Here is a 72,089-nt window from a genome sequence, read left to right on the forward strand (position 1 = left end):
ATTTTACAATTATTAAGATGTCAAATACTTTGAAATCTCTATCTTAATATATTAAGATTATGCAGGTTTTTTTTTTAATTTCCCTATCCTAAATGAAATAGTTGTTTTTACAACCTGATTGATTTAATTCCTGAAGGATGCAACATATCCTGCTTGGGCAGCATTTTGTAAAATGAGATATTGCTATGTGAATAAAATATTTGTAACAAGTGCATAGGCAAGAAAATTTAGAGCTTTTAGAACTGTAAGGGTCCTTGGAAATCATGTGGTATAATTCCTTTTTTTTAGAAAGGACAAATCAAAGGTCTAATGGATGTAGGTGATTTATCCAAGGCCTTACCCAGCTACTTAGTGGCAGAGCTAGGACTAGAACCCAAAGCTCTTGATGCCCAAGAGTTATTGTTTGTTTTTACATAATAGTTTGAATTTCTGGCTTGTTTGATTATCTGAGTTCAGCTTTTCAAAAGCCTAGAGAATGATGATGATGATGATGATGATGATGATGATGAAGATAAATGTTTTAGCATAAAAAGCATTCACCCAAGATATATCTGTATGCTCAATTTTCTTCTGTTTAAATGAAATTAAAATATTTACCAACATATGCATTGACTATAAAAGAAACTATTTCAATGGCAAGTTATCAAATAAGGACTAACATATTTGTTGAAAGAAACTTCAAAATTGGGGGTATGAGGTTTAATTTTGTTTAAAAACAAATTCAGAAACTCAATACACATATTTTAAATATGGATTCTACTTTTCTTGTTTTGAGTATAAATTAATGTCATAATTAAAAGAATTTTCATATTATGACAACTCTGAATCTTTACTTGCTCATCATAGCAGGAAAGCCAGCCTTTATCCAATATCCCAAACTATTCCTAAGAACTTGCTTGCCCTGGCTTATTGAATTCTTGCTTCTTTCCTGCTTACTGGGCTAATGTGGCCAGAGACTGAGAATTCAAGTGTACCTTATTAAGCCAGATTTATGCAAGGGTTGGCCCTCTTCATAGCCTCTCTTTGTGGTTAAAAGTTCTCCAGTACCAAATTGCTCCTCTGGCTTAAATTCAGAGCAGTTCAGCTATCCAGTGCAAGGCCATGAGCAATAGAAATTGCCACAGAGCTGAAGCTCTGAGGTATGCCGAAAAATGTAAGATACGCAGAAGTCAATTTGGCTCTGAGGTTAGGCCTTTTTCAATGCAGTTCATTCTTTGGGGAAGGATTCCTCCCAGTGTTAGGTTCATTAGGGAGATCCCACAGCAAAAAGAATTACCTTGAGCCTTAACTATAACAGTTATTTTATTTTATTATACTTTATTTTTATTTTATTTTATTTAAAACTTTGTTTTTACAGCAGTTTAAGGATTGAAGTAAAATTAAGGGGAAAATACAGAGTTACCATATACCCCCATACCTACCTTCAACATGCATAGCCTCTGCCATCATCAACATCTGGCATCAGAATGATACATTTATTATATTTGATAAACCTAGATGGACACATCACTCACTGTTGCCCAAAATCTAGTTTATCTTAGGGTTCACTCCTGGTGTATATATTGTGTAGGTTTGGATAAATGTACAATGTCACGTATCCATCATTATGGCACTATACAGAATATTTTTACTGCCTTAAAAATCCTCTGTGCTCTGCCTATTTATATCCCTCACCCCTAACCACTGGCAACCACTGATCATTTTACTGTCTGCATTGTTTTGCTTTTACTAGAATGTCATATAGTGGGAATCATACATGATGTGGCTCTTTCAAGTTGGCTTCTTTCCCTTTTCATGGCTTCATAGCTCAGGGTATTTTCAGTGCTGAATAATATTCTATTTTCTAGATGTACCACAATTTATTCATTCACCTAGTGAAAAACATCTTGCTTCTTTCCAAGTTCTAGTAACTATGAATAAAGCTGGTATAATCTATGTGCAGATTTTCATGTGGACATAAATTTTTAACTCCTTTGGGCAAATACCAAGGAGTGTGATTGCTAGATCATATGCTAAGAGTATATTTAGTTTCATAAGAAACCACCAAACTGTCTTCCAAAGTAGGCTTGCCATTTGCATTCCCACTGGCAATGAACAAGAGTTCCTGTTGCTCCACATCCTCACCAACATTTGATGTTGTCAGTGTTCTGAATTGTGACCATTCAAACAGCCATGTGATGTTATCTCATTGTCTTAATTGCCATTTCACTTATATGATGTAGAATATCTTTGCATATGTTTATTTGCCTTTTGTATATCTTTGTGGCAAGGTGTCTGTTAAGATTTTGCCTCATATTTTAATAGCATTGCTTGTTCTCTTATTGTTACCTTTTAAGAGTTCTTTGTATATTTTGGATAACATATTTTGGCCTGTATCAGATGTGTCTTTTGCAAATATTTTATCCTAGCATGTGGTTTGTCTTATACTTTTGACATTGCCTTTCACAGACTAGATGTTTTTAATTTTAATGAAGTTCAGCTTATTAACTCTTAAATGGATCATAACTTTGCTGTTTTGTCTGAAAAGTCATTGCCAGATCCAAGGTCATCTAGGTTTTCTTCTAGATTATCTTTCAAGACTTTTATAATTTTGCGTTTTACATTTAGGTCTACAGTCTATTTTGAGTTAATTTTTGTGAAGAGTGTGAGATTTGTCTAGATTCTTTTTTTTTTTTTTGTATGTAGATATCCAGTTGTTCCAGTACCTTTTGTGCAAGAGACTATTTTTCTCCATTGTATTGCCTTTGCTCCTTTATCAAAGATCTGGTGACTAATTATGATATATATTGCCACTTGCTTGCCTTCCATTTTCTCAAGCATGCCCAAAATCATAGGTCTGAATGTATTCCAGCATAAACTATACACTGTGCTCAAATACTACCCTCCCTAAGACAATGTCAAGTGCAAGTCATCAATCTTTTGCACATGGGACCGGCCTTCCCTTATAGCAAACTTCAGTGTGCAACATTCTGAAATTTAAGGTATTTTTAATAATAATCTCAAGGAGAAAGGATCTTCTCAATTCCTTTATAATTAGAAATTTCTTTGGCTCTTAGGTAAACTTTCAGCTGCAAATACTCTTATCAGAAGGATTTTGCCTAAGCGGGGACCCTGCTTCTCCCTCTCCTCCTTGCTTGTGCTATCTTTGTCACTATCTCTCTCTCTCTCTCTCTCTCAAATAAATACAATATGTAGAGAAAGACAGAAAGAAACTGTCTAAATCAACAAAGCAGCAGAATGTAAATTTTGGGCTCTCGACATGTCCATGTATTCTGATAGGGAATCTGTTTCAAAGGTGATAACACAACATGTGGACAAAGGACATTATCGCTATCTTTAAATATCAGCGCAAATAGAAACAAGAATAATTTAATGCCCCATACCTACCTGAGATAGATACAGACAAAGATGTACCTATAGATAGTTCTTTAGAACACTGAACAGGGACACCTGGGTGGCTCACCGGCTGAGCATCTGCCTTCAGCTCAGGGTGTGATCCCAGAGTCCCGGGATCAAGTCCCATATTGGGGTTCTTGCATGGAGCCTGCTTCTCCTGTCTCTGCCTCTTTCTCTGACTCTCTTTGTGTCTCTCATGAATAAGTAAATAAAATATTAAAAAAAAGAAAACTGAACATAACTAAAGGTGAACAACTGATACCAAAAGAAACCCAATATAAAAGAAAGCTAAATATAAGACTATAATAAACAGATAAGCTTTTTGGTTCAATAATTTATGATGGACAATTAAAACATGCAAAAAGTTTTATTGAGCATCTGCTCTATAGTATAAAAGATATTTTCCTTTTCTTTCAACTTATGTGTATACACATAACTCTTTATAACTCTTTAAGTTGTTCTATATATTTTAAATTCTCATTATCTTTCTGTAATTTAGGAAACCCATGTTTATTGACTGTGTAAAAGACTAGAGAATGCAATATTGTACCTTTGAATGAAAAAAAATCTCTTAAAACCTCAAAGACTAACTTTTTTCCCCTAAGATCATTAACAAAGGAAGGATGTCTCCTTTCAACTTCCATTTGACATCATACTAGAGGTGCTAGTTAGTGCAGTAAGGCAAGAAAAAGGGTGAGGTGGGGGAAAAAGGCCTTGGAATTGTACAGGAGAAAAACTGTTTGGATTTATAGACAACGTTATTATCTATGTAGAAAGTCCTGTGGGAGCTATAAAAAAAAAAATCTACTTAGGGCAGCCCAGGTGGCTCAGCAATTTAGTGCAGCCTTCAGCCCAGGGCCTGATCCTGGAGAACTGGTATCAAGTCCCATGTCAGGCTCCCTGCATGGAGCCTGCTTCTCCCTCTTCCTGTGTCTCTACCTCTCTCTCTCTCTCTCTCTCTCTCTCTCTCTCTCTCCCTCATTAATAAATAAATAAAATCTTAAAAAAAAATCTACTAAGCCTAAAAAAAAATGAGCTTATGTTGAATGATACTAGATCACTATACATTTATCAATTACTTTTTATACTAGCAAAAACCCATTCAAAATAGAGATTAAAAATAATAACATAAAAAATACAATTGACCCTTGAACAACATGGAGGTTAGGAGCACCAACTCCTTGTATAGTTGAAAATCTACATGTAACTTTTGAGTCCCTCAGAACTTAACTACTAATAGCCTACTGTTGACTAGAAGCCTTATTGATAATATAAACAGCCAATTAACATATTTTATATGTTATATATATATGCATATATATCATATACTGTATTCTTACAGTAAAGTAAGCTAGAGAAAAAGTGTTATTGGGAAAGTCATAAGGAAGAGAGAATACATTTACAATACTGTACAATGTTAATGAAAAAAATCCATGTATAAATGGGCCCATACAGTTCAAACTTGTGTTGTTCAAAAGTCAACTGTAGCATCAACAATAAGAAATAGGAATAAATCTGATAGAATGTATACAGCATCTGTATATTGAAAACTAAAAACCATCGCTGAGAATTTAAAGATCCAATTGAATGTATATCTTGGAAGACTCAATGTTGTTAAGATACCAATTCTCCTTAATTGTTCTATAGATCTAATGCAATCTCAATGAAAACTCCAGCAATAAAATTCTATATTTATATAGACTCACAAGGGGTCTAGAACTAATAAAAACAACTTTTATAAAAATAAAGTTAGAAGATTTATTATCTAATTCTAAGACTTATTATAAAATTAGAATAATCAGGGAAGTATGGTTTTGGCATAAGGACTTAAAAAATAGATCAACGACAGAACAGAAATAGAGTCTAGAATTAGACCTGTAAATACATTCAATTTATGTTTTTAATACCAAGACAATTCAACGGGGAAAGAATAATATTTTTAACAAATGGTGCTAAACAATTGTATAACTATTACAAAACAAACAAAAACAAACCTCTATTCTTAATTCACAATATATACAAAAATTAACTTTAAATGGTTCATAGATTTAAGCCTGGAAAACTTCTAAAAGATATCATAAGAGAAAAATCTTAATGATCTTTTATGTTTCTTAAACACAATACAAAAGGACAAACTATAGAATAAATAAGCAGTTAATTTGGAGTTTATCAAAGTTGGAAACTTTGCTCTTCAAAAGACATTGACGTAAAAATGAAAAGGCAAGCCCTTCCTAGGAGAATATATTTGCAAAATATCTATACAAGATGGATTAATCTTGTCCAAAGAAATGCTAGGCTCTGTATTGGGTTGAATAGTATCCCCTCAAAATTCACATCCACATGTGATGTAATGAGTACTCAGTATTATATAAGACTGATGAACCACTGACCCCTACATCTGAAATTAATTATACATTACACATTAATTAATTGAATTTAAAGTCAAAAAAAATTTTAAATTCATATCTACTCAGAACCTATAAATATGTCCTTATGTGGAAATAGGGTCTTTGCAGATGTACTCAAGATAAGATGCTACTTGATTAAAGTGGGCCCTAAATCTAATATGACTGGTGTTCTTATAAGAAGAGGGAAATCTGGATACAGAGACACAAATACATAGAATTGAAGGCTATACATAGATAGAGTGATCCATCTGCAAGCCAAGGAATATCAAAAATGCCAAAGAATGCCAAGAAATCTCAGAATCTAGAGGAAGCAAAGAAGAATTCTTCCTTATAGCCTTTGGAGGGAACATAACTATGCTAACACCTTGATTTTGGACTTCTAGCCTCCAGAACTGTGGGCAAATCAATTTCTATTATTTTAAACCACACAATTGGCCATATTTTATTAAAACAGCCCTAGAAATTAATACACAATCCTAGGAATTTACACAGGAAAAATAATAGTGTATGTCCACAGAAAGATGTACAAAACTATGCAGAACACCTTTTTTGGTAATAGCCCCAGACTGGAAGCAACACTAATGTCTATCAGGTGAATGGATAAACAAATCTTGGTATAACCATACAATGGATTACTATTCAGAAATAGAAAACAAATAAACTATTGATGAATCCAAAAATAATCATGCTGAGTGAAAAAAGCCAGAGATAAAAGAGTACATTGTATGGTTTCATTTATATAAAATTCTAGACAATCCAAACTAATCTATCATGATAGAAAGCAGATCAGTGGTAGCCTGGGGGATGCACAGGGAGGGTAGGGAGGGATAGGGGGAAATACAAAGACATGAAGACATTTTTGTGGGTGACAGAAAAAGTTCATTATCTTGATTTGTGGTGATGGTTTCATGGCTCTATACATATGTCAAAGCTCATTAAATTATACACTTTAAAATGTGCAGTTTATTGTATATCAATTAAACTTCAATAAAGCTAAAAAAAAGGAATTCACTGGGATGAATGCCATGAAAAAGAAAAACCCTGAGATATGAGGGGATGTGCTGGGAAGGCGCCTAATCCAGGCTAATGTTTGGAAGCACAAAAATCCTACCTAGAGAAGAAGATATCTTGCTTTTGCTTTACTAGTAAAGGAGGAATAAAACTGATCTGGGAAAGTGGAACTTGGTGGATAGAACTTTCTAGCATAAGGAAGCAAAATGTACAAAGATACAGAAGCAGATACCCTTGAAGGCCTCTCACAATCTGAAGGCTGAAGTAAACCACGTGAGGGGGCGGAGGGGGAGATGAAGTTAAAGAGTAAGCAGAAAGGATATATGAGACCTACATTCCAGTTTAATGAGTCTGGATTTTACCCTGAAAGTTACGGGGAGTTTTGAGGGCTTTTAAACATGACATGCTCTATCTCTGCTACTTCTTTAAACATGGTTTTGAAGACAGAAATAAGAAAAATAAATAACTTAATAGTCAACAGTAATATAGGCATCACTTTAGGAAAGAAACATTTTAAAATTCTGTCATCAATTATAACCCAATTTGGTTTATGCTTACCACAGTTCTTTGAAACTATTGCTTCTGTTTACAGTCAATTCCACTGTGAACTTAGAGCCATCCTTTCAGTAATATCAACATCAGCCGGTATCACATTACAATGAACAAAATTTTTATTTAGTTTTCTGTAGTCTGTTTTTTATATTAAAGGCATTGTTCTATTTCATTTTAAATCTCTAATGTCTCTTCCAAAATTATGGACCTCATACCGCTTAACTTCAACCAGGAAAAAACACTAGAATAATATAGAGGAATAATGATTATTTTAAACCTTTTAAAGGACTGTATTCACACTCTTGCTAACTTTCCTTTCTACTAGTTTCACCTTATGATAGTTAATGCCTGTTACATAAGTTTCTTCAACCTCAAATATATACAAATATATACACAAGCTTCTTAAGGATTTTGGTGCCTTTGCACTTATAAAAACTGTACTATAGATATATATGCAACTTGCTGTTCTCATTTTCACAATACACCTTTTGATTCTCCACTTCTATTTTTAAAATACAAAATACAAAATATGTATCTCCTGTTTTACCTAAGAATTATACACAGTTCTGCCTGTAAATGGCTTAAAGGTTAAACTCTTTAGATTTAGCACTCATCAAATATATGCAATCCCAGCCAATTCCACCTAGAAAAATCTGAAGTAAGTCTCTATCTTGGATATTGTGAGGACAAGTGTCATTTCTATCTCATGATATTTATTGTATTGAAAATGAGAAGTTTTCATAAACCCGATGAAATTATTCTTCGTTGTGTTTTTGAGCTTTTTCAGATTATTCTTTTCAAAACTCAAGGAGGAAAATTCCTTTATCTCATATTTTTGTAAAATGCAGGACCTAAGTTTTTTCTGTATCAGAAAAATGAGTTCCCTATTAAGTGACAGACAATTTCACATAGGTTGCTTATGGGGTCCTCTAGTAGAACATACACATATAAACAAGTGATGACAGGGCCTGGGCAGAGGGATACAAGATAACGTGTAATGCAGTTGCATCTCAGACTTCAGCCAATGCTCTTGGGAACTCTAGAGATGAGGTGGGCCTTTAAAGTTGTCCCAACTTGAGGCAGGGCCATTGTATCCCTTCATTAGGCAGCCATTGGCCATGGACTGCCCCTAGTCACCTGTGGTAAAGCAGCTCCTTGTAGCTGAGCACAACTCTTCTTGAGGGATTGAGCTCTGTGTGGTCAGTTGCTGTTATTTCCAGTAACTGCTGGATGGTCTTGAGGAAGGAGTTTAGGGAATCTACCAAAGCATCCATTGTGATAACCAATTGCAGAATGATAAATCATAAATTAAGGTTTATTTTGGTTTTTAGCCAGTCAAAGTAGATTGTGCTGGGGGAAAAAAAAAAAAACTTATTTGGCCACAAATATATACATAATGAATGAACATGTGCATGTTGTATAAATGGTGTTATAATCCATCTACTTAAATATTCTGCTTAAAATAATCAGGTCACCCAAGTCAGTCCAGACATAGAGAACTATTTAGTGTTATTCAAAACCAGACTGCCAAAACTGTGAATGATGCTAACGGAACATCATTGATGATTTAAAATAAATAAAGTCCATACAATCATAAATCCTTTATTTTATATAATACTTTTTTCTTTGAGGTCCTTTTCTTTATGACTCTGAAAAGCAAGAAAAATAGTTTCCAATTGAGATGATTTGATCACAGTTCTTTCCGCACTAGGAATCTGTGTTAGCTCTTCTGGTTCCAAAGAACATTGGAACCAAAGAACATTGAAGCAGTTTGAGTAATTCAAATAATGGGAGTTCTATTATATAGATATATGTTGACATGAGAAAAACAAATATTTCAGTCATGAGTTGAGGCTTCCCAGAACCCAGGAAAAGCTCAATTATACCTCTTGAGAAAAGTAACTATAGTGTAGTAACCATATACAGTAACTATAGTGCAGTCAAGCCCACCAAAAAGAAAAATGGGAAATGATTCATTCAAGATTCATTGAAGTCTTAGTAAACACAATCTCTTGAAATACCTTCAAAGCATGAGTTGCAGAACTCTGCCATTTTGGTGACACAGCTTCTCTCTCCTTCTTTCTATTTTTTTAAACTGTATGTTTCCACTCTGTGATCAATTTGATGACCCTCTCTCATCCTACCCTGGATCTCCATTCTGAATTCCCAAGAGTGAGTATATATATATATACTTTTGCTTGACCACTGACTTGGAATCATATATCCTCATGTACTAGTGCAATAGGTTAGATTCTATTGGCCATGTCATCTTGCCTGTTCCAAACAGCTAAGATCAGGTTTATTATAGCATGGTTCAGAGCATGGCCACATATGCTAACAGAACAATCTGGAGATTTTCCATCAGTAGTGACCTATGGTCAGGGCAGTTTTAGGTAAAATAGATGAGAGATAGCAGATATCTCATGTTATGTGGATAGAAGGACATTTAATTACATTTACACATTTGAAAATGTGGTTCCTACATATCAGCTATTGCATAAATGCATGGATCTGCTCAAATACACATACATAAGTGTGCACACACACACAAACACACATACAAGCATATTAGAACATCCCTGAATAGGTTTTAAAATTCATTCATCACCTTTTTTTAAAAAAATTTTTTTAAATTTTTATTTATTTATGATAGTCACAGAGAGAGAGAGAGAGAGAGAGAGAGGCAGAGACACAGGCAGAGGGAGAAGCAGGCTCCATGCATCGGGAGCCCGACGTGGGATTCGATTCCGGGTCTCCAGGATCGCGACCTGGGCCAAAGGCAGGCGCTAAACCGCTGCGCCACCCAGGGATCCCTCATTCATCACCTTTAACAGTTTTGATTTCATGATAAGATACCTATAAGGAATGGCTAATGAGTTTTGAAGGAAAATAATCTGTGTATTACTGAATGGAAATTAGCAGGAGATTTTAATGAGAATAAAGCAGTTATTAACAATGGCATATTCTCAGAAGTGAGCTAGATACATTGTCAAGATAAAAGATTCTAGTTTGGACCTGAGGAAAATTTAGTTTTAAGCACCAATTTTAACAAAGAAGAACAGTATGCAGGGACCAGGGACACAGCAGATCATTACAGAGAGATTTTAAAAGCTTTGAAAGTTATTATCTAAAGCACATTTGTCCATTGTGTGGTTTTATCTAGGAAGTTTACAAAACCAACTTTTAGGAAAATCATTTTTGTGTACTTAGAGCAAATAAAATAGAATTTTGTACTGATGTGGAACTAGAGTTTATAAAGCTACTTTATTTGATCTTCAAGTAAACACTGAAAGGAAGGCAAGGCAAGGGGTCTTTGTGTTTTCATTTTTAAACCCACTGATATCAGCAAAAAATGAGAAGATGCTCATAACTGTTCAGTATATCAACAATAAGTAAAGAAGTCTGAGAGAATTCAGCAAAGTCACATGAGTGGTGAGGCCAGAAATAAAGCTTGTGTTTTCAAATGTGTGCTTTTGACTATTTTGAAAACCGATAGTCTATAATTGCAATTTATAATGGATTTTAAAGTGCAATATTAGAACGGAGTTTAAGCAAATTTTATATTGTAGTACTAGAATATCAGTTATGTTTTACAACAAATCTCTTTATGAATGGGATGTCTGAATTTACCTAAATGACATGTTTCAATTCAAACTGCCTATAAGTAGTGAAATGCTATGTGGGAATAAAAGGATAGATACAGACACTAGCTACATGTATTCAGTAGTCAAAATCCCATTTCATTTTACATGAGCCTCCAGGTATGGAAGTAGCTGTATGGTGGGAAAAAAAATTAATATGGGAAGGCCTCAGGGTATAAAAGCAGTGTGGGTCCAAACACTAACCTTTTGGAGGGCAACTGGGTGGCTCAGTCAGTTAAGCATCTGACTTTGGCTCAGGTTGTGATCTCGGGGTCCTGGGATAGTCCTGCATTGGGCTCCCTGCTCAGCGGGGAGTCTGCTTGTCTCTCTCCCCCTCCCATGGCTCCTGCTCCTTTGTTCTCTCTCTCTCTCTCTCAAATAAATAAATAAAGTATTTAAAACAACAACAAAAACCTAACCATTTTCAAGTAAAAATGTTATTACATAAGACAATATTTCTAAAGGTAAAACATGCATTTTCCATAAAAATGAAAGGAGTTTGTTTATATTTCATGCTCATATTTATATTATTATTATATTTATATTATTAAAAACAAAAAAAATCACATTGTTAAAAACTGTCGAGATCACATGAAAAGTCCACAAGTGGTGTAGGCCCAAATCCCATGTCAGTGTTTCTTAAAGTATGACCCAGATATGTCCTACACCAAAATCTGTACAAGCACCTGCTATAATGAGCACTACTGGGCCTTCCACAAACCTATCAGTATGGGATCTCTGAGGATAAAGTGCAGAAACCTATATTTTTTAAGTGATCCAGTTAATCCTTAAAGACTAAATTTGAGACTTTTTAACCCTGGGGACTCCTGCTTTATTTGCCCCAAATGATGATTTCAACACATTTGCCATGCTAGGGCCAACCATTTAAAAGACAAAATCAGGGGCACCTGAATGGCTCAGTGCTTAAGTGTCTACCTTCAGTTCAGGTTGTGATCCCAGGGTCCTGGGGTCCTGGGATCAAGTCCCGTATGGGGTTCCCCACAGGGGAGCCTGCTTCTGTCTCTTCCTATGTCTCTGCTTCTCTCGATCTCGATAAATAAAGACAAAATCAATGATACTGAAGAGAAATTTTATAATGTCATTTGTTTTACCACAGAAATCGCTACTAACTGTCCTGACCAATGTCTTCAGTATACAACAATGATATACAACAATGATTCCCTATTGCTGCCAATTAGGAATTTCTTAGCATTTAATAAGCTAGCTTTGAGAAACTATTTTTAAAAGAGCCACCTTCTTCTTTTTAAAGAATAGCTAAAACATATTTTGAACATATTAGACACATTTTATAAAAGGATTTGTCTCACTGAATTTATTATTTATTATTTCTAAATCTTTATCAGAAAAAGTGAACATAGCATCATTGTTGATTCTCAAAGAAATCAAACCACATTTATGTAGATTATAAAATAAATTTGAACACAATAATATAGAAAAGCAACTTAGAAATATATCATTTTCTGAATTGTATAAAAATAAAGGATCGATTTTCAAAAATTGCTATTATTTTTATGTGTTATAATTTGCAGTAAATATAACTTTAAGCATTATGTCTGGATTTGACAAGATTTTCACAATGCACACGTACTGCCTTTAAATAAAGTTAAATACAATTATATTTTAAAAATATTATTTACAGGGATGCTTGGGTGGCTCAGCAGTTGAGCATCTGCCTTCAGACCAGGGCATGATTCTGCAGTCCCCGGATGGAGTCCCACATCGGGCTCCCTGCATGGGGCCTGCTTCTCCCTCTGCCTATGCCTCTGCTTTTCTCTCTCTATCTCTCATGAATAAATAAATGAAATATTTAAAAAATAAAATAATAAAATATTATTTACAGTTCATTTGTATGCATTAGCAACAAAAGACTATTTGCTTGATTAATTATGTATCTTTTACATTCAATCAATATGTATTGAGATGTACTGACTCCCAGGATTTATGGTTGGTTCATGGATGGAGTAATTAATAAGATAGTCATAGCTTATAGTCTAGTGGGAAAATATAGGCAATTAAAACAAGCAATGGTTGTCTGCATGAGGACTTTTTAAAAAAATTTATTTGTTTATTCATGAGAGACACAGAAAGAGTGGCAGAGACACAGGCAGAGGGAGAAGCAGGCTTCATGCAGAGAGCCCGTTGCGGGACTCGATCTGAAATCCCAGGATCATGACCCCAGCCAAAGGCAGGTGCCCAACCGCTGAGCCACCCAGGCATCCCTGCATGAGGACTTATGAGAATATGTTTAAGAACATAAAATAAAAACTCTGAACCCAGACAGAAGGAATTAGGGAATACTTCTGGGAGGTAGAAGCCACTTAATTGAGAGTCTAAATGTTAGTAGATGATAGGTGAAAATAGAAATGAAGATATCAGTATGGTGCTTTGGGAATCTAAAAGCAATTTAATACCTCTAGTGTTTATAGTGAATGCATAGGTCTGTGTATACCTAAGAGTAAATAGCAATATCTCTGTAAGTAGGAAAGGGTAAGATATGAAATCAGTAATGTAATCAGGGCTTAGATAATGAAGGAACCTGCAAACTATGCTCTTATATTTAGATTCTATTTTTTTAAGGTTTTAAGTAATCTCAATACCCAGTGTGGGGCTCGAACCTACAATGCCGAGATCAAGAGTCGCATAGTCCACCAACTCGGCCAGCCAGGCACCCTTGGAGTCTATTTTAAATAAAATAAGAATCAACAAACAGGTTTTAATTTTTAAAAATGACATCAGATTTTTGTTTTTAAAGAGTGGTGCAACTCTGCTATAAAAATTAGCTGGAGGAGACAAGACGGGAGTTAATAAAACAAGTTAGGAAACTGTTAGAGTACCTAGATGAGAGATGATAGTGTTTGGGAGTAACATAGTAGCAATGAAAATGAAGAATGGCAAGACTAGTTAATTATTTGGATTTGAGGATGAAAGAAAAATGAGCAGTCAAAATTAGGTCTTTATTTCTGGCTTTGGAAATGCCAGATGTTAATGTTATTTGCAGAAGTAGAGAACATAGAAGAGTCATTTGGTAGGTGGCGGAGTAAGGAGAAGGTGAAAAGTTCAGTTTGGAACATACTACGCAGAGGCAACTGTGAGATATTCAAGAAGAAATATTCAGAAGGCATTTGGATGTTTAGGTCTGGGTTACAGCATGGATATGGGAGGCACCATGACATCAGATGGAGATTAAGGACAGGCAAATTGATTTAATCTTCTAGCAAAATATATAGAGGAGATGGAGAAGGTGCCAAAGATACAGCTCTGAGATGCCCAAAACAAATTCAGTTTTAAGGGAAACTGAGACAGCAACCACAAAGACAGGAGATACATTAGACAAGCCTGCTAAAGCAGAATAAGTTGATTTAAGAAAGAAATTATTAAATTGTTAAATACTATTATATGAGTAAGAATAAAGAATTAAAGATTCCATTGGTTTTAGCAACAACAAAGTCATCATTTACCTTGATGAGAACAATTTTATTCATATGATAGAAAGGGAAGCAAATTATCCTGGTCAAGAGTGGAAAGTAAGGTTGTGGAAAGAAAGCAAAGATTACACTTTTAAAAAATATGGCTGTGAAGAGAAAGAGAACCATAATGCACCAAAATATGTGTTTGTATATATGTGTGTGTGTGTGTCTGATATATTTTTTTAAATAGGAGCTTGAATGCCTAAGGATGAACAGAAGCATAAAGGTAGAATTTAAAAAATAGAATGAGAAAGAATGGCTAAATTAGATATTAATTTGCTTGAAATGTTGAAATACAATGACTAAAATTAAATTTAGAAAAGGTAATTTCTTTTTACAAAACATATAATATGAGGTTAAATTCACAGTGACAGTTTTTATACATAGGAGGAAAAACACTTTCTTGTCAGAGTAAATATCTATGAATAGTTGTATCTATCACAGCCGTCCTGAAAAAATGGGAGCGAGTAAGTATATGATTAATTTAGGGAACCAACATAAAATAAATACCCCCTCAAAAATCTTACCCATTAACCCACAAATAATACATTATTTGCAGACCAATGATTGGTCCGGGGAAATAATAAAGATAGTATAAAAATTTACATAAGTTGCGGCACCCGAGTCGCTCAGCTGTTGAACGTCTGCCTTTGGCTCAGGTCGTGATCCTGGAGTCCTGGGATCGAGTCCTGCATCTGCTTCTCCCTCTGCCTATGTCTCTGCCTCTCTGTGTCTCTCATGAATAAATAAATAATTTTTTTTTTTAAATTTACGTAAGTTTTAAGATTTTTCCTCCACTTTTTTTTTTTTACTTATTGTAATTACATATAATCTTACAGCAACATCCGTATCCTTAGCCTCACTTCATTCCTCTTCTCCTGATAAAACCTCTTTGGCTAAAGTCCCATAGAATTTTTCATACTTTCCTTTAGGCTCATTTATACTGTGGTTTTGCTAATAAATAGTTCATTCACTAACCTACAACACAGCAGTCAGTTCAAAATAATTTGTATTTCTTCTTGAATGTAAACAATATGCATATGGAGCTTTCGATATGAGGTGAGCAATAAAAGTAACTTGGCAAGCCAGTTATTTCTAAAAGTCTAATTTCAAATATAAAAAACAAACTCTAATCAACTGTAATCTTTGGAATTTTTAATCAGTTTATTAATTAATATGCATATGTGAATACTCGTAGCTACTATGAAGGTATGTTTGATAATAAGAGGATAAAAACTGCAAATACTTTACCATTGTATCAGTGAACAAAAAAATTAGAAAATGACTAATATATTGTATTTCCTATAGTAATCTCAAATTCTGCAAAACAGATCCAAAGTAGAAAGTGAAGAAACATCATGTTAAACAAACTTCCCCAACCTGCTTAGAAACACTAAAATAAATAAAAATAATGAATCCTTTTGTGGCTTGGAATCCTATTTTCCAGAAGTAATCTTCATTGAAAGCAATGGACATACTAACACTACCAAAACAGTGCCAATAAGTTGAATTTCTCATATGCACTTTTCAAAGTTACCTAATTTATTTTGTCTTTTCCCATTGCTTCTTTAAAAAATCTTCCACAAAATGTGTCAACCTGTTTTAATTTAATTTTATTTATTTATTCATGAGAAGCATACACACACACACACACACACACACACACACACAGAGAGAGAGAGAAGCATAGACACAGGCAGAAGGAGAAGCAGGCTCCATGCAGGGAGCCTAACATGGGACTTGACCCCGGGTCTCCAGGATCATGCCCTGGGCTGAAGGCAGCACTAAACTGCTGAGCCACCCAGACTGCCCTGTCAACCTGTTTTTTTAACCGAAGACAAGCTTTGGAATTAAGAAAAGATCTTTTTGGTGATTCCTTCCTTCTTCTTTATAATATTCTGAGTAAAATAGAAGAGTTATAATTCTCTTTCAATAGAGCTGATCTTTATTCATGCTAAATAAATTCCTGCTGTGTGTAAAATTTTGGTAAAGATACTAGAATCTCAGCTTAATGTGGGCAGGTGTCTTTTGGTTCCGCTGTTTTATTTATAAATAAATAAATAAATACCGTTTAAATGAATGAATAAGCTTCATTAATTAATCCTCACAAATATAACTTTAGCCCTAGCTTCAATTTTATAAAATAAAAAAAAAATTAAAGGTCTGGGCAAAAAGATTTGGAAAGACTCCAAGTCAGTACATAATACTACAACACAGTTGATACTTAAACGCAGGTCTTCTGAAATTAACTTGTGAGCTTCAATGTCATCAGCATTTTAACTACGATCACATGACCTACATATATTACCTCATTTAACTCTGATAATACTTTGTGAGGTAAGTTTTATTACCATTTTTTAGTATGAGAAAATTAATGTTCAGAGATTGCACAACTCAATAAGTGATCAATTGGGGAATCAAACTTAGCTCTATCAAACTCCAAAAACTACAATTTGGGATGTGTCTGAATGATTTGGACATTTGGTTTCAAGTTAAAAAAATCTTGTTATAGGAGGCAACTATCCCCTTTGCCTTATATTTTGCTATGTTGATAAATCATATTTTACTATCTGATGTTTTCTTATAATTAATAAGGTTCAGTTTATGACTGACTACTTTTGAGTTAAAGGCTCTTAAGTTCTAGTGATGTAATGAAGAAAAATATGTTGATTTTTATAACTTTTAATTCTCTATGGTATTTCTTATCTTTTTTTGAATGATGAAAATAGTATTGAACTAAAAAGAAACCTAAAAAGAGACATTTTTTTGCACATTGCTGTAAGAATTTTGTGGCTGATTTCACAGCTGCTAGCTCCTGACCTCTTAAATTTTGTTTTCTCAGCTTTATTTTCTCCCAGGAGAAAAAAAAATATAAGGCAGGAAAGAGACTTCTAAAAGAAAGCCTATCTTAGAACTTATCAACTGAACAACACCTACATTTGAGCAGAAGTCCAAAAATTAGGTGAATGCCACATTACTCATTACCCACCCACGAGGGTCAAGCCCTCTAGAGCCCAACCCTAGAAAAGTGGGTCGGTGCGGGAGGGACCTGAAAAGTGACTTATTTTCTACTGTCTCTTTCTCCAAAAGAAGGCCCTAGCATGTGGGTAGTCCTTTGTCCAGGGCAAATGCTGGAATTAGAAAAGTGTTGTTAGCACCATATCTTACCACTCTGGCTACTCTGACTTTGTCAATGACACATCATTACAATAAAGAGGAAATAAAATCTAAGAAAAAAAGGAGGAAAGAAGAAAGACAGGAAAGAGAAAGAAAAGAAGAAAGAAAGAAAGAAAGAAAGAAAGAAAGAAAGAAAGAAAGAAAGAAAGAAAGAAAGAAAGAAAGAAAGAAAGAAAGAAAGAAAGAAAGAAAGAAAGAAAGAAAGAAAGAAAGAAAGAAAGAAAGAAAAGAAAGAAAGAAAGAAAAGAAAGAAAGAAGAAAGAAAGAAAGAAAGAAGAAAGAAAGAAAGACAGCAAATCTGAATGATTGAACTCACTGATTTTAATGTTGAATTGTTTAATTTACAGGATTATTGAGATCATTAAAAGAAGAAAAACAACATATTTCAATCTGGGGTGGATAAGGCATAATGCACTTTTCCATCCCCTTGCTGGCTTGGCTTGTAAATTTGATTGTATTTATGCCTGCAGAGGTTTCCTAGACTTTGTGGATAGGGCCTATAAAGAGCTATGGGAGAGGTCTTTGTGCCTCCGAAATGTATGTATTGGGATTTTGGATTTTCAGAGAGAGGTAGAATTTTGAGGATATTTAAGGGGTTTGAGTACTGCTTGCTTTCATTCTTTTTCTAGGTTAGTCTTTCTTTCTTTCTTTCTTTCTTTCTTTCTTTCTTTCTTTCTCTCTCTCTCTCTCTCTCTCTCTCTTCCTTTCTTTCTTTCTTTCTTTCTTTCTTTCTTTCTTTCTTTCTTTCTTTTGTTTTCTTCCTTTCTTTCTTTTTTTTTTTCCATAGAAGATGCAATTTCCTTTTAGAAGTTAACTTGAATTTTTTTTGCAGGCTGAGTCTTAGCAACCTAATACAGGAAGAATTTGGAAAACTAATACGGAAGTAAAGAAGCCTCAATAATTTTGTTAATTTAGCACTCTGAAATAGTTTCTAAGTATCCGAGGATCTTAATAAGAGAAATTATGTAAAAATGTAAACTCTTAAAGGTCTCTTGATTTAAAATATCATTGTTTCGAGACCAAGATTGGAGACTGGGCATACTTATTTTCTTCTCCCCTCAAAGCCCTTTAAAATGCTAAGAAAGAAAAAAATAATAATAAAAAATAAATAAATAAAATAAAATAAAATGCTAAGAAAGTAGGGTCAGCCCCGGTGGCTCAGCAGCTTAGCGCCACCTTCAGCCCAGGGCGTGATCCTGGAGACCCGGGATGGGGTCCCATGTCGGGCTCCCTGCATGGAGCCTGCTTCTCCCTCGCCTGTCTCTGTGTGTGTGTGTGTCTCTCATGAATAAATAAATAAAATCCTTAAAAAAATAAAATGCTAAGAAAGTAAAAAAAAAAATGCTAAGAAAGTATATTGAAGTGGTAATTATTAGGGGATTGCTCATCTTATTTAATTATTATTTCTCAAAGCATTGTCAGAAGGCCACTTGGGAGCACCTCCCAGAGAAGCATTCAAGAGCTAGGTGGTATAGATAAAACAAAGGAGTACTGAATTACATAGGGTAATTAAATGAAGGATTGGTTATAGAGCAAATAAGACTACCTATCTCTATGTCTCCCAGCACAGCCTCGAGAATTGGTTTCTGAGCAAAGGGAGAAATTGTCCTGCCTGGTGGGAGAGGGGTAGATTTAAGGAGAATAGAGTTTTGAGGTAATTCTAGATTACCACAAAAAAGAGCAGAAAGGAAGGAATAGATAGGAAAGCTCTAACCATGCTCTCCTTACTTTTGCAATAAATGAGAGCCTGAGCCTGTCCAACCTTCCCCAACCAAGGCCAGAAAGAAAAGCTTGCTTCTTGACAAGATCCATGCACTTACAGAGCCCGGAGTTCAGCTTTCTCATTCAGTATCTTTGTGTGGGGACAGAGATAAGGAGGTGAGTGGGACATTTATTTGTAATTTATTTAATAAATAAATATTTACTAAGTGTTTAATATGCATGGGATAGTATGCCACATGGTGGGAATCTTATAGTAAAGAGTGCAAAGATACTGCTTTTCAGACTAAACAGTACATTCTGGTAAGGAAACACATATTAAATGAATAAACCCAACTTTTATACTCCAATTACATATTGCTAAGTGAGAGAAAGAAAAATAAACTAGGAGATGGATCCTATCAATGAAATGGCACTGTGGTGAGGGGGAGTGTAGTCAGGAAAGGCTTCTTGAGGAGATAATATTGAAAAAAAAACAAAAAACAAAACAAAAAAAAATGAAGGAGAGAGCCATGCAGATAAAGAACATTCTAGTCCAAGGAAAACTGTTAGTGTAAAGGCTCTGAAGCAAGAATGAGAAGAGTGTGTGTGTGTGTGTGTGTGTGTGTGTGTGTACAAGGATCAACAAGGCCAATGTACGAGCAGTTAGTGCCATGAACAATTACATTAGAAACTCATGAAAACTTCCTGTTCTCCTCAGTATCATCCCTGGGTGGCTCAGTGGGTTAAGTGTCTGCCTTTTGTTCAGGTCATAATCCTAGGGTCCTGGGATCGAGCTTCGCATTAGGTTCCCTGCTTAACAGGGAGCCTGCTTCTCCCTCTCCCTCTACCTGCTGCTCCCCCTACTTGTGCTCTCTCTGTCAAATAAGCAAATAAAATCTCAAAAAACAAACAAATAAAACCCACGTCATCTGTTATATATCAATTTGAATAATCAAGCAAGGATCAAGAGATCCTTAACAAAATCAAAATTGTTTTGAATAGAAAGACCAAGATGAAGGAACATCTAAACCCTGATGGATAAAGGGGTTATATAAAGGGAAATGGATTCTTAGAGTTTTAAATTTTAATTGAGATGCTAAAATAGCCATAAATTAATAATAGGTAACTATTAAAAAGAGACCAGATGGACTTCTTAGAAATAAAACCAATGTGGGGCCATGAGCAAACAGTCAAGAAAGAATTCTTGAAATGTTTTCAGTGCAAAAAAAGATGTTTTTATTATAGCAGGGGACAGGACCCGTGGGCAGAAAGAGCTGAACTTTTGCTGTATGAAGTTGGTGCTCATATGCTTAGTGTTTATGAGGAAGGACATGTAGGGAGTATTAGATCACAAATGTCTCCTTCAAGTTTCTACTTGTAAAACTACTTTTGCAATATTTCTCTGGTGCTTTTCATTCAATTTGATATTAACTATCAGTGAGATATATAGTCAGTCATGACACTCTTTCAGAATGTAGCAACCTGTAGATATTTGATCCTTATTAGAATTATACAGGCTATAGTTCAGCCTTCTGGGCTAAAGGTGAACATTTTTGTGCTTCTATCCCTCATCAAAACTATAGAAATATGGCTTTTACCTTTTGTACTTATAACCCTACTATCTATAGAATTATAAATATTCTTTTTTATGAAGTACGAGTAGTGAAATATTCATAGAAGCTAATCAGAGTGGACTGATCTGAGCCAAAAATATACAGAGTGAGTTTCAAAAGAAAAAGATCAGAGTAGTGTTGTTTTTTCTTCCTGTTGAGCTGATAAGTTTTAAGGTGCATCTGTCACACACTCACTTGAATTAGGACCATGATTAGAAATTAGATTTTCATATTTAAAAGCCAACCCAGCTTCTTAGTTTTATTCCAGTGATTCACATACTGTATTTGAAAACAAAAGCAACAGTGTCCAAATATAAGCATTTAGACTCATTTTTAGTATTTGAGATTTTTAACAAAATTATCAGAAAAAAATTCTCCTTTTAATCTGAAAACTAATGACCATTCTAGAGGAGTAGAGGAGGATGACACAGGAGAAGCACCTAGGGCAAATAAAAAATATTGCTAAATTAATATTTTATATTTAAATTATTCTTGAAGACTATCCCCAGATTTGTCTGGCTCATTCATTCTGGAGTGACTTTGCTTTCCTTTTACTTTTTTCATTGATTAGCCATATTTTACCTCATCTTCAAAAACTAGAGCAAATTTTATTTGCATGCAATTCTTGCATGAAGTTCTCTTAGACCACGTAGATTTTTTTTCTTTTATTATGTCAAAGTTTGTGATTAAGGTTATGAATTTGTCCATTTTGTAATACGCCATCAGATTTCACACTTAAGAATAGGCATAGGTAAGATAGACAGGAGTTACTTTTTGGCCACAAATTATTTGCCACAATGCTGAAATTATGTCAATAGAAATGTGTTCTACTGGGGGACTTGTGGGTGGAGCAGTTGGTTGGGCATCTGACTCTTGGTTTCTGTTCAGGTCATGATCTCAAGGTCATAAGTTCAAGGCCCAAGTCCCAAGTCGGCTCCAAGCTCAGTAAGGAGTCTGCTAAAATTTCTCTCTCCCCCTCACTCTGTCCCTCCCCACACTTGCGTCTACATACTCTCTCTCTAGAATAAATAAATTTTAAAAAATGTGTTCTACTGAAATAAACATTATTTCCTTCAGTCAGTTCAATTAAAATGCAAATACCACCTGATTGTATAGTATATCTTTCATGTCTTGCCACTGTCTAATCAGACTGCTTTCCTCAATAATAGTAAAAGCAATTAAAGAATGCACACAGTTTTAAGGTATTTGTTAGCCTAGGAATATTTATCAGTGAAGAACAGAAAGGAAAAACTTTGAATTAGTAGATAAAAATACCAAAAAAGGATTTATGTACACCTGTGTCAGACCACTTCCCACAAAATTTTCCAAGTGGGAATTTTAATTTCTTACACTGGTCTATAATTTTATCATCCTTATGTCTATTGTGCCTAACAAAATTGCAACTTTTTTTAAGGGAAAAACTACCATAAGCCAAATAGTGTTTCTATAAGTACTTAGACATGTAAGAAATCAGAATAATGCTTGTTATTTTTTAAATATTTTGCTTATTTTTACTTTTCTACAATATGATTAATAAAATAATGTGAACAATAAGGTATATAATTATCTATAATCAGCATTGCTACAAATTTTATAATAAATTATCGCTACTATGTGATTTAGTCTACTCAGGCTGCCATAATAAAATACTGCAGACTAGGTCCCTCAAACAACAGAAATTTATTTCTCATAGTTCTGGACGCTGGAAAGCCAAGATCATGGTGCTAATCCATCCATTTCCTGGTGAAAACTCTTCCTGGCTTATAGACAGCTGCCTTCTTCTTGCTTCCTCATATGCCAATTTTGCTGTGTGTATGTGTGTGTGTGTGTGAGAGAGAGAGACAGAGACACAGAGAGTCACACACACACATGCACAGAGTGAAAGAGAGAACTCCCTCCTTGGTGTCTAGTGTCTTTGAACAAAATGAAACAAAACAAAACACTAATTCTATTGGATCAGAGCTTCACTCTTATGAGCTCATTTAATCTTAATTACTTCCATAAAGTCCTATCTCCAAATATTGTCACTTTGCTGATTAGATTTTCAACATATAATTCTGGAGGGACAAAAAATATTCAGTCAATAACACTATGTAAATGTTGGACAAAACTTAGGGATAGTCAAATGTTCTTTGAGTAACAGGTATTAAACAATTCATCCCAAGGTCCAATAAAAGATACTGCTAAAACTAATATGTCTTTTTTAAAATATGTATTTACTATAGAGAGAGAGAGAAGGAAAGAGTGAGAATGCAAGTGCAAGTGGGGGAGGGTCAGAGGGAGAGAATCTTCTACCAGACAACCTACTGAGCATGGAGCTAGTCTTAGGGCTCAATCTCAAAACCCAGGAGATCACAACCTGAGAAAACCAAGAGTAGGTCACTCTACCAACTGAGCCACCCAGGCGCCCCATAAAATTAATATTTCTTATTAAAATTATTAACATTTAACAGACGTTTGATGCTGCTATGTCTCTTGGTATCTTTTGCAGTTATGGAGAAAAATGAGAAGAATACTATATGGTTACATCAATCATTAGCATTTTAAATAATATTTTGGAGAATATAATGACTACTCATAAAGTAATGGATCCCAAAAGGGATTCTATATCAAACATAGATTAAATAGGCTAAGTCTAATAACTCTTATCTTAATCTATTTTGGCAACATACCCAGTCAATTTGTTTGTTTGTTTGGAGAGAGAGAGAGAAAGAGGGAGGGTGAGTTAGTGGGCGGGGGATAGGAGGAGAAAGAGAATCTTAGGCAGGCTCCTTGCCCTGCACAGAGCTTGACTCGGGGCTTGATCTCATGACCCTGAGATCATGGCCTGAGCTGAAATCAAGAGTCTGATACTTAATCAACTGAGCCACCCAGATGCCCTTTTATCCAATTAATTTTAAGTTAATTTTTCTGTAGGGGTTAGAAAAAAGACATTCTAAACCCTAGTTCTCCCATTGTGCATGACATAGGAGCAATCCAGAGTTCCCAATGAATCACACTGTGAAACACAGAGATATCTGAGAATTTAAAGGAGGTTGGCCCACCATGGAACCTCTATATTAAATGATAACCTTGCAATAGAAACTGTTGAGTACTAAACTGAGAATGCAGCTGAGTTCAGAGCATCCCTGGGATAAGGTCTAGTTAATCAGGAAGAGGGAGGGATTTATGGGACACCCATGACAAGAGCACAGACCATACATTTCACCAACTTCAAATCAGATCAGATAATAAAATGAGTTAGTCCCATCTCTTTTCCTAGGCAAGAGAAGAGATTAATGCATTTAAAGCATCACAAGAACTCTAGAGAGTAATTAAAATTATCTTTCCCAAATCAAGATGGGGAAACAGAAATTCAGAAAGATTAATTAACTTGGCCATAGTCATACAGCAAATAATTAATAAAAGATTCCAGCATATTCAAAAATAGTACTGAATTTTCTTATTTCACTTACATCTGTGTTCCACCTCTCATATGAGACTCTTACTGTATATCCCTATTTTATGACATTTTTGATGTAATCAAATCTAGAAATTAATCATGTTTAATTATTCTTGAAGAAGTCAAAAAGCATTTTCAGAGGCAGTATGTTTAAGGTAACTCTTAAAGAATAAGTGTTTAAGGATTATACAAGAAGGAAAATGTTCTAGGAAATCAAGGAAATGTGCTATTTAAAGTCCTTTCACTGGACAATTAGGACTTAAATTTTAAAAGCTAATTAAAAGTGTTTTCTTAGTATTATAGATACATAACAATATTCCAGATAAAATCCTAAAAAAAGTAATTTTAGTACACTTAACATTTTCAAAGTTGTCTCTTTTTTGTTTTTTGAGGAGAGGATACAATTTATTTTTGTAATAGATAATTTATTCAATATTGCTTATATTGTAACTTTTATTTTTAATTAATTTTATCCATTAGTGATGCTATCAACATATTTTGACAAAACTGTTTTGTTTTTTGTTTTTTGTTTTTTTTGACAGAACTGTTTTGAATGCATTCCTCTTACGTGAATAGTCTAATTTATTAGTTTCATAGACTCCCTGCTGAAATATCAATGGGATTTTAAAATTTAAATAAACCATCCTGTCTTGTCGCTGAAAAAAATATATATAATTAAGCTGTTTTTCATGAATTTTATTCAGTGACTATTGAGTTACTTACTTTCCTCAAATGATATATAAATCTAAATGCTTCCATTTACTCTTAATGCTTTAATTAAGCATGCCAACTGCTGTGGCATTTTACACATGCCCAAATAGGTTAGTAACTTAAATAACTCAATGTTCTTGTGCAAATACAGTTGTTTTTTGCTGCATTTGCTTTCTTTACAGTTCAGACTTGCAGAACTTAAGGTGAAGTCAGGAAGATGAGTTTTCAGAAATATTTGGAGTAAATAATTATGCCAAACAAAAACCCTTAAAGATAAGCTCTCTTAGCTACACAAAAGTCTTTGAGAAATTGGAAAAGATTTGTTTGGAATCAAGGAAAGAAAGTAGAACTCTGAGAACAATAACCACATTCACAATTTCCAAGTATTAAATAATGTAATTAAATATCTATTCAAAGAGGAGTAGGGAATGTGAGCTAATTAATGATGGTAAATGGAAATATCTGATCATATTTGGATACAAATTAAGAAATTTGAGTAGAAAGATAACAAAACCAAAAAGTAAAGCTTAAGTAGTATATAATAAAAAGCAATCCTTTACTAATAGAATTAACTTCAAAAAAAAAAGAAAAAATAATTTCTCTTCCTATTTCAAATATAATGCAAAGTAAAGGCTTTGTAGACATTAACTGGCAGCATGACTTCTGCTATTTCAGATTAATGGCTGACTTGTAGTGATCCGCGATCCATCATTTACATATGTGATATTCAAGTTGAAATGTACTTTTTTAACACATGAGCAAATTGAAGTCTAGACTGGCTAACATACAAATACATATTCAAGACCTCAGGGTTTAGACCTTCAAATTGTTTTCATTCAGTGACCTTCTTTTTTAATTCATTCTTCCAGAACCTATGTTCTAACTACAGCAACAGACACTAAATAATTATTACTAAATGACATAAATATTTTGATAGAGGTGACTTTTAGCACAAGGATTTTCATTTAGCTGAGTCTTAAAAGGTAAAAAGATATTAGCCTTGAAAAGGTGGGGGAGGGTATAGCTTTAATAAAAATATAGAAGTGGAAAAAATAAGCTCTCTTTAGAGAATCACAGGAGTATAAAAAGTACATTAGGGGAGACCATTTTGTTCTTTATACCTTTGTTAAGCCACTGCACAACGGAAATGGAGGGTTTTGATATTGTAAAGTGGAAAAGACATGACAGCATGTTTTTCATAGCACCAATGAGACATATCCACTAAATAACATTTTCAGTTTGATTGACTCATGTGACAAGTATATTTACATCCCAACGCATGGGCCAAAAAACTAGTAATATATAAAATGTGCCCTTGTGCATATATTGTCTATTTCAACATTGGAGTGAAACAACTGTAAGTCAAGCAACTAGAACCAAAAACTGAGACTCTAGTAAATCTAGACCCTAGGTACACTCCTTAGGCTGCATAACAGAATTCTAGTGGTGACCCTCAGACTTCTCTTTTACGTATATATTCTATTGACTTGTCATCACTTTTAACTAATAATTTACTTCTTTACCATCCCAAGTCCTTAATCGGGTTTTGTAGTTCTTTTAACAGAAGCATGAAAGGTAGTCAGGAAAGGAAGAGAGCCCCCTGCAAAGGTAGCAGCCTTCTGGGTAAATGTGCAGAGCACTTGGAATCATCATTCATTTGGATGTCCTGGTCTTCTGGGAAATTTTGAAAAGGTTCATGAACAGAATCCTCCATAACTTCTCAAATTTGAGGTGATGCAGGAAGAGAATAGTCTATTTAAATGACACTTTCACCTATTTTCTGTTCCTTTACCCGAATGAGGCCCTAAATTTGTAATATTATTATATTTAGGCCCTTATAGCATATGATCTTGTCAAAAGTTCTGAAATAACAGAAGTAAAACCTATGAGTCACTGAAGAAGTAATTAGTAAAAGTTTATTATACGTATACCAAAAAGACATTTTGCAAATTGGGAGCATTCAAACCAAAACATGGAATGAAGCTAAGGTATATATTGTTATAAAGGGTATATAAATATAGCAGTGATTGCTTATTCTTCACAGTGATTGATCATAATATTAGAATTTTCTTGAATGATGGGAAATTGGTCAATGGCTACCTCATAACAACCTTTGGAAACAGTTTTAAGTTTTGCTTGTGATTTTCAGAGCCATAAGCCAAAAGTGACTCAGGTCAAGTTAGCCCTTCAAGCTAAGCTAAATTAAGCTTTGTTTGTCTGACCAAACTGTTTTTTTTTTTTTTCATTTGTTTTTTGTTTTGTTTTGGTTTGGTTTTATCTTAATTTTAACACCTTCTAGGCAATACTAAGAGAGACGGAAGTTGGAGCACCTTGGTGGCTCAGGAATGGCTTAGATCATGATCCCAGGGACCTGGATCAAGCCCCACATTGTGGCTCCCTGCTCAGCAGGGAGTCTGCTTCTCCCTCTCCCTCTGCACCTCTCTCCACACCCTTCCCCTGCTCATATGTGCTTTCTCTCAAATAAATAAATAAAATCCTTTAAAAAGAGAGAGAGAGAGAGACATAAATCAAAAGCCCAGAGGTTGAATGCTAGAATGGCTTATTAGAATAGGGACTGGTTTTTTCCATACAGAGTCAACATGTACTTACTGAACATCTTTGTACAAGAAAGCTTTCAAAGTTCTATACATACATCCTTTCTCTCATGGAACTTATATCTTACTAGTATATATTAAAATTAAGAAAATTCCCCAGAGTAGTTTCACAAGCTCATAATGGCATCCAGAGATATAGAGTAATTGCAGGCAGTTCAACCTCACTTCAACAAAGCTCTCTTTCTGAAAGATTTCCTCAAAAGTTTTGGCTGAATATTGCCCATCATGGTAAACTTCCAATAATGCACCAACCCCTTCCTATTTTACACTAGCCCAGCTTATTATCATATCTTAGAAAAAGCAGGACTTGTCACCAGGGTAAAATTTGTCTTTTAACAAGTGGATTCTAAGAGCAGACCTCAACTGATGCAAACTTCTCTATAAAGGTGGTTCTAGTATTACAGGAGTCTGAACTTCTTGATACCAGAAATGCCTTAGCCTGCTATCATGGCAGTCTTTCAAAACCTTAGATGAACTATTTATTTTGCAGTCCTCACCACTGTTAAACTCTTCTTGGGGTAGGGATTGTGTCTTAACACCTCTGAGCTTAGCACAAAATAGTTGTTCAATAAATATTTGTTTAACTAGTTTGAGGGAACTATTATACATAATGTACCACTATTATAAAACATCATCAATAATACTCATCAATAATAAAACTACTTCAATAATACTCATCAATAACTATTACAAATGATGTACCACTATTATAAACCATTATCAATAATACTCATGCTGGTGAAAGATTATGATTAATCTAAATGTTCACTAAACAAATTATCACATAGTCACTAAAAAAAAGTGTGTGTGTATAAAATACACATGCATTATTATGTGTCTATATATGTATAGTAATATATATGATACTTTGATATAATTTTTCCTGAAACACCAGTATATGAATTATGTACAAAGTATTATACCAAGCACTTCAATTTTTTAAAGCCTAGGTGTAAAGCTAAAGGTTAAAAAAAGTTATACTATTACTGATCATAGTTGGGTAGTGAGATGATAGAAGATGCTGTTTTATTTTTTCATTAACTTACTCTGCTAAAAAATACTAACAATTTTTCTTTAATTTCTATAAATTTTATAAAGTGGAAACATAAAAAAATTAAAATTTTTGTTGTTTTAATGCCAACATATATCACATTTATTTATTTTGCAGCCTGGTATCACTGGCTTATTTGTCACTAAAATATTGTTAAATAATTTATTTAATATTCTAGTAATTTAGGTCAAGTAGAAACGAAAGAGGAAGGAAAAAGTAGAAGTGGTAGAGAAGGTATTTACAATGTATTAGTGTCTCATAACAAAATCAAAAGCCTTTAAAATATTCAGCTAATTAGCAAATTTGTATAGCATTCTCAGAAACATAAAAAAACCGAAAAGAAATATTCCTTATAAAATATGCTCTGTATTATGTTTTATGATATTACTTCCTTAACACTCAAAATGTTCAAAATGTTTTCACTTTCTCTTATTGCTTTTGTAAATTTGATATTGTGCCAAAAGGAACATCTTCCAGCTGAACAAATAGATTTCTTCTTAGTTCAATGGAGCATTGAAATGTACACTGCAAATAATTTGAAAATAATTTACAGTTCTGGCCCAAACACCAAATAAAGGGTTGTGGGTTTTTTGTTTGTTTGTTTGTTTGTTTGTTTGTTTGTTTGTTTTTAACACTGCCAGTTCCCCTATACCTGGTTAATCACTTTTTTGAAAGATGTACGACTGCATTAATGGTTCCCCATTGCTTTCAGTACACATAAAGTAAGGAAAGATTAATTTGATTTTTGATTTTTTTTTTGGCTACTTTGTAAAGAAATTAAGCTTTGGGTGGGGTCATTATTATTCTTGCACTTTGTTCCATTCTAGAATGGGAAATCACTTAAAGATATAATCACTAGTGTCTCCTGTTTCAACCTTAAGCCTCAAAAATGGTTCTGTTCGGTAATATATAATCTTTCACATGGTTTAAAAAACAGGTCTAGCTAAACAAAACAAAACAAAAAAAGCTTGCCAGAAGTACATCTGGAAACAATGTTAAAGACATGGAATTCTATATATAGAATCTTATAGGAGAGATATGTTTTTAAATAAAAAATCATACCTTCAATCTATTGTTTCATTTGAGAATCAATATTAACTTTTCAATGTTCAGTAACAGTTTAATATCAATCATAATTTTGGGGGAAGAAGATACTGTCGTTGTGTACTCGAGCTAATTACAGTGATGGATTTTGGATTTCATTTCTTGGTATCATCTAGTTAAGAAAGAGTAAATGCAGAATGTCAGTTTATGGAAATCGTGTACATAACAGAATGAGGTTTCTCGGTATGTTCCTACTGTAGCCAGTTGAAATGCTTCCATTCCTCCCCTTGAGTGTAATAAGAGAACGCTTTTTGGGCTTTGAGGCTGCAAATGCAAACCTCTTCAGTTGTATCTTTAAAAACAACTATCAAATAACTCTTTGGTATGCTCCATTTTTTTTCTCTTCTACTCAGAATTTGTCCTTTTCTTGTATCTTTTTATTTAGTTTGGCCTTCAGCCCAATATCTGTCTCCTCAGCTGGTACCAATTTGACTCAGGTTCTCCAGGACAGTATGTGCTTCGATAAGCCAGCTGGCCACAGAAATCTGATTTTGACAATTACCGACATGATCAGTTCCTACCCGACTCATTCCAAATGCACAGACTCGCCCGCACCTGGCACATGCATATTGATGATGCTTTCTTTTTTTGTGGAGGGCATTCTCTTCTGATGATGGAAAGAGAGAAATCCCTGAAAATCTCAATCTGTGAGGACCCAAAAACGTAAAAGTCTGTTCTGGTTGCCAAACAACATAAAAACAATAAACAAAGAGTTGCGATAGAAATGAAATAAAAGTGAAAAAGGTCACCTACCAGTTAAGCTTTCTGTCCATCTGTCTCTGCCACCTTGCTATCACAGAACGAGGTCTCCTTCCTCCAAAGGCTTTTCCTATTCAATCGACTCCATACATGATACTCTGTTGTCTTAAATTTCTCTCTCAATTGAAATTGCCCCTGCAATGTTAATATTTAGATATTCTTCAGTCTCTCCCATTAAATAAGAAAAAGAAAATCTTTAATGATGCCACATCTCCATCTAAATAATAGTATCTCTTCTTTCTTAATCACAATTCAGTTTTTTTTAGAGATTTACCTATATTCATTCTACTGAATTATCTTCAAATCACCTATCAATCCTCAGGTTGGAATGCTGTCAGGTGCAAATAACAAAAACAAAGTTGCTCAAACAATAAGCGTTTTTAATATCTCAGCTAAACTACGTCCATAGTTGAATGATTCTAGAATTGGTAGATCCAGTTGCTTAGTAATATCATCAAGTCTTTGGTTCTAAAAAAAAAAAAAAAAAAAAGTCTTTGGTTCTACTTCTTGTGATTCTCCTTGCCTTTGCCTAATGGTCAAGAGAGTCTACAGTTCAAAGCATCAGGTCCCTATAAATTAATGTTCAAACAGGAAAGAAGGGCAGGAATTCTCCATAGGAATTTCTTTTTCTTTCTTTCTTTTTTTTAATCAAGAGAATTCTTCCCAGAACATTTCTCCCAGGACATTTACTAGTACATTTAATTGATAAAAACTTTGTTACGTATTATCCACCCTAAACCAATCACCCAGAAGGAAAATAACACAACTTTCAGCTTTTCAGTAAAACTAAGTCCCTGAAAACAAAACAAAACAAAACAAAACAAACAAAACTAAGTGCCTGATATTTTCACTTAAATGTCCCAAATTTAACATCAAAAGTAGAACCCATTTTACCTTTGATCTCTGTCTGTATGCCCTATCTCAATGAATGACACCTGCATATATTGAGTTCCTGAGATAAAAATCTGTACCTCACCACCAACATTCAATTAGACACAAAATTGTAGATTCTGTTCTTAGTATTTCTTCAGTTCATTTACTTCTTTCCATCTTAACACCGCTAATTTGGTTTAGGCAAATTTCATGTCTTGGATTACTATAGCTTGATGACCTGATTTCCTGCTTATCATTTTGCCCATGTTATACCTTCCACTCATCCCTCAGGAATCCTTTTAAAAAACAAAGTGGATCATATCATATCTTTCTCCACTATTGTACCTTCTTTGTATAGAGAATGATTTCCCAGATCCCAATCCCATCAGACCTGGCTAACTCCTCCTTCAAGACTTAGCTCAAAAGATTTTCTAAGGGGGATCCCTGCATGGCTCAGTGGTTCGGTGCCTGCCTTCGGCCCAGGGCATGATCCTGGGGTCCTGGGATTGAGTCCCACATCAGGCTTCCTGCATGGAGATTGCTTCTCCCTCTGCCTGTCTCTCTCTCTCTCTCTCTCTCTCTCTCTGTCTCTCATAAATAAATAAAAGAAATCTTAAAAAAAAAAAAAAAAAAGACTTTCTAAGGTCTCCCAATTTTTTCCCAGGCTAGTGTAAGTACGCATTCTCTGTGCCTTCACTATCTTAAAACTTCATATTTTGCCTTGTCATTATCTATGTTCTCATCATTTTTGCTTATTGACTATAAGCTTCTTGAGGCAAGAGTTGTGGTATCCTCTGAACCAAGACAGTGCCTAGAGCATAAAGAGTACTTAATAAAAGTTTTTAAATACACTGTGTGAATATGCCAAGTTTTTTTGATGCAAAATTGAATTATATAGTCCATAATGAATACTTTCCTATCTATAAGGCCTCTCACAAAAATGGAAAAATTAAGTTGCATTAAATTATATGCTATATTGAAAATAATAAAATTGGTACTTTCAGGAAAGTCTGGAGTATGTTAAAAAAACAAAAGCTATACCATAATAAATTATTCTGGAATTACTTCTGCCATTTTCCTAACTTTTCTTCTCTAAAACTAAACTCAAGCCACTAAATTTAATTAATGTTTTTTAGCTTTATTTCACTTTAAATGTTTATTCTTTTTACTTTATTTCCACTTTTTGCTTCTATGGGTTAGCCCACTCTTATTTGTCAAGTACCTTCACCAGAGATTTGTAATTCTGCTTAGTATATAATTAAGTAGGCCTGGGCCCAAGGCTGGAGACCACGATAAATAATTCAATAGATTGAAAAAGTAATACAAGAACAGTCAGTATGAAAGATCCCTCCCTAGAAACAAAAACAGGTTAACACTACCTTATGGTAAAATACTTTAGCATAAAAAGAGGATTAAGGAGGATGCCTGAGTGGCTCAGTGGTTGAGTGGCTGCCTTCTGCTCAGGGCATGATCCCAGAGTCCCAGATGAGTCTTGCATCAGGTTCAGCACAGGGAGCCTGCTTCTCCCTCGCCTCCCTCCCTTCTGTCTCTGCCTCTGTGTGTGTCTCATGAATAAATAAATAAAATCTTTAAAAAAGGGGCGGGGGGATTAAGGGTATCTTATATTTATTTTACTTTTTTATTTAAATTCATTTAGCCAACATATAGTAGTAGCTCATTAGTCTCAGATGTAGTGTTCAACAATTAAGGGTATCTTTTATACAAAAATTTATTATTTTAAATAAGCATTTATATTGAAAAAATAATTATGTTGATTAGATTTATGCTCTATCACTTTTTTTTTTAAAGATTTGATTTATTTATTCACGAGAGACACACAGAGAGAGAGGCAGAGACACAGGCAGAGGGAGAAGCAGGCTTCATACAGGGAGCCTGATGCGGGACTCAATCCCAGGTCTCTAGGGTCACACCCTGAGCCAAAGGTAGATGCTCAACCGCTGAGCCACAGAGGCGTCCCTCTATGGCTCTTTTTTGATGGTTGCAAGAGAAAAGAGTTTTTATTAGTTAATCAACTTATATATAGATATAATCAACAAATATAAATTAGTTGCCTATTATATGATCCAAGCAGTATGTTAAAATATTAATTGTATAAAGATAGTCTAGCTGGAAGAAAAATAAATATAAGTATAAACATAAAATAAATACAAACAAAAATAAGTATTTACAGTGTAATATAATAGTAGTACTGGCATTGGAATTATATGTTGCCACCAACTTCTATAGAGAAAATCTTAGCTTCATTAATAATCCATTATGGGTCTGTTATTTTTAAAAATGTATTTACCATCAGTACTATTTCTTTAAATAATGGAGTTCAAAAGTTTACTATTAACTATATGAATTATTACAGTTTAAATTAGCCTAAACTTTCTTTTTTTGGAAATTTGAACTACCTATATCAATAATATTTGTTGTTGCCACATCAAGTCTCAATTATGCACCAGGCAAAGTGTTTAATACTCCAACTTGTATGGTCTAATTTAATCCTTAAACTCATCCTGGGAGAAGGTTATTGTCCTTCCTATTTTACACATAAAAAACCAAGGCTCTGTGAGACTAAATTTAATAGCTTAAGGGTGCTTCAAATGACAAGTATCAGAAGCCCCAGATGAAAACTAGTAAGACTCAAAAGCTTCCAGTTCATCTGGAGTCTATGCCTTTATTGAGCAGCAGGATGCTCTGTTAGCTCTGGAATTTACATCTTCTGTTTTCAGCAAAATCGGTAATTTGAAAGCCTGGGTAGACAAAACTCTATATAATCTTCTCTCTTTTGCCCCAACTCTATGGAAGCAATTGTCCCCTTGTGATGCAGGAAGTATATAACATGAGGTTCTTGATTATTACCTGCCACCTTGTCTCTGATTGTTAGTTTGGGTAGCATTTCCATCACACAAGGCCTGATTTCTAGTCCTTCAAACACCATAAATAGCAAGTCCTAAAAGCAAAATTGACTTTTGTAGAAAAATTACATTTTCTTTTTCCCCTGCTTCCAGATAGGCCAGTTTTAACAGAGCTTTTCAATTTCTTATAGGACTTTCTTTCACTAAGTACAAAAAGGTAACCAACATAGTCCAGCATCCTAATTTTTTTCTACAAAAAATTCCCATATTCTGCAGCCTTAATAGACTCATCGTTTAAATTCCACTATCCAATATGTAATATTGTAATTAGCTATTTTACTACCAGGAATAAAAATTACTAGTCTCCTAGTCTAGGATATGAGGTACCTCACCACTGTATGTACTGTTTCTACTCATCCAATTTAAAAATTTTAGAATATATTACTTCTAACATTTCCACATTCTGATACCAAATTCTGAGTCAGTGAGAGTTATTTATTATAAGCGCTAAAGTATATGTATAAAAACCATCCCCAAGTGGCTTAAGCACACACAAAAAAGTTTATTGGATTATGTAACTGGGTGAGAATTCTCAAAATAGGGCCTGTCTTTTACACCTTCTGTCAGTAAAACCTTCTCTAATGGACTTCAGCTTCAGGCTACACATGGCAATGAGGTAGCTCCTACAGCACCTAGCCTGGACCTCTCTTGAGTAACTCCTGATGGAGCACCACTTCTGCTTTAGCAGTTCCAAAAGAAGCCTCACTGCCTCTTGCTCTGATCATGTTTCATGCCCATGCCTGAGCTAAGCATTGTGATCTGAAGTGATGAGATCCACCAGTTAACTTTGGATAAGTTCTTTGACTCCAACTCTTGAGTCAAGGATGAGGCCCAATCTAAACATGTGGAAAGAGAATGTGGGAAAGAAAAGAGACCAAAATAAAGTTAGGGACTTTGACTGGAAAAGGGAGAAGGGGGTAGAAGTCCAATTAACCAATGGCCACTACACTAGCATAGAGCGTGTGACTAGAAGAGAATTTGAGCCTAAGTTTCACTTAGAAAAACCATTCTGGGGGTGCCTGGGTGGCTTAGTCTATAAAGTCTCTGCCTTTGGCTCAGCCTGCATCGGGCTCCCTGCTCAGCAGGTAGCCTGTTTCTTCCTCTCCCTTTGCTCCTCCTCCTCAGCTCCTGCTGGGTCTCTTGCTTTTTGTCTCTCTCAAATAAATAAATAAAATCTTAAAAAAACAAACAAACAAACAAAAAAAAAAAAAACAAAAAAAAAAAAGGAAAAAGAAAAACCATTCTGAATCCTTAAATCCAATACTAAGGGTTTCTATGACTAAATCAATAATTATCATGATTATTCTATATATAACATTTTTTTCAGCTAATCTTTGTGCTTGTCAATTTCAAGAAATAAGGCCTTCTTAACTGTTACCATACCTTAGTCTAAAAGGTATAATCAAAAGAAGAGTGCAAGTGAATGCCATATGTATACAATTTCAAAGTAATAAAATTTATCAAAGTAGAAATATATCTCAATCTTGGCATAATGTTCCCCTACTTGGACCAAAGAAGTGGTAATAAAAAGGAAGCAGTGGACTAGTGGCAATAGTCTGAAAAGGGAGTGGAAACAATATGACAATCTTATACCATACAATGAGCACAGGCATGCAAAGTATCCAAATGTGCACTGGTATATTTTCTGGAGATTTGGGGACTAAAACCTACACTAAAATGTAGTGGGATAGCAATAAAGAGAATTTTTTTTCAAAGTAAAAATAGAAATGAGGAAATGCAAAGTAAAAGTTTGATGAGCTCTTAAATTAAACTGTTTCAATGATTTGCAAAGATAGGGCGAGTGGCAGATAGGAAGCTTGGGAATGGGGTACTGGGTATTGTTATAATTTGAAAAGCATATGCGCTATAACTACTTTAATCAACACACCTAACAATTCTCTCTGAGAAAAGAAAACATCTTTAATTAGCATAATTTTTCTATTATTATGAAAAAATATCTTAAAATTAAATTAAACCTGAAGTGATTTTGACACACTCACTGCTAATATGGAGAGTTTTGGAAAAGTTAGAAGCTCAAAAATTTGGTAAGGTGTTCTGAAACCTATTTAAGCTCTACCAAAATCTCCTTGATTCATGGAGCTCAAGAATTAACCAAATAAGCTACTCTCCCCACCCCAAAGGGACATTCTCTAAAGCCCTAAGCAGAAAAACTAATATTTACATAAGCATGTGCAGTTTTCAGGGCATCTTTAAGATACTCAAAGTGGCAGATACCTTTTATTGTGTTGAAATGTTCTAATTTATTATATTATTTCTACCCTAATCAAAGAATTTTGTATTTACCTTTTTTTTTTCTTTTTCTTTTTTTTTCTTTTTTTTTTTTTTTTTTGAGATTGAGAGAGACACACACACGTGCACAAGCACAGGTGGAAGGGCAGAGGGAGAATCTGAAACAGGCTCCTGTTCAGCGTGGAGCCAGACACGGGGCTTGATCTCACAACCCTGAGATCATGATATGAGCTGATATCAAGAGTCAGATACTTAACTGACTGAGCCACCCATGCATCCCAGTATTTATATTCTTAATATATTAGCTTTGTATGAAATAAATGAAATTTCCTAAAATTCATTTTGATTGGCTTTATAATTTGCTCCCAGCAAATTATAAAAAATAAAAACTTCATGTTTTCAATATACTTAAATAATTTAAAATTACCCTTAATAGATAACTTTTTAATAATAAGCAACATTTTATAAAGACAATGATAGATTACTTTAAAACTGTTTGAGTTGTTCTCTCACCTTGGTACCCTCCACCAGATGCCCCCTCTAACACCTAACACAGAGCTGTACACATAGCAAGTGCTAAGTTAATTTTTATGAGATACGACTTAGTGATTCAACACAAATGGAAAAACAATATATGCCTCCAGATTTTGCCTTTGTTGTTTGAAGTCATAAGGCGGGCCACAGCATTTAGCACAGATAAAATAGCTACATTTTATGGCTACATATAATGCAGCAATAAGTACAACTAAGTGATACATTATGTGTAATTAACTCAACAAATACATACTGAGGTTCTGTCATATGTCAGACAATATGCTAAGAACTGGGAATATGTTAGTAAACAAAGCAAAAATTGTGAACTCCAAATGCGATGGGCTAAGAGACAAGCAATCTCTTACCACAACATGTCAGATGTTAGACTTTTAAAAATATTTGTCTGATTTCTTATTAAATTTGGATTTTTTAAATAAGAAGAGAAATCCAGTGTAGATTTCTATTGTTTTCTTCAATGGCTCAATTTAGAATAGGTCTCCATTTATTTGAAGTAGTAATCTTGAGGATAGAATCTAAAAGAAGTTTTCATATATTTATTATAATATTACCTATGATAATTATTTCACAAAAAACTCGGTTGCATAATCATAATAATCACTGCTTCATTTAACTAATAGACATTAGTATTGTAGTCTGGTTAAAGCTACTCTTCCTGGACCTCTTTTCATACTGCTGTTGTTACTTCAGGAGATCTATTTGACTTTTTGGAACCTGGGTAAAATCTTGATTTATATATTACAATTTCTTACACATTTTATTGGGAAACTGGCATAGAGCAGAACATTGTCTTATATTTTGCTACAGCTACTCCAGGAAATGAGAAGTGAATGGGATTGTAGTTTACTGAAAAGAGCCCTGGATTGGAAGTTAGAAATTCTGTGTTTAAGATCTACCAGACTGCTTTTTTTTTAACTTTGCACAATCACTTTATTACAGTTTTACATGGACTCCTATGTTTATGTTTATTACTAATTACATTTATACAGTATCTCTCAAACTAACCTTTTACAACATGAAATATAAATAATAGTAATGTTTTTTAATTACCAATAAGATTATGAAAAGGAATAAAGTGGAGTAGGTCACATCTTGAACGTTACTGTGCCACATTTTTTATTGGACACAGTCTGCTTCAGGAACAGAAGAGGAAAAAAGAAGCCACACTTTGCTCGGTGTGCTTCCCTCTAAGCTATATTGCTAATATTTTCTAGGAGGAGACAAGTTCAACTTTGAGAAGTTGATGTCTTAGAATCCACTGTTCTTACCCAGCTTTCCTTTCTCCTGGGAGTGTTATGGGTTGTGGGGGGAAAGACTAACCATTTGGAACTTTCTACACATAAGCTGTTTATTCATTCATTCTGCAAATATTTGTTGAGATCTTCTATACGCTCACACTCCAGACAGGGAATACAAAGATGAATAAGTCATGGTTCCTGCCGTCAAGTATCTCACAGTCTAACAGAAAAAATAAAGTTCACAAAACCTATTTTTGAGGTGTTTCTTTTGATGACTGTATGGAATACTAGAATAGTACTGCTCTAGGGACTGTCAGGACAGACAGGTCAATCTGTTGGAGATAGGAGCATGGGAATTCTATGAAGAGAATAGTAAGAATTAGTCACACACACACACACACACACACACTGCACAACACCCCTAAGCCTACACTCAGTAGAAACGAAAGGTCAGGAAACAGGAAATACACTGAGGAGCAGAAGCTCATGTTCATGAAACTTTTTATTTAAGGCATCTGAGTAGCTTGGAACTGTTCTATAAAATATGTGGCTTATGAAAAAAATATACAAGTATAATTAGGTAGGGATGAACAAATATTTCTCTTTCTAATAAATTCTGAAAATGTATTAGAAAATTTTTGTATGGTGGCTTCGGAAATATTTAAAAAATGAAGTAGATCACTGAAACACGTAAATAATTGAATCAAAAACTACTTTCCTTAACTCCATTTTGCTGGTTTAGATGTCAGAATTCTGGTGACTTTTATATCAGGGACTTATCTGTATTTTGACTCTCCATTCTCTTGAATTAGGTTCCAATAGTCAGCTCAGGTAGTTGTTGGCTGGTGAATGCAGAAAATATTTTTGTCGGCATATTTGTTTTGGGGAGAAGAGGTTGAACACTTCTCTGAGAATCAACAAATCGGCTGCTTGGTAATTTTACTCTTGAGCTTTTGGAAAGGATCCTAACTTTTTTACAGCGGTTTCAGTAAAGATTTCTTCCTAAGATTCCAGCCAACAATACTCCTCAGTCAGGTATGCTGGACATTGCTGTGAATACTGGGAAATAAACCAAAAAGAATAAATTATAACCTTAAATTGTGAGCCAAGATACACACCACTGTAAAATAGTGCTCTGTAATGTTTGGCTCATGTAAAGAAGGTGTACCCTTTCAATTCACTGGAAATATGGCTGAACCACATTTTTAGGTCATTTTCTGATTAACTCCCATTTCCATATGAGGAATAATACAATTACAGTGGTTATCTTAGTACCTGCTTTCTCATCTCCCTCTCCCAAGCAGTTCTCTTTCACCTACTTTTGATAATCTCACACCTACGTTCTTAACCTGAATCCTCTTCTTTTTAATCCTTGAACTTCTGTGTTGCCTTGTTTAGTTTAGGAAAAAGTCATCCATTACTTTCATTTGGGTTCCCTAGAATCACACCCTGAGAGGGATTCCATGTGAGCTGGGGGAGGGGTGGGTGGGGGGACCTGCTACAGGAATGAAAAGGGAAGGAGGCATGTGAGGGTGCAATACTAAACAAGCCTTGTGGAAGAGATCTTTGACTCAATAGTTTAAGGAAATCTGAAGACAACATAGATCCATCATATCTCAGAGCTATCCTTACTAGAAGATGGAGAATTAAGACCTACTCCCTGCCAGTTCTTTTAAGAGCTGCCCCCAGAGGGTGATAATTCCCAGGCCTTTCTGGTTCTCAGACAGCATAGGTTGAGTTGGTTCTAACAGTTTGAGATAGTCCACCAAAAAATTTAAGTGAGAGGTAAGCCCACTGGGAGGCTGTGCACATGAAAGTAGCAAAGGGATCCAAGGGGACATGGGTGGAGTATTGACAGTGTCTGCTTCATACAAGTAATCACTGTCAAGTATTTAAAAATATACTTTAGACTTTCAGTAGTAAATCAGTATCTATTCCATCATTTGTCACTAATTATTATTTAATACTGTATTTATATTCTCAGTTGTATTAGAACTCTTCTGATTTAAGCCAATGAAACAGAAAGCAAACATAAATCCGATTAGCCAAATAAACAGTAATATGTCAGTTCATATAGTTAAACTATTGTATTACCTAAGATAAAGTCTTGGCTTATGAACCAGAGGAATTAGAGGATATTAATCACTAGGCCTTTTCTCTCTCGTCCCTACCTTTCTTTGTGTGCCAGGTTCACTTTCTTCCATACAATAGGCAGCATTGCCTCTGTTAACTCTTGACTTCACCCCTCACAGTTTCACCCATCTCTTCTCGTGGTTCTCATTTTAAATTACAGGGAAGGAAAGACTCTAATTGGCCAGGTTTGATCAAGGAATTTATTGGCTCTAGAATTACTGTGGCCGGAGAATGAGTTATTATATTTGTCCAGCATAGAACATGCAACCATCTTAGAGACATCCTTGTGGCCAGCAAGATGAGGTCATGTAAGATTATGGCAGCTCTGATTTGGAAAATATGTAAGAGAGGGCAAAGAACAATTCCCCAAAAGAAAATAATCAGGTCCCAGAAAACATAAGATAAGCTGAGCAAAGCAAAACTACATTTCAATATCACATGAGCATCAATTTCCTCATAACATGCAGCTTAAAATATTTGTTAAATTTATTTCACAAAATTATTCTAAGTATGAAATGTGGTTTATCAGCAGAAGTGCTTTACAAGTTACCAAGTTTTGTTAGTGAGCATTGCATGACACATAAAATGTCAAACCTTCTCTTATGCCTGTTCATCTAAAATATGTTTCTATGTTATAGATAAGTACAAAAAGGTAAAGTAAGAATCAAGCAAGACTTTAGAGCTTTCCATCCTAGATCCTGGAAGTAAAATCCAGGTTTAAACTCCATGAAAAATTGAGAAGTATAAGTCTTGGCAGCCTCTAGATATCTTTTTAAGACAAGAACAGGGGAACTATTTACTGTAGGACAAGGGAGGAGCATCTGGGCTCTTCCTCATTATTTTTACAAAAGGTACAAGGCATATTATCTTACGTAGAACAATCATCAGGATATCAACTCACAAGTTAGCATAGTGCCTTTCTTGAAGCAATAACAACAGCACTTCCAGGAAGCCAAATAAATAATTCCTTTATTCTTGAAAAAAAGGAAGGAAGGGAGGGAGGGATGGAGGAAGGAGAGACAAGAAGAGAGGAGAGAAATGTTTTAGATTCTTTCTATACTTCTAATTTCTCAGACTAAAACTTCTCCCACATACCATCAGTCACAAAATTTTGCCCAATGACATTCATAGACTTTACTGAAGATTTGCTTTGACCTGGCTACTGGTTATTATTCAGTGCCAAGAGAAAGGTGGTAACACAGCCTTAACCCTTAAGGCCTCCCTAAATTGGGAGGTAAAATGTAAATTTCTCCCTTTCAGTCTGTCTTCTTTTATATTCCCAAGCTTCACTCTCTTTGCTGTAGGCTTTACCATAACGTGTTTATATTATAGCAATAACCCTGAATGAGTCTTTCTGTCTCCTGTGTTTCTTTCAGCTAACACTCAGACTAATTTTTCTAAAACAATTTTTGTACCATATCTGTTTTTCTTAAGAAAAAAGAATATACAGTGTCTCTAAAACTTCAATAGGATAATGTTCTAAATAATTCAATAGGATAATGTTCTAAATAAATTTTGGAGCTGCGTAGAAACAAAGATTTTGCACTGAAGTCAAATCAACTTTGGATAACTTTTTTTTTTCATTTTTAAAGATTTATTTTTTTAAAGATTTTATTTATTTATTCATGAGAGACACACAGAGAGAGAGGCAGAGACACAGGCAGAGAGAAAGGCAAAAGCAGGCTCCATGCAGGCAGCCCGATGTGGGACTCAATCCTGGGACTCCAAGATCATGCCCCAAGCTGAAGGCAGGTGCTAAACCGCTGAGTCACCCAGGGATCCACTATTTATTTATTTTTAAAGATTTGTTTATCTGAGAGAGAGAGAGCAGGGGGAGGAGTGGAGGGAAAGGGAAAGAGAGAATCTCAAGCAGACTCTCTGCTGAGTACAGAGACCAATGGGGAGCTCTATCGCATGACCCGTGTGATCAGGACCTGAGCTGAAACCAAGAGTCACATGCTCAACTGACTGCACCACCCAGGTGCCTTTATTCATTTTATTTTCAAGAGAGCTGTGAGCAAAGTGAAGGACAGAAGGAGAGGGAGAGAAGTCACCCCACGGAGTCTGTGGGTTTGGGCTCCAGGTGGGGCTTGAGGTGGGGCTCCACTAGGGCTTGAACTCATGACCCTGAGATCACAATCTGAGCTGAAATCAAGAATTGGTCCCCTAACCAACTGTGCTTCCCATGTGCCCCAATTTTGGATAGCTTTTGTTTACAAATAAGACTAACAATAAGCAGAAAATAGTTAAGACAAAGTTCCTGGATGTTAGATAAATATTGTACAAAGATCAGTGCTCTTTATGTTCTAGCACTGAGGAACAAAATACAAATGTTGAGCAATCATAGAAATATAACTGAGAAACAAACTGAAATAAAATGTGATGTATAAGAAATAACATTTACTCATATACGTACAATGGGAAACTGAAGGCTGGAAGATCAATCAGGAGAGTAGAGCAACTATCTAGGCAAGAATTAATAATAGCCCGAATTTGAATGGTGGCAGTGAAAACGGAAAGAAAAGTGCAGATGCAAAAGACATTATGAGAGATAAATTCACAGAACCTGATGACTGAGCCAAGGAAGAGGGATATGTAAAACCTATTCTGAGGTTTGAGTCAGGGAGAATAGTGATACATAATACATAAGAAAACCAAAAAAAAAAAAAAAAAAAAGGAGTAAATTTGTTGAAGTTTCTTAAGAAGGAATTTTGTGTTCCATTTTCCACACATTAAATATTCTTCAACTGGACGTCTGTTGTTCTGGCCATTCACCATTTACCATTTACCTGCTAACAGCATATACATTTTTCTTTGGCAAACCACTGCTCCTTCATCCTCAGTTCACTCCTCCTCCAGCTACAGAATGAGCCATCAGTCTTCCAGTGAAAGCACTGAATTTCCCTAGATCCAGTTGTTAATTCAGGGGCATACATGACCCAGTTGGAGGCAATTTTACAAAATGAGATTTTGCTATAACAAGTGGGAAAGAAACAAGTGTGGTTTACCAGCAGTTAGCATGATATGACTGGTGAAAATGAAGGCAAGCCAGCAAAAAGCAATGCCAAAAATGGAATAAGCTTGGTTCCATGACATGGTTTGAACCTTTTTTTTCTTTTTAAGATTTTATTTATTTATTTATTTATTTATTTATTTATTTATTTATTTATGAGAGAGAGCATTCACACACAAGCAGGGGAAGGGGCACAGGGAGAGAGAGAGAGACCAAATCCCATAATGCAAAGCCTAACCCAGAGCTGGATCCCAGGACCCTGAGATCATGACCTGAGCCGAAACCAAAAGTCCAAGGGTTAACCAACTTAGCCACCCAGCGCTCCTCATTTGAACCTTTAATTCTAGGCTCCTACACTTTCAGTACATGAAACAATTCCTTTTGGCCTTAAACGAGTTAGGCAGAGACTCTTGTCTGACAAAAAGGCATAACAAAAAGCAATAAACACAAATGGAACTCCTTATCTTAAAAACAAATTGAGAAGAAAGGAGGAGGGGGTAAAGAAAATAAGAGTTTCTTAGAAAACTAAATCTTATCTTTCATGGGAAGCAAAAATACATATTTTCCCATTCTTTAAGAGGAATATGTGTAGAATTTTTTCAAGTTTTTCTCATCTAAGTACATGTCATAGTGCTGTGGACATGTGCATTTGCTAAACTATGTCATTACATTTATTTTATATTGCAATCTCCCTCAAATCCATAAGCAAGTCCTTCTTTGACATGTGTTCTTTCATAAACCCACAAATTACTACTGGAGGGGTAATAGTATATTCCCTCTTTGGAGTTTTGGTATTTCCAAAGAGTGCCATGTCTTCATTTATACCCTGCCTTTTCCATTAGAATTCCAGGGACTGAAACCCCAGAATCAAGAGTAAGAAGATGAATGCTTGAGTAACTGGCATCATCAGCACATGTGGTATGCCTCATTTGATACTTTCTTTAAAAAGTAAAACCAAAGTCTACATTTTTTACTAAAATGACTGGTTCTTGTCTTTCCAGGAGCTGATCTGTTCTTTTATTTTTATAGACTACTGTTATTCCTTTAATAAATTATTTTGTCTTACTTAAGGAAATAATTTGCTTGCAAACTATATTATCATAATTAAATTAATTGAGCATCCATTATAATTAAATATATTAAATATACTTATAAAGATTTTAATCAATAATAATTAAATAAATATAATTATATACATCCTAGAATGAATTAATAAAGAAAACTATGTGTAAAAAAGCTTCTGCATATATATAGCCTGCTGTTAATATTTATTTTATACTAAAACAGATTTTCTTATTTACAGAAATATATTTCTCAAATAAAAGAATGACGATAGATATAATTCAATTACTTTTCAAATGATCTTTCTTTTCTGGTCTTTAATGCAAAATAGTACTTAATATTTAAATCAATCAACCAGAAAAAAGTACTTACTGAATATCAGTTTTCCAGCATTACAAGATATTTAAAATAAATATATCATAAAGCCCCTTTATTACTGAATTAAAACCTGATTAATAATAGAAAATAATGGAAGAATTAAGAAAGCAGTATTAAGCTGAAGAGAAAGTATTAGCAAGTACATAAACTAAAACAGCCAAAATAAAGACAGCAACCTTTTAACCCTTCCTACTGCCATCCCAGATTCATAATACACATCACAGAATTTCTAATCTTTCCTTTAATGCCCATTCCCAACAAAAGCTGCTTAAAGCCACCTGTGCTATGTTGACTGCTTATCATTCCATTTGTTCAAACCAAAATTCTTCATGCCATCTTCAAGCCACTCTTTCTCTCATATCCGCAGCTAATCTGAAAGGAAATCCTATTGGATCAGCCTGCAGATTATCATTTATTTTTTTTTTCAGATTATCACTTCTTACCACTTTTTTGCTCCCACCAGGGCGTGAGCCACCACATCTCTCATTGTGTGTTTAAGTTACCTTCTAACTGATCACTTTGCTGCCTTTGTGATCAGATCTCAATGCAGTAGCCAGAGGCAACCTTTCAAACACATCAGATAATTTCACTTCTCTGCACAGTAAATTCAAAGTCTTCATGAGGATTTACAGTGTTTTACAGTATCTGTTATTGATGTGACCACACCTACTCTTTACTCTTCCCCTGACCACAGTAGCCTCTTTGCTGTTGCTCAAATATATCCGATTAACAACCCATCTTAGAAACTTTGTGCAAAACTTCCCTTTACTGGGGGATCCCTGGGTGACTCAGTGGTTGAGAGCCTCCCTTTGGCCCAGGGTGTGATCCTGGAGTCCCAGGATCGAGTCCCACATTGGGCTCCCTGCATAGAGCCAGCTTCTTCCCCTTCTGTGTCTCTGCCTCTCTCTGTGTCTCTCATGAATAAATAAATAAAATCTTAAAAAAAAAAAAAAAAACTCTTTACTGGAAAGTTCCCCATCTCCCTCATCTTTTTCAATATTTTTTTAAAATATGATCTACTTAGTAAATTGTACTCTGATCATCCACTTAAAATTGCACCTCCAGGTATTTTCAATCCACTTTCTCTACACTTTATTTTTCCAGAGTACTATCACCTTCTTTAAAAATATTAAATAATCTGGGGATGCCTGGGTGGCTTAGTGGTTGAGCATCTACCTTCAGCCCGGGGCGTGATCCTGGAGTCCCTGGGTTGAGTCCCACATCGGGCTCCCTGCATGGAGGCTGCCTCTCCTTCCTCTTCTTATGTCTCTGCCTCTCTCTGTGATTCTCTAGTGAATAAATAAATAAAATATCTTAAAAATATATTAAATAATCTATCTACCTATTTGTTTATTGACTGTCTTTTCCTGCCCCTACATATGCTCCAGAAATGCAAAATCTTTGCCTGTTTTGTTCACTGACTTACTCCAAGAACCTAGAACAGATGCTCAATAAATATTTTTTAATGAATTGAATCAATGTTGCATAATGCTTGTACAGGCTAAAGCATAGATTTAGAATCAAATTATATTACTTCTCACTTAAATCTGAAAAATTTCAACATGTTATAGTCTTACTTAGTTATACCAACAACATAGGTGGTTGTCATCCCACTTACACATGAGCAAACAAAGTAACTAAAATAAGATCACATAATTGATGAGTGATAAACTTAGGATTTGAACTCATGTTATTTGAGGCAAGAGTTGGGCATATTTAACACTCTTTCATGCTATCTTTTTTTTTTTTTTTAATTATTTATTTATTTATGATAGTCACAGAGAGAGAGAGAGAGAGAGGCAGAGACACAGGCAGAGGGAGAAGCAGGCTCCATGCACCGGGAGCCCGACGTGGGATTCGATCCCGGGTCTCCAGGATCGCGCCCTGGGCCAAAGGCAGGCGCTAAACCGCTGCGCCACCCAGGGATCCCTCTTTCATGCTATCTTTACTGAATACCTTTGGGCAAGCCATTTACATGCATGAGCTTCTTTTCTTTCATCAGTTAAATGGGGGTACCAGTGCTCCCCATACATTACTGTGGTAAGAAACAGATATAATATTTGTATTATTTGCCTGGCAAGTGATTGTAATAATGCAAATATTGGTAATTTTTTGGCAAATAATAGGTAGTAATTAAATGAAAATAATATTCTAGTCCTTCCCATATTTACAGTAAGAGATATCTCAAGCAAGTTCAATTCCTATAGGATGTAGCTCTGTCTTTAAAAGACACACAAGAATGAGGTCAGGGCTCATTGTAAAGGATCAGGAACTTGTTTATTCAATTTTAATTTAGAATTCAGGCTAGAAAGTCAAAGTTCTTCCTCAAAGAGCAGAACTAAACTCTAGCAAATAATAAGTGGTCTGTATTTCATTGTGTTCTTTATGCATATTTCCTTAACCAGGCAGCCAGGGTCACAGGGACCTTGGGACAGACTTAATGACTTAAAGAACCCTATCACAGACCCTGATGGAGAGCCAAAGGGTCCAAGTCTCCATTCCACTTTACCACTTACCCACGAGGCACTCCTACATACACCACCTCTCTGTGCCTTACAGGCTATAAATGAAACTCATAGAGCTAATGCTCACATAGTGCTAACCCTGTGCCAGGCACTCTCCTTGTATCTTAGCTCCTTTGATCCTCCAAACAACTTTTCAATTAGGAATAAGGGGCATCACTAAGGGTTGGGGATCACCAGAAGTGATGACAAGAAATAGCTGATTTCTGAAGGACAGAAACTTTCCATAAGCAGAGAGGCAAGATTACGTTTCCTGGGGAATGGCAGCATTGATCCTGTGAGTTAATAAACATGCATTGAGTATTGGTTGGCAGATACCTGATAATGCTTTGTGCATTCCAAATCTATATGTGAAACTTGATTCTTAATGGAAAGAAGATTACAGATTTTACAGCCTAGATAGAAGAAAGACAAGGAGACATCTAATCATTGTGTAGGGCCAATTGTGAAAAATATTATAAAAGAAACTCCACAAAATGCTTGGAAGAAAAAATGAAGGAAAGATGCATTTTTTTAGTGGACATGAGAGAATATTTTATAAAGTAGATGATAAATGAATATGAGAGACAATGAAGATTTTGATTAATAAGGGTAAATTTAAGCACATTCCAAGCAGAGAAACAATCTCAGTGTGAGCATGATTGTGTTAAAGAACAAATAGATCAAAGATAAGAATGTATGCAGAATATACAGGGCAAAAATGAGGAAATATACAAAAAGAGTCTTAATAGTGTTACTGTAAGTCCAGTTAATTTACCGAGAAATCTCAGTTTAATGAGAAAAGTAAATGGTGGAGGGGAAAAAGTCCTCCTTGTAGTTCAGGCAATCAATCCTACTTTACAGTTGCCCTGTGTGTGTGTATGTGTGTGTGTGTGTTGGGGGGGGGAGATAGTAGACATTGTACACATGAAACTATCACCGAGGAGAGTCCAAGAGCCAAGAGCCTGCTGATATTTTCTTTCTCTTCTCTCTCTAAATTACCATATCATAAATACTTTACTTTTCAAGGAAACATAGCTAGACTCATTGATCCCACGGTAAAGCAAGTTTATTCTTAAAGGAACCAAAATAAATACAATGGCTTTAATCAGCTCTAAGAAAACATACTCAGCATTCCCCTCCTCCCGCCTGCCTCAAGTGTGTTTGAGGCAGTGCAAGGTCTAAGTTTGAGCAGATGGATTTCAGTGCAAGTAATTACAAGCTGCAACACAATTTCCTTAAAACGACACACATACTAGACAAATACTTATTTGTGGTTATAGAGTGGGTAAAGTTACTATAAAAATAGTAGCACACCTTATAATAGTGCTGTATGCCATAATTTACCTTTGCTATATCTGAAGTGTCATATCTTGTTCCAGACTTAATATTTAGTAACTAACAATTTAATGTACAAATCTCCAGCCTTAGAAGCAGAATAATTAGAAGAGGCATGTCCCCCTTTTTACAGTGGACCAGGCCTGAGGATTATACAGAAGAGAGAAGTGATTTTTAGTTATGAAAAATGTGAGGCAATTTTCAAATAACTCTTTTCAAACATGTAGCAAACTCAATGCAGATATGCAGAAAGTATATGAAAGTAAATGCCATGAGCATTCTTATTTGATGTGCATCTGTCCTCTAGAAATAGGATTAAAGCCTAATTACTGGGGATCCCTGGGTGGATCAACGGTTTAGTGCCTGCCTTCGGCCCAGGGCATGATCCTGGGGTCTGGGGATCGAGTCCCACATCCAGTTCCCTGCGTGGAGCCTGCTTCTTTCTCTGCCTATGTCTCTGCCTCTCTCTCTCTCCCTGTCTGTCTAATGAATAAATAAATAAAATCATTTTTAAAAACCTAATTACTATGAAAAATGCACTCAGATTCATCACAAGTTTTATCCACCAAAGGTCAACGTGATAACAGAATATGGTCAGCCCTTTCTGACTTATGCTTTGGAAAAAGAATGAGCATTGAGGCAATTGCTCTTTTTTTCACTATCTAAACAACAAACAAAAACAGTAACAAAACAAAAATATCATCAACAACAAACACATTTCTTATGCTATAGAAAGTCTGGAGGTGTTGGGGGTTGATTAAACGATGGGTGATTGAACAAGAATCCCCCAAGGATTTGGCTTTTTTTATATATAAATTATTAGAAATATTCCATTTTATTTGAGTAGTTTATTTGAACTTTCTGAACACCTTCTTTACCACATACCAAAGGGTAAGAGTCTAGCATTCAGCTTACTTCAAAATGTCAGAACTCATAAGACTCTTTGAGGGTACAAGCTATTTCTGGCAGCTTATATGAGATTGATCAGGTAAAGGTTACCTTTTGTAGGCTTTTTTCAAGTGTGTTGGGTAGTCACAAATGAGATTCATAACTTAGATAATAGAAATCTAGTACACACATGATTCCTGATATTCCCTTATTTTCCATTGTGTTGCCTTTTATCATTCTGGTCAAAAACGCAAAAGGTAATACAAAAATTTAGCTCTTATCATAGGCCCTTGCACATTGAGTTCAGGAGGGAGGGAAGGAAAGAAGGAATGAAGAAAGAAGAAAGAAACAAAAGAAAAGTTTCTACCTAATCAGAGAAATATTTAGTGTAGTCGCACATAAACATAAATTTGAAGCATCTCATCAGGAACTACAAAATAAAGGAAATAAGATTGCCTCTGAAAATTAAGTGTTAACATCATCCTATAATCTCTAAGAACAGAAATAACCAAATTCATTTTAAGCAGACAGAATGGCTCACCCACATAAAGAAAGTCTATTAACATATCTAAAGTTTTATTAACATATCTGAAAAAAGAACTAATTAATTAGAAAAGCACTGACAGTCAAAGAATCAATAAAAAGGAGAGAGTGGAAAGCTAACTGAATAAGGATTGTCTGGAGAGTTTTCCTATGGACTTTGATCATATTCAACTGAGGAGATGGATTCACAAGGCTATCTTCATCAAATATCCTTTAACGAAAGAATGAACTAACTAAAGAATCCTTTTGTTTTGTTTAACTTAATGACAGTAAATAAACTTCTGATTAAAATGTACAGTCCCCATGTAGGCTGCCCATAAGATAAACTGTGAAAGTACCATTGACACAACACAAGGAAAGAGCCTTTAAAAGAAGGTTACTAAGAATGTTTAATGCATTGAAGACATTATGGGTGGGAAAAAACAAAATGTTTAAAAATGTCTCCTCTTGGGCCATGAGTAACCTGAACGCAAACCATTTTAGGGAGGTAGTAGAGCTGAAAATCTGACTTCACTGAACTGTGGGATGAGAGTTCAGGAGACAAGTGCCAGCAAAGGTAGACAAATTTTCAGTAAGCATTGCCGTGAAGGAAGGACAAGAGTAGTATCTAGATCTGGGAAGACAGGGAATCAGGGTGGCAATTAGCCGGTTTTTAAATCTGAAGGGCAAGATGATTTGGTAACAATGCAAATAAGCCTTAAGGTGTGGAGGTGATTAGGTGATAAAATTTAAGTGTAATATCATCTCTTTTCTCTGTGAACTAGATCATCTATTATAATTAAGAGGAGTTTTCACTTAAACAGGAGTATAATTGCTCTTTCTCACAGAAACCAACCAAAATTCCTTTATAGGAAATAAAGGTGGTTTTTAATGGCAGGCAGATAGAATGAAAAAGCAGACAATTGCAGCAAAGTGATCAAGAAAATGGAACTTTACCATTAGAAAAAGGGTATATAGGATTCTCAGAATGATGATGAGAGAAACTCCCAAGTCATTAGCACATAGTTTTTAGAAATCAATTAATCCCAGTAGAAGAGAAAGGCTAGGTTCTCCAGGAGCACTGACATTGTAATTTAAAGACAAAGAGATGATAGATAGGTAGACAGCAAGAAAGAATATTGGCAGACAGAAAGATATATAGATAGATTCACTAATAGATTATCTGATGTGGCTGACCATTTGGTGATGATTCTTTCAGATTTGGAAGAAAATTACTAGCTAGTACATTGAAACTTAAGCAAATGCTTAAAGTTTTTTTAAGCATAAGTATTTACAAAATCTAGGGAAAAAAAGTTATTCAATGACAGAAATCTCACCTTGGATCACTATGTGGTTTAGCTTAAATAATATTTGCATATTCATAGGCATGTAAACGCTGAGTACTTATTTAAACAAAACGTTTAATAAATTACATTCAGAGTATAGTGGAAAGGAAGTGTGTGCATGTGCATGTGTGTGGAAGGGAGGAACAGGAGGGAAAGAGAAAAAGAAAGAGAAAGACGGTAGAGGAGAATGAGTGTGTTTTGGACAGATCATCAGCATGTATTGGAGAGCTAAATACTCAACTTCACAACTGGAAATCTGCTGATTTTAAACTATTTTAAATTAATAAATAGCAGTAAAATATATTTATTTAAAATTAGGTGGTCCACGGGCGTCTGAACGGCTCAGTTGGCTAAGTGTCTACCTTGCTCAGGTCATGATTCCAGGGTCCTGGGACCTGGGATCAAGCCCTGCATTGAGCTCGCTGCTCAGCAGGGAGTCTGATTCTCTCTTTGCCCCTCCCATGCTCATTCTTTTTTTTTCTCTCTCTCTCTAATAAATCAATAACATCTTTAAAAAATTAAAAAATAAAACTAGTAGGTCTAGTCTCAATAACTAGAAGTTAAAAATTGTTTTTGTGGAGTGGGACTTGGGGTTAAGCAGTGGATAGAACAGAACTATTATCATAAGCCTTTCTCTCTTTTTTTTTAAAAGATTTTATTTATTTATTCATGAGAGACACAGAGAGTCAGAGACACAGGCAGAGGGAGAAGCAGGTTCCATGCAGGGAGCCTGACCTGGGACTCAATCCCAGGTCTCCAGGACCACCCCCTGGGCCAAAGGCAGGTGTTAAACTGCTGAGCCACCCAGGAATCCCCATCATAGGCCTTTCACTACAATCTGACTTAATAAACTATATTAAGTATATATTAAGTATATTACATTGATTAAAATAAAAATTTAATTTAAAAGAGTGAAGAAATGATTTCAAAGCTTTCAGGGAGCAGAGTTAGAGTTCTAAAGACTTTTAAAGAATGAGAAGGATAAAGAAAATGCCTATAAAATTGAGAACAAATGTTTTATCCTTATGTTAGTTTTTTTAAAGATTTTATTTATTTATTCATGATAGAGAGAGAGAGAGAGAGAGAGAGGCAGAGACACAGGCAGAGGGAGAAGCAGGCTCCATGCCGGGAGCCTGACGTGGGACTTGATCCCAGGTCTCCAGGATCATGGCCTGGGCCAAAGGCAGGCGCTGAACTGCTGAGCCACCCAGGGATCCCCCCTTATGTTAGATCTTAAAAATAATCTCAACCTATGTTTCCATAAATATCTACCATAGCTTCAAAAAGTGTACCTTAATATCCAAGCATATTAGACTGTTTGCAATACCCAAAGATACCTTCAGTCACTACCATAAAATCACTCCTGCCCTATCTCCATCTTCCAGAATTCTAACAATCCCCCAAATACAGATGCTATTTCCTTTTTTCCTCTCACTCTCAACTATATGGAATATTTTCCTTTTGTGATCCCCACTGAACTCTTACTGAATTATATTATCTCCTATTTGTATATGCATCTCATCCTACGCTGCTTAAATTTTGAGGCTGTGTTATTTATTTTGCATTCCTTGGATTAACTAACAAAACATTTAAAGACACTTCATGGCTGTATAGAATTAAGTTGAAATCTGCGAGGCAATTCTCTTCTATTTTTAAGAGAAATATTATCACATTGCTTTTATTTTTATTATAATCATCGGTTTAAATTATTAATACCTCTACTACCACATGGAACTTGATTAAGAAAGATGAAATAAAAATGAGGATTCAAGTGTTTTCATCTGGATATTTTATCTGAAAATTCTTTTCATCAAGCTATGGAGGACAATATCCTTGTTTTCTTTTAAAACTGAATGTATAAGCACAAAATAGCCATAGAGATGGCATATAATAAGCCATAAATTTATCACATCACTAGTTATAAATTCATTGTTATCAGAATTTCTTTGGAAAACAGTAAAGATCAGTCTTTAATCATTGTCAAAATTGAAGAGTGTTTATGGAAATAATAAAAGTCATTTCAAGTAAATAATTGATTCATGTTAATCAGTAAGACAATAATCTCTCCTTATTAAATTGTTTGATAGATTTACTTCTATTTTTAAAAATGATTATTAATTATTAGTCATTTAGAATATTGCAGGCACTGTTGAAGATATTTAGAATAATTTATCTTATATAATTCTCACAGAAATAGCAACAGATAGATAATAATAGTAATACAAATAGCACTTACTATATACTAAACCCTCATCTAAGAGTTTTTTACACATGCTAAGAGAGTAAGCTTCACACCTCTAAGAAGTAGCTATTGTTATTATTACTTTCATTTTATAGCTTAGGAAACTATAGCACAGACAGGTTAAGTACCTTCCCTATAGTCACACATATAAAAAGTGTAATACCAGGATTAGAATTCAGAATCCAGAATCCAAGCTCTGTTATATTAAATAGGCATCCTCATTACTATTATTATCCTCATTCTTTGAGTAAGCAACCTGAGGCTTAGAGACGGTATGTATGTGGTAGAACCAGAATTTGAATTTATTTGTTCTACTTAATAAGCTTTATGCCACAGACCTAAGATTAAAAGAAAACATTATTGGAGTGGCTGGCTGGCTCAGTCGATGGGAGCATGCAACTCTTGATCTGGTGGTTTTGAGTTCAGGCCCCACGATGGGTATAGAGATTACTTTAAAAAAAAAAAAAAAAAACTTGAAAAAGTTAAAAAAAGAAAACATTATTATTTAAAATACTAAATTAAGGAAGCAAAACCAAAGGTCATATTCTATTTCTAAATTCTATAGTTATGTTTTAAAATAATTTATTTGATTAACCCCATATTCGCATATTTCTTTATCCATCATCAGAAAATTTGAGGAACTTAAATCCACTGCACAATTTGTAAGACTTTTATGAATATTAGGGGCAACATATTCTCAAACACTGACTTGTTTATTCTTCAACTAATATTTTTGTATTTGAATAGAGTATACTTTTATAAAAGTACCCATAATTGCCTTTTAAAGTACTCTGTGTTTTTTTTAACTGAATTTTATTTACTATTCTGTTCTGTGCTACATGTTTTGCTGCCCAAGTAGGCAGTTGCCATGTGCAACTTCAATGGATTCTTTCTGATGTCCCAAAATAAATCAAATTATACAGCAAGCAGGGATATCACTGAAGTCTATGTAAATAAAGATATATAAAAAAATTAAATATAACCTGTCATTTTCCTTGTAACTATTGAAAGTAAAACCACTCATGTTGTTCCAAATAAAACCCCTGAGGGTCACAATTTTTTCTAAGAGGGTGGCAACTAAGAATGAACACTTTTTAACAGGGAGAGAAAAGATCTTTTGAAGACCTGGTCAGGCCTATTCCCCATGATTCCTCTTTGCTTTACCATATCCCAGACCTGCTCAGAAAGATTACAGAACGTTCTTTCATCAAGCCGTACACCACTGAGAGTAACTTCAAAGTGAATTGTCACAACAGTGTGCAATAGTCTGTAAATACATAAAGCATACTATGGAAGCTGCTCAGTGTGTGGTTTAAAAATAAGTTTTCAAACACAGCAGGTCAAAGGCATAGTATCTCAAAGCCTTTTTGTTCTTTATTTTTTACTAATCATAGCATGATTTCTCAAGGAACCAGTTTCTAGAATTTTGGAGTCTTCTTCCTGTAACTTTATTCTCATCTCCCCCAATTTCCCATCAATGATCAAAGTCCTTCTTCCATATCATTTTAAGATTTGGTCAATATCTTAACAAATAGAAATATGATGATTCTTAATCAAACCAAGAAATGTAGAGGGTTTCTTTCATTTTTTTTTGTTTTTTTGTTTTTTTAGATTTTATTTATTTATTTTAGAGAGAGAGAAAGTAAGCGAGGAAGAGAGAGAGAGAGTGAAAGAGAGAGAAAGCATGAGCAGGGGGAGGGAGAGAAGCAGATTCTCCACTGAGCAAGGAGCCTGATTCTGGGCTGGATCCCAGGACTCTGGGATCAGGACCTGAGATGAAAAGGCGGACTTAACTGAGTGAGCTACCCAGGCGCCTCAGGAGACAGTTTTGAGTTTGAGATAATAAGCTTCCTATTTTGTATATTGCTTTATAATAATGGAAATTGAGTTAGCTTTTGTATTTGGGGCCCATATAGCCAAAAGGGCCATGAAGCTGAAATGTAATTTTTGTTAATTATAAAAAGAAAAGGAAGTAACTAAGAACTCTAGTTGAACGGCTCAACTAGACAGCTCAACTATACGTAAATAAATGTATAGTTACCAAGATCATTGTCAAGGGATGCCTGGGTGGCTCAGCGGCTGAGCGTCTGCTTTCAGCTCAGGGCATGATGCAGGATCTGGGATCGAATCCCACACCTGGCTCCTTGCAGGGATCCTGGTTCTTCCTCTGCCTGTGTCTCTGCCTCTCTCTCTGTGCGTGTCTCTCATGAATAAATAAATAAATAATCTTAAAAAAAGATAATTGTCAAGATTTTTCTTTTTAAGACTGATATTAAGGACATCAACAAAAGCATTTTTACCTTTGTAAAAAATATTGCCTGAAGTTTGTATGGAACAATAAAAGACCCTGAATAGCCAAAGCAATCTTGAGAAAAAACCAAATCTGGATGCATCACACTTTCTGATTTCAAACTATATTGCAAAGTTATAGTAATAAAAACATATATGGTATTGGCTTGAAAACATACATAGATCAACGAAACAGGATAGAGAGGCCAGAAGTAACACAGAGTAAACCCAAACCTATATAATCAATTAATTTATGACAAAAAAAAACAAAGATATACAATGAGGCAAGGATAATCATTTCAATAATGATATTGAGAAAACTGGATATCCACATGCAAAAGAATAAAACTGGACCACTATCTTATACCATGAACAAAAATTAATTCAAAATAGATTTAAGACTTGACCGTAAGACCAGAAATCTTTAAACAACTAGAAGAAAACACAGAGGTTAGCTCCTGGACATCATTCCTGGCAATAATTTTTTGGAGTTGACACTAAAAGCAAAGACAACAAAAACAAAATAAGTAAGTGGGATTACATCAAAATAAAAAAACTTTTACACAGCAAAGGGAACCATCAACAAATGAAAAGGCAACCTATGGAATGGGAGAAAATATTTACAAATCATATACCTGAAAAGGGGTTAGTATCCAAAAATATATCTTTAAAAATGCATACAATTCAATAACAAGCAATCTAATTACAAAACAGAAAGAACAGAATAGATATTTTTCCAGAGAAGACATACAAATGGCCCACAGGTACATGAAAATGTGCTCACAATCACTAATCATTAGGAAAATGCAAATTAAAAGCACAATGAGGTATCACCTCTTATTAACAAAAATATAAGAATTTAATCATACATCTTATGGAAAAATTCAAAAATTAAATTTTACTTTTTTAAAAAAATGTAGAAAACAACAATAAAAATTGACTTTATGACTTTCTGGAACCTATAAAAACACATTATTATATTGCCTCATATGTTAATACTATAGAAATAATTGCCCTATGCCATGATAATATGTGTTGTAATTTCTTATATTTAAGTAATATCATTCTAATATAAATGGATGTATTACTCAGAAAATAATAGGGATTAACAACTTCAACTGTAAAGCTAGTCTTTCTCCTACCTTCCTTCCTTCATTCTTCCTTTCTCCAGTCTTGTTTATTCTGATCAAATCATTCTCTATTTCTTTTATCTGTCATTCGTACCAAAAATATGGCACACATACACAAACACACGCATTTGTGTAAGCCATGATCCTGCAACTAATCATTTCCTATGTCTCCGACTAAAAAATTAGAATTAATCCATACTATAATGGGAGAAAAAGAGTTAAATGGAAGTTATTTTAATGTCAGATAAGATAGTTATGGTTGTAACTAAAGCACACTACAGACGCTAGAGGAGATGAAAACACTGTAACTTCTAAAAATTATGACTGTGGGCATAATAAGAAAAAAAAATGATATATCATTTACCACAATCAGATGTCGGAACAGGTTTTAGTTATGTAGTAAACATCGTGTTTTTTTATTCTCACTGAAGTTCAAAAGATCATGAAGGCATGAAGATCATGAATTTAGTTTGCGTAATTAAATGTGTGGGATGGTTTTACTTCAATGTATTGGAATGCTTAAAGTAATCCCCTCAGGAATGTCCTGAGAGAATCTTATGACATCAGTTATTTCCTTGAGATGTACAATTAGCTGCCTGAAACTAACATGAAAAGATGTTGTCTAAATAATCATGTTATATATATATCATCTCATGAATAAAAATGAGTTCATTAATATTTCTTTCAGTGTGTCTATTCTCATTTTTATTGAAGATGATCATCTGTTTTGAGCAATCACCCTGGCCCTTGGAAGCTGATGGTCTGGCAACGTAGTGTGTATGGAATATACATACATATGTAAACACATGTAGATTAAGATACTGAGGAGGAGAAAAAGAATAAGATATAAAGCTAGAAGGATGGTGTTTTAAAATATATATATTATTTATCAATTCAGTGAAGAACCAATATAATGAGAGTAAAATTTTTCAGCTCCAATGTGGTAAAATTGACAAATAAGATTTTAAGATACTTAAGTGTACAATGTGATGGTATGATATATGTATACTGTACACTGTAAAAAGATTACCCCATTGAGTTAATTAACACATCCATCATCTCACATATTTACATTTTCTGTGTGTGTGGGAACATTTAAGTTCTAATCTTTCAGCAGATTTCAGTTATACAATGCAGTATTAGCGACCAAACTAATAGAGACACTGGCAGGATCTGCTACATAATTTGTGGGCACCGGATCAAAACAAAAATTCAGGGTCTCTTCTTCAAAATTATCAAAAGGACAATAGAATAGGAACACCTGGGTGGCTCAGTTGGTTAAGCGTCTGCCTTCGGTTGGGGTCATGATCCTAGGGTCCTGGGATTAAGCCTTGCTCAGGAGGGAGTCTGTTCTCCCTCTCTGTCTACAGCTCCCAGGGCATATGCTCTCTCTCTCTCTCTCTCTCTCTCTCTCTCTGTCAAATAAATAAATAAATAAAATCTTAAAAAATAAAGGAAATAGAATATTAAACCAAGCATGTAGCCTTTCTAAGCATGGGCCCTATTCAACTGTCCAGGTCATATATTCACGAAGCCAGCCTTGTATACAAAACAAATATTTGTTCACAATATTTATATTTTCATGGGTTAGATTAAAGTAGCTATTTATCCAAATCTCATTCTTATTCTAGAACCATAGAGCGAGGCAATATTTCAGGGTGATACAATATTTATTTCAAGGGATCAGCCTCTGAGTGTTTATGGCCAACTGCCCACAAGGTATAGCTAAGTGGTTTGGACAAAAAAAGAAAAAAGAAAAAGAAAAGAAAAAGAAAAAATGCATTAGAAAAATCTCATGTCAAAAAAAAAAAAAGAAAAATCTCATGTCCATTGTTGTAAATAGATTTCTTAAATAATATAGAAATAAATTTTAAAACTAAAAGCTACAAAATATTCTTTTAGCAAATTATTATATTAGAAGCTTCTTACAACACAAGAATTATTTGAACAATAGTGTATTACAAATTTTGAATGGCCCTTTAATTTAGTCTTTTTACTTTTATTTATATCATTCCAGAAATATATTTATTTCTATAACAGGTATTATTTTAAAAAAGAAGTCAACAATTTAGGTCAAGCTTCAATCCCACATTGGCTAGGAAGACTATGCACACCACGGAAGTCAAAGGTGCTCTTTCTCAACTCTAAACTCCAAAAACTTGCTGCCTGTGCCACCCAATGTACTTTGCCTCCTATCACAATTATTTTCTTTTCTAGAGTGTAAACTCTGGGCCACAAAACATGTCCTAAGTGTCTTTATAAAAATCACAACACCTAGAAAAAAGTCTTAAGCATGGAAGGAGTACAATATAGTAGCTCTATATAGCTCTATCTTAGTAAACAAAGGAAAATGGTTTAAAATGCTATGTACTATCTTCTATAAAGAAGATCAAGATGCTCAAATATAATTGTCAGTATGTAGATAGTTTCTTCAGTATGCCACTGTGGTTACTTTGTTCAAAAAGACTGAATTTAGTTTGGCTTTCTATAAAGGCCAAACTGCAAAAAATTAAAGTATTGCATTTCTCCCAATCTTTTTATATATCCTTAAGCTTTCTTTTAAATTATCTTTGTACCAGAAGGAAAAAACAATATATCTTCTGTAATTACAGTAATTTATACTGAGAATTTTGGTGAAAAGAAAACTAACTCAAAAGGATCCATTTTTAATATTTACTTATATTTTACATATATGTCCTATGATTTAATGATATTAATGTTTCCCCTTCAAATATTTTGTTGTTCTCATCTTGAAATATAAGTATTCAAATTTAAATTTAAAAGATGTAAGAATAAAGAACGCTTGGGTGTCTCAGCGGTTTAGCGCCTGCCTTCAGCTCAGGGTGTGATCCTGGAGTCTCAGGATCGAGTCCCACGTCAGGCTCCCTGCATGGGGCCTGCTTCTCCCTCTACCTGTGTCTCGCCTCTCTGTGTGTGTCTCTCATGAATAAATAAATAAAATCTTTAAAAAACAATAAAAGATATAAGAATAAAAGAAATATCCAACACACAAAAGCCTACTGCACATATCTTTGAAATGGATACAAGTTCATAGTTTTATGATTCTTTAATTTAGTCCTCTCATCTTTTCATTGTTCTTTCCTTCCTTCTTCCCTGTTTACCTTTCTTCTTTTTGAATATAATAGTTATTTAATCTAAAAGCTATTAATTAAATCTGAATGAGGTAGTCATCTGTAAAGGGGGGAGCAGTAACATAAGATAGAATCCATACAAGAAGGTGTTATTGGCAGCCTGGCAAGGGATACCAGAAGCTGAGAGATTCAGATCACAATAGATTGGTAGGTGAGAGCTAGGGCAAAAGAGTAGCAATGATGGCAATGAAACTTTGTTACATATAGCAAGACTTGATCATATAAGTAAGTATATTGTGAAAATAAGGAGTTTCTTACAGCTGAAGAAAGAAATTATAAATAAAAAAAGGATGACAAAGGATGGCTGGGTGGCTCAGCGGTTGAGCGCCTGTCCTCGCTCAGGGCGTGATCCTGGAGTTCCGGGGTCAAGATCGAGTCCCACATTGGGCTCCCTGCATGGAGTCTGCTTCTCTCTCTGCCTATGTCTCTGCCTCTCTCTCTGTATCTCTCAAGGGTAAATAAATAAAATCTCATAAAAAAAAAAGGGAGACAACTACAAAAACTACAAAAGGACCTCTGCTGCTATTGGACTGGAATTAGAGACTATTGTAAACTCATGGCCTTTAATGCATAGTAATTGATGTAGAAATACAACTATAGATTTGATATAGTCATATGTGTATATGTGTGTATTTACATTCATGTATTTCCTTAGTACTAAGAAGGCTGGTTAGAGGCAACACTGCAATAATAATGGGCACACTGAGTACCTATATCTTGGGTTCTTTTTTTTTTTTTTTTTTTTAATATATCTTGGGTTCTAACTAGAATAGTCCTTCCTAATTGAAAGTGACCATCAAATCTTGTTTGGTAGCCAAATCTGTCATTTGTGCTTCACATAAAAAAAGAGAGGGTGCTTAGAGGCCATCATCAAAATCACAACTGAGCATCCAAGGAGAGGAAAAGTTCATCAAAAGTATTCATCTCATTTACTGCAATATATATTATTCTTTAGAGAATAATGATTATATCTGGAGATTCATTGAAAAAAATTACAAAAAAGTAACGACAGTTCTGCTAAGTTTGATAAATACCGTATGTTGTATTTTTATCTCTTTTATCACACTGTAGGTTCACATGACACTGAAGAGTCTAATAGTCTATGATATATTGTTTTGTAATATGGTAAAAATGTTTTTTCAAGATTGTAAGTAGCCCTAAGAAATTGTAACTTACTTGAAACATCTTAAGTGTTTTTCAGCTCAAGTGAATTAAAGAAGTGATACTGCCCTGTGAAAATCCTGTCTTTTAAAAATATTCCAATCTTGTATATGATTAAAGCACAGCTTCTTTTGTATAGGTTGCATCCTGGAGCTCCGTCTACCTAGTCTCATCTCTTTCCACTGATTGCTGTACACATCACACCCTTATGTCTCATCTCATGCTTTTCTTCATCCAGATTCCTATCTCTTTCCTTAACTATTCCCTATTTATCCTTCCGGTACTACCCAGTTGGTGGGTTCTTTTTGTCACAAACCTTTCCCAGGCCCGATCCCAGACCCCAGAGAGATTTGTCTCTTTATCTCTTTCCCCAAATGTAAATGGACCTCCCTCATTGAATTCATCACAGTGTATTGAGTTTATGTTGTTATTCTGTATTTCCCTTTAGTCTGTAAATTACTGAAAGTCAGGGCTTAAATACTGCTCATTTCTGCATCTCTCACACCATGGGCAGTAATGTTTCTGACATTGAATACGTTTTCCCTAAAAGTCCATTGAATTTAAATTACCTCGGGAAGATTGGTATGATAAATAACTGAAAAATTATTTTGTAAACTACATCAAAGACCAGTAAGCCAAATGTAAGATTATGTTTTAAAGTGTGACAAACTGTATTTCTCTAAAAAAAAAAGTATGCTTTTCTATGTGAAATTTACTAAGGTGTTAATCTTGCCAGTTGCTCTTTGAAGGACAGCTCCTATCCCATTCCAGTCCATATGGTTCAAGTAGATCTAACCCAGTCTCCCGGCTCACAAGTTGAGTATGAGATCCAAGTCTTTACAATCACTGTACTCTGTTCCCTCCTCCACCCCAGCCTCAATCACTCATTGATTCGGGAATGGGCAGTGACTCAAGGTTGTTCAATCAAACTCTCCCTGAGATTTCAGCTGGCAATACAAGAAAAAAAGGCTTTCTTTCAGTAGCACTGCTAGCTGTGAGTTCTCTGGGGCTATAAGGATCATATAAACTCAGAGTTTTCAGGGACTATTTCTACTGCCACATACATACCATAGACTGTGACTGGCACAGAGGAAATCATAACCAAGGACAGAGACATAATATTCTATAGCACACAGCCCGGCACAACTCCCCGAATTTTATTGATTAAATAAGAATAAGCATCTGTCCTAAGCACACTCAGCCTTGAGATGACCTAAAATTGGCCAAAGAGTCTACCCAGTTATAGTCTTTTTTCAGGATTTGAATTGCAAAATATAGATGGATAAACATAAATCACTACAGGAGCTAGGACTTCAAGAATGCACACATGGGTTCAGGACACAAGAGGGGTTATGGCAGGCCAGGAGACAAGAAATTATGAATAAAAATAAGCTAAGCAGTAAATAGAACTACTCAGAGGAAAACATTAAGAAGAACCATTTACAAAATAGAATTAAAATAAGAAAAAACAAAATTGCTAACAATTATAAAATATTTATACTATGTCCAGGCACCCTTCTAAGCATTTTAAGTAAATTATCTCGGTTAGTATGGCAGCCATATTGCAAACATTCTTTCATACCTTTTGTATTCATTGAGCTCCTACCATATAACCAGACACTATTCTGGGATTCCAGAGTATAGTTATTGAAGAAAAAAATAGTTACTTGTGATCTTGGCATTTATGCTATATCATCTAAATTCTAACACACTACCTGAAATAGTAGATTATTATTAATTATTGTAAGCTATTAAATGAAGTAACAAGGGCAGAAGTAAATGGTTATTAAACATTTGACTATGCTCCAGGGATCATGTTCATCTTTCTTTTTTTTTTCAAGTTCATCTTCTTGACTTAACTTTTATCCTGCAAGTCACACAGCTATGCTATGAGATAAGAATGAACTAAAACTTGCAGGTTTTCTAATATATTTTTTTATTCTAATCCTGATTAAAGAATAACTAGAATTGCTTTTCTTCCTTTTTTGATAAAACTGGTCCATGATCAATTGGGAAAAATGAAATGAGAGCTGAAGAGATTATTTCCATCACTATAGAGTTTTAAATAACAGATATTTGAGGAAAGCCTTGGCATTGCTTTTCCCAATAATTATATAAATGGTCTTAGTTAATTAAAAAAAACTCATAGTTATTAGCTGTGAAAATAATTTTCTATTGCTTATCTTACTTGAAATTAAATTTTCTGAAGTTAAATATTCCAATTTCCTGAAAATGGCTTCAGAATTTTAACCAGTTCATAATATCAACAAATGATGTTTCATTTTCAGTAGTTTACATATCCGTTTGCAATCTAATTCTCATAGGTTTCAATTTTATTGTGCCAAACATCACTGTTAAAAAGCTAGCTTCTGCAGATCCCACAATTCTATGATTACTAAATTACTAATAGTTATGAATATTTGTATGCTTTCCATGTTAGCTACCCAAATTAATTTCCAGGTACTAAACTAATAGCCTAATAATCAAACTAAACTAATAGTCAAATAACTATTTAATTGTAGTTGATCATTTAGGAATTTTAAAGATTTATTTATTTATTTGAGAGAGAGAGAGAGTGCGCTTGGGGAGGGAGAGGCAGAGGAAGAGACAGATTGCAAGCCGACTCTACACTGAGCCCGTTGGTAGCCTGGACCCCGGCCTCGATCTGATTACCCTGAGATCATCACCTGAGCTGAAATCAAGTCAAAGGCTTAACTGACTGAGCAACCATGCACCCTTATTTAGTTTTTATCTCATGTCTTATTCATTCAGTACAAAAATACACACATCACTTTGTAGTATATCCTGGAAAATTTCAACAAAAAAGTAGAGTAGTACATTATATTCCCGATTATGCTGCAAGCCTTTGTTTAATTTGTGATGCGCTCTTATCCAGGCTTTAGCTTTCCATCTATAAAATGAGAATTCTGTCCTACAAAAAGTAAATGTGAGGAATAACTATTTTATTTAGACAATGAAAAATACTAGGCAATATGTAAATAGATTCCACCATAAGTTAAATAACTTTCCATATTTTAAAAGTTCACATTATTTCAGCAAATAATTACTATAGTTTGATTTTATCATCATTCATTAAAATTCCTTCTCTAGTGTAAGTATATGGCAGGGAATACTAATATTACTATTAGTTTTTAGACTTACTGAGCTCTTTAAAAGTACATTCCTTTCTCTGGAGTATGAATATAATTTTGCATCAGTAGTCATAAGCTGAATGTTTTCTTTTAGAAAAATATTTAAATAACTTGCCAAAGAAATTAAAGTTGGGAGGAGGTATGCAAAAGTTCATTAGACTTAAAAATAATATTAGAATAGTTTTTCATTTTGCCCAAATAATATATTTTCTTTTGGATGTATTACATATTTATTTGAGATAGGGAAGTTGACATTTCTAAGGAGAGAAGATGATTTTGCTATTTCAATAATAAGGAAAGAGGAGACTTTACAGTTTCTGTGAAGGAGAGTTCTACAGAGTAGATGTAAAATAGAGAAATATATTGTGGCATAAATGATTCCCCCTGTAAATGCAACAACTCCACTAAGTTAATTTGTTTTTAAGAAGTTCTATGCACACTAGAAAAAAAATGATGTTGCTCCAAACCAAAGTTGTATCAAAATAATTATCAAAATTAAACATAGCTTTTAAATTTTCTGGAACATGACTATTGATTTTGCAAAAGAGAGCAGGAAATATGCGGAGCTATTTCTGTTATACTCCGTTGGTGCTTTCTACATAGTTTTATTATATTCCATGATTATGATTAACTGGAAAAAATCAGCAACCAAGTTACTTTAAGTCCATTTATTTTAACAGTGGGGTTATACTGTTCAAATTGTGTATCTCGATATGTGTCTAGTCAATGGTAAATTGCTTCAAGATACACAAGAGATAAACATATCAAGATACACAAGAATACATAAGCAAGCATTTGGGAAAAACTGTAGGGTATCAGTTTTGAAGGTACAGTTTTCCTAAAACATATACAGTATATTTTTCTTCTGAAGGAGTTGCCTGTATCACTTTTTTCTGGAGTTTGTCTCCTTCTATGCTCTGAAATAGTTTCTAAAACTTAATACTTCAGCATCACATGGAAAAATTATTTTGTCAGAACAATTTATTTAACAATACTTCTTAAAGGTAAAAAATATTTCATAAATTTTAATTTTGAATGCCATTTTATTTCTAAAAATTGCATAAAATGGAAATAGGAAAATCCCAAGACCTATGCCACCTACCCATTTTATCCATTCTCCTACTATTTGTTTATTTGTTTATTCAATTTATTATTAATTGCCCACATCAACTTTCAAATATAAGCTCAGATCTCCAAAATGCCAGGTTCAGTCTATTTCATGCAACCTCTCAGCACTGGCCTCCTTTTTGTACCAACTATCATATTAGCATTGGATACCTACTAAAATGTGAATAGTAGGAGGAAATAATGGCTTTGAGGTAATCAATCTACTATTTATCCTGTTCTTTTCTTCAGAAAAAAAAATAAAACAGATTTTTCACTTATAGTTTTCATCTCAGGGAAAGGCCAGACATATTGAAAAGCACAGATAGTCCATGAGCCCTTCTGACTGTTATAATCCAAACATCTAAACCAGCACCATCCAAAGCAATGTAATGCAAACCACACATGGAATTTAAAAATGTATAATAGCCACACTTAAACAACTAAAAGCAAATGGAATTAATTTTAATAAAACACTTTATGTAATGTGAATATATCATATTTTCATTTCAACACAAAAATTAATAAGATTGTTTACATTTTTTAATACTAAGTTTTTGAAATCCAGTATATTATTTTACTCTTAGTGCATATTCTCATTCCTGTTAGCCACATTTTAAGACATCTATAGCCATATGTGTCTAATAGTGCACTATTAGTTATATAAAAGAAAACTTACCTGAAGAATTGAACATATTGTATTTGTGTTCTAGGGTTGACTGCATATGACTTGATATTTTAATTAGTTTTCAACTGAGAGTAATGGATGTCTTTATTTTCCCACATGAACATCATCTTTTATGCCTTCAAGACCATTGTTCATGCAACATTATGTAAACGATCCTCCACTATTATCTCTAGGAGACTTCTCTGAGCCACTGATATGCAATCTGGAAGCTTCAATATTCATTCTTTGGCAAAGAACAATGTCACAATTGCTGCATGGTCTATCCTGTAAAGGATATCCTGATTTCAGAGTTGTTAAAATGTTTTTAAAAAGTGAAATTTAGAGCTAATGGAATAAGCTACTTTATAATACATAGGCACACACACAAAGACACATACAACATATGTATGCTATATCATTAATGTAAAATCCATTTCAGGTAAAAAACAAAAAAAAACAAAAACGAAGGCATCTCCTCTGAACAATGTTTCTCTTCCATTTGAATGAGTTTTGACAAGTTTTATTTTAGATATTCCCTCATAAAGTTTGACAACTATACATCTAGTCACACCTGCACAGACATGATGAGTGTATAAATTTCAAAGAGAATATCTATAAGAGCATCAAACTTTAATGCCATATGTATTTCCTAATTTACCTTATCTGTTTAACTGTTTTTCTACTTTCTCAAATTAGCTTCCAAGTTAAGCACAGACAGAAGGACAGAAACTCTACTGAATACTTTGGAACACTGGATGAACAAAATTATTTCTCAGATTCTGTTAAAAAGAAAAAGATCTGGTTAAAATATTGTATTCCTGATTTAAGTGAACCAAATATTTGGGAACATTGATCATTTCTCTCGAAAGTTTCTTTTCTTTTTTTTTATTTTTTTTTAAATTTTTATTTATTTATGATAGTCACAGAGAGAGAGAGAGAGAGGCAGAGACACAGGCAGAGGGAGAAGCAGGCTCCATGCACCGGGAGCCCGATGCGGGATTCGATCCCGGGTCTCCAGGATCGCGCCCTGGGCCAAAGGCAGGCGCTAAATCGCTGCACCACCCAGGGATCCCGAAAGTTTATTTTCTAATAAATGTTTTGTTTATTTCCCTTAAAATGATTAGGAATAAATCATAGTACATAAAATAATAAAGAAGAAAGTTTCTTGAAATAATATAGTCCTATAACTTCAATTTATAATGAAAAGTTGAGTTTCAACCACAAGGAGTGCCTCCCCAACGATCACCACATTAATAAGTAGCTGTAATGACTAGAACTTTGGGGGAATTCTTAGTTCTATCCATTTAAGCTTCAAAATTCTGATACTTAACATAGAAAAAATTCTTGCTTATAGATTTTATTTTTAATATTGTTCTTCTCATGTAAGCCTAATAAAATAACAAAAATTTAAATAGCTAACCTATTATTTATACTGAACTACACAATTATCCTGTTAATTTTTTATGTTAGCATCATGTAGTTTGCTCTTTTTTATATAATCGTAAAAATTAAAATATAATTTAAAGGCTTCGTATGATGGCTAATGCATCACAGTGTAAAGAAGAGACAAGTTGTTTAAACATAAGTTTCAGTCTCATAATAGGATGTATGTGCTGGGAAATATCTGGCTTATCTGTTCACTTCCTGACAGACCTTTCTTGTCTGAGTGTTAAAGTGTGCTATTTTATATTTTTTTCACTAAAATGAGAATAAAACATTTATCTTAATATGTTTCTCACTTGCCATATCATATTATTTTATATTTTAGTTTGAATAGAATTCATATCATGATTTATTTGCTTTCTTTCCTCTATTCCTGTTTTCACACATTGGGCTGAATTATTTCATTAGAAAGTAGTGAATGGAATTATACAAATTTAGACATCTCAAAACATTTGCTACATGCAGCTGGACTTGGGTAGAACAGACTAGCCTTCCAGAACTCACACACACACACACACATGTACAAACAGGTCACACTGAAATGAATGAAACTATTCATGAAAGTAGGGAGAGGGACGTGTGCAAACTTTGAAAGAACTGTTGTTCCATATATACATATTCTCCACACTGACCGCCTTTATTTGTGGAGAGCAAACGTTTCTGTCCTAAGGTTTACTGCATTTAGACTCATTCATTATTCACCATTTCATATTTTTTTCTGGGAAATGATAGTAGTTTGAATATTTAGCTTGTCCTTCACATGAAAATAAACAGCATGGTTAACACATTCCCAGACAAGCTAAAAGCAGCAGTTGAGAGTGCTCAACTGACAGTTGAATTCATACACTCATTTATTCGAATATACGATTTTGAGACTTTTAAAATTGGACTGAGTTTCTTTTCTTGTGAGAACTCATTTGTTGTCAATATTTTGAATTTTTGCAGAATGGGGAAAAATGTCACATGACAGAGTGCCTTAATTTCACAAAATTCCAAAACAAAAAACAAAATTTCCCCTAAAAGACTGGATAAATTCAGTGTGTGTTACCAAACAATGTTAAGACTTGAAGTAATATTTTTAAAGGGTTTCTTACTTAAATATATGTTGGTGTTTCTTGAGTGGGTTTACAACAATCTTTTTTAATGGAAATGAGAGCTTTAGATTGGGGTCTGTTTCCTAAATTTAACTTTATCATTTTCTGTTTCTTTTTCCCCATTCTGACCAATTGAATAATTAACCCTTAGTAAAACAAGTAAATAATGCAGGTGTGCTGGATTTAAAAATTTAGAGCTAATTACCTCCATAGGGCTCATGGCTTTTCTCCATTTACTACAGCAATTTTTTTTTTTTTACCTTCTCAAAGGTCCTGTATTAATGACCATCTGCAATTGTTTCATCTACCATGTGATTGACTGCTTATTATCACTGACAGTTATAATCATATATTTTTTAAAGATTAATTTGAGAGAGAGAGAGAGCTGGGAGAGGATCACGGAGAGAGATAAGCAGACTTCCCATCGAGCAGGGAGCCCACTGTGGGGCTCAATCCCAGGACCCTGAGATCATAACCTGATCTGAAAACAAGAGTCCGTCATGCTTAGCCGTCTGAGCCGCCTAGGCGCCACTATAATCATATTTTCAATAAATTTTATTTCAACAATGCAATTGATAAAAACATGCTGATTTACCAAATATTACTGGTTCTCAATATTTAGAACCGTATCTTGAAATGTAAATAAGTTTCTCTGAGAAGACAAGGGAAACATGCAATGGTACAAAGAAATAAAATATACAGGTGTCTTAAAATCGTCAAGTATTTTGTATGATTAGAGTTCCTGTGAAAATGGAACCTGGTTTTACAAAGTATTTTATTTTTTACACAGATAATAGACATTTTATCTATTTTTCTAGAAGATAAATACCATACAATCAAATCTCCAAATAAGGCTTCTTGTAAGTAATTGATACCTCCTCTAGATCATCTCTGTCTCTTCTTCTAGAACTCCAGCTGCCCATAACTTAGGTCACCTGCTATTGTGTCAGGCCATTGAGGATTGACATATTTTAAAGTCTATTTTTTTTTTGTTCTTATCAAACTTTACTTTGGTCATTTCTATTGCATTATCTTCAAACTCACTATTTTGGTTTTGTTTTTTGAAAAGGTTTTTTAACCCATCCATGTTTTAACATTTCAGATACTATTATTTTCCAGTTCCAGAATTTCCTTCTGTTTTTTTTTTTCTTTCCTGATATTCCTTATTTTTCCACTCAGTACTTCCACCTTTCTTTTAAATCCATAAGCATATTTTTAATAGATGTTTTGAAGTCCTTGTTTTTTAATTCCAATATCTCTGTCATCACGATGTCTGGTACAGTATTCAGCCAAACACAGGGGGCACATTTCTGGAGGTTCTTTTTGCAGATATCTCTTTTCTATCCCACAAATTTCAGCTGTGTAGGAGCTCTGTAATGCAATCTGTGCCCCCAGCAAGACCTCTGTGCTTTACATGGGCTCTACTTTTGTGTATCATAGTCTAAAAAACTGCTTCTAGACAGAAATCCTAAGTCCATAGCTTATGTGGTTGCCCTTCTTCCAACTATTAGGTTGTCTGTTTCACAATGTCTATAAAAAGTGGCTTAATATATATTGTTCAGTTTTTAGTTAATGGCTGGAATCTAGTCTTATACCAATTATTGTATTCTGGGAGTGGAAATCCAATAATTTTAATTTTAATAGTTATTGCCAATTTACTTTCCCAAAGAACAAAGAAATTCATATTACTATCAGCATGTAGGAAAGTACCCATTTTCTAAAAATTGTCTAGTTATAAAGATTATTGTCATTTGGATTTCAATTTTTACAAAATCAATATGCAAAAATGTTGTATGATTATATTCTAATTTACATTTCCCTAACAAACTGAAACATGTTTTTGTTTGTTACCCTTTTACTTTATGCTTATAGCCAGCCTGTTCATATACTTGGCTCACTTTCTGTCTTCTTTCTTATCCATTTGGAAGATTCCAAATACTTTCTACCAACTCGTCCCATCTTATTTTGATTATTCTATCTCTTCAAATTCTCAACATATATATTTAGTTTATAATATATAAATTGTGTTTAATTGCATTAATATGTATTTATTTATCAAATGAATTATTAACAAATACCACATATTTCATGTACCACTGTGTATTATACATAATCAGTAAATACTAACCACTGAGCAATTTCTTCTGGTTTATATGCTACTCTTTTACAGTTAATGATATGATCCTTTTTTGATGAAATTTTTGAAAATTGCCACAGTAAATACCATTTGCTGCAGTGAAGTGATGACTTAATATGAAGTCTACTACAGCTTCCAAAAGAATCTAATGACACTACCAAGAATTGGCTTAGACATTGGGAAAAACTGACTATTCTATATAAACTACTGTATTTCTAGTAGGCAGTTTTAATAGCTGTGATTCACTCAGCATAATGTAACTGCAAGATTTCTTTCAAAAAAATTTTTGGTTAAACTGGAATGTGAAAGAAGAGCTTAAATTAATTACTGTAAGCTTCTCCAAATTCTGCCTTGTGGTAGGTATGAGCTGAACAGTAATGTCATATTTCCATTTATTTAACTAAAGATTTCTATTTTTTAATATTTAACTCAATTTTAGAGTTATCTACAAAACCATTTATGTCCAAAAGTTACTTAAGTGGTAATGTTTCATATGGGATGCATGTCAAATAATTACTGTGAAGGTTTTGAATATAATGAGCAGTTGAGATTTTAAAATATGAGTCTCCTTTGACAAAGATATTAGACAGAAGATTGATTCAAGCTCAGATAGCTAAAATTATGATAAAATAATATAAAAGACAATCATATAATTTAATAAGCAAGTTAATCCATAGAATCTCCATCTATAGAAATATATGCCTGGAGAGATATATGTGAAAATCAAAATACAAAAGTTAAATATAACATATATGAAACATTTTATTAAAAAAAAGAAAAAATCGATAATATATGATTCTTCACAAGGGAAGATTATAGCCTGATGAAAGA

At 34.3% G+C, this 72,089-nt stretch overlaps 1 long non-coding RNA gene across 1 annotated transcript; it reads right to left on the reverse strand.

Moving 5' to 3' along the window:
* Positions 1-8,063: 8,063 nt before the first annotated feature.
* On the reverse strand, positions 8,064-31,086 carry LOC140637575 (uncharacterized). The gene is made up of 4 exons (XR_012034663.1): positions 30,944-31,086; positions 30,664-30,804; positions 29,869-30,022; positions 8,064-8,717 (listed from the first exon to the last, which is right to left on the reverse strand). It is a non-coding gene; the product is annotated as an uncharacterized lncRNA (long non-coding RNA).
* Positions 31,087-72,089: the final 41,003 nt, after the last annotated feature.

Source organism: Canis lupus, chromosome 8 (assembly GCF_048164855.1).
Source record: "Canis lupus baileyi chromosome 8, mCanLup2.hap1, whole genome shotgun sequence".
NCBI lineage: Eukaryota > Metazoa > Chordata > Mammalia > Carnivora > Canidae > Canis > Canis lupus.